General features: G+C 42.6%; 1 long non-coding RNA gene and 1 pseudogene across 1 annotated transcript; both read right to left on the bottom strand.

Annotated features, from left to right (window-relative positions):
• Positions 1–26,956: 26,956 nt before the first annotated feature.
• On the bottom strand, positions 26,957–53,441 carry LOC112230634 (annotated as a pseudogene).
• On the bottom strand, positions 27,823–28,442 carry LOC121843633. The gene is made up of 2 exons (XR_006081694.1): positions 28,382–28,442; positions 27,823–28,019 (listed from the first exon to the last, which is right to left on the bottom strand). It is a non-coding gene; the product is annotated as an uncharacterized LOC121843633 (long non-coding RNA).
• Positions 53,442–68,258: the final 14,817 nt, after the last annotated feature.

Raw genomic sequence — 68,258 nt, 5'->3', positions numbered from 1 at the left:
AGGGTGGTATGACCTATTGACCTTATCATGGCTATAAAAGGGTATAAATCATGGGGGTGGTATGACCTATTGACCTTATCATGGCTATCTTTTGGGGTCTGATCAGCCTCAGGGGAGAGTCATTTGTATAATGAATGTGGTCATTTGGGTTAATAGTTAAGGTAAATGAATTATAATGGAGTTCTGGTTTGGGGTTTAGAATTATTGTTTGAATCACTGAAGAGAAAGTGTTTCAGGATTCTGTTTTACAACATTAGCTGTGAAGTTTTTGAATGGGCTATTAATGATTTGGTATTGTAACAGAGAAACAAATCCTATATATATCATTGAGAATAAATAGGGGAAGATAAGATACATTGAGGTTTGGATAGGAGATATATTAAGCCAATAGGGCAGGGAATTACATAGAAAAATAAGTTTCAGTTCTTAGGGGTGATAAATTACTGTAGATAAGGTATTCCACACTTTGCAACATATATTAAATTCATGTTATTGTCAGATAGAATACTGAGGATCCCTGAAGGAAAGAGCTTGTTAGTATAGGGAGGATTTGGATATGGTTAGCATTTGTTTTGACTTTGTTTGACTATTAGGATTTTTTTTTAAATAGTATTACATTTAACAGGAATATAGGACATCTGTAATTTAGGATTATTGTGAGGATTCAGATAGATTGATTAAGGAAATGTAAGGACTTTAGAGAAAAGCCACTCATAGACATGTTTTTTTCTAAAATCAATGATTTTAGATAAAGTCAAACAGTTAGAAGCTTAGTGGTATTTGAGAGATATGAGAGAAAAGGGTTACTGTTTAAATTGGTAAATATATATATTTAAGAAAATATATAAATAGCACAGATACTTCTTAAAGTAGATAAGAAACTTGACAGAGTATTGGTACAGGATTGACATGAATGGACGCCCAAGGGAGAATTGGACATGTGGAAAATTAAAGGGGCTCCTACATGATGATGTCAGACATAAGGATAATTCACTAATCTTACCTAAGTCATTGTTTAAGAGTAGGCAAGGTTGTTACCTGGGCAGAGCCAGGTAACAAAGGGGGGATGGGTAAATTGTGTTCTAGGATAGGATGTGACCTACGGGATAATTAACTGATAAAAACAAAATAGCTAACAAGTAGGTATAGAAGTTAAAGATATAATCAGACAGAACAAATGAGAAACTGTTTGTTAACCAAACCTGTATGTCCAAGATTTTATGCACTACAGGTGAATTACAGGTGAAGTCACTCAATCCGGTCCCTGAGGCCTGTTGGGGGGACCATACCAAGGACTCCTGGTGACAGCTAGCAGAAAGAACTACCCGGATTCATATCACACTGCGGGAGGGTAAGACACACTGACACTGTCGAACAATAACAGAGTTCGAGAGGAGAACTGGAATTAACAGAATTCTGGGGGCCATCTCTCAAATGAAAAATACCTTACCTGTCCTTTCCTCACTGTTCTTGTTCATAGAAGTGAAAATGTGTCTGACTCTTGCTAATGATGTGTTTTCTGGAAGAGGGTGGGGCTTTATAGGTGAGCTGTCCATCTAAGCTGTATGGTTGGAGACCTTATTCCTACACCATGAACCCGAGAAGGCCAGAGGGTAATATTGACATAATTAAACAAGGAGAATACCAAGGACTTAGTATTAACCAAGCATAAGAGATCACTTGATCTGGATAAACAGGAAGTGAACAGTGGAGTTCTATGAGAGTGGTGTCTCTGAGAAGGACTGGAATTAACAGATGCAAGTCTCTGGGGGGAAAAATGTTATAGCCATCTCTCATAAATCTACATACCCAGCAATGAAGTAATCCTCCCTGTCCTATCACCCCTGTTTTCTCTCAAATTAAGTAATCCTCCCTGTCCTATCACCCCTGTTTTCTCTCAAATGAAGTAATCCTCCCTGTCCTATCACCCCTGTTTTCTCTCAAATGAAGTAATCCTCCCTGTCCTATCACCCCTGTTTTCTCTCTAATGAAGTAATCTTCCCTGTCCTATCACCCCTGTTTTCTCTCAAATGAAGTAATCCTCCCTGTCCTATCACCCCTGTTTTCTCTCTAATGAAGTAATCCTCCCTGTCCTATCACCCCTGTTTTCTCTCGAATGAAGTAATCCTCCCTGTCCTATCACCCCTGTTTAAGTAATCCTCCCTGTCCTATCACCCCTGTTTTCTCTCTAATGAAGTAATCCTCCCTGTCCTATCACCCCTGTTTTCTCTCGAATGAAGTAATCCTCCCTGTCCTATCAGCCCTGTTTTCTCTCTAATGAAGTAATCCTCCCTGTCCTATCACCCCTGTTTTCTCTCGAATGAAGTAATCCTCCCTGTTCTATCAGCCCTGTTTTCTCTAATGAAGTAATCCTCCCTGTCCTATCAGCCCTGTTTTCTCTAATGAAGTAATCCACCCTGTTCTATCAGCCCTGTTTTCTCTCGAATGAAGTAATCCTCCCTGTCCTATCAGCCCTGTTTTCTCTCGAATGAAGATTTCCTTTCCCGTCATTCCATCCCTGTTTTTGTTCATAGAAGTGAAAGTGTGTCTGGCTCTTGCTAATGATGTGTTCTCTGGAAGAGGGTGGGGCTTTATGGGTGGGCTGTCCATCCTGAGCTGTCTGGTTGTGGGAGCCTTATTCCTGATACACCATGAACACTGAGAAGGCCAGAGGGTAATATTGACATAGTTAAACAATGAGGATTTAGTATTAACCAAGCATAAGAGATCACTTGATCTGGATAAACAGGAAGTGAGAGTGGGATTGGGAAGGATGTCTCAGTGGAGTTCTAGGTAGACCAAATGGGGCCTCTGACTCCTTGGCAGTTCAGGACTAAGAGCAGCCATTATGGAAGTCATCTATGCAAGTCCCTGTGTAGTTCATGGAAACAGGTTATAGCTCACATCATGTGAGAGGGCTACATAAATCTACAGCATATAATTGACAACTTTGGAAAGAAAACACTCTGACGTTTCCAAAACTGCAAAGATATTGTCTGTGAGTGCCACAGAACTGATGTTACAGAAAAACCCAGATAAAAATACAATCAGGAAGTGCCGCATTTTTTGAAACCGCCTCATGGCAATGACTCCTTATATGGCTGTGGAGGAGCTATGAGTCAGCTTACCTTTTCCACGTTTTCCCCAAGGTGTCTGCAGCATTGTGACGTATTTGTAGGCATATCATTGGAAGATTGACCATAAGAGACTACATTTACCAGGTGGTCGCTTGGTGTCCTCCGTTGCAATTATTGCGTAATCTCCAGCTGCAGTATTTTTCCGTTTGCCTCGGATGAGAAACCAGCTGCCAGGAATGATTTTTCATCGAATAGAATTCTGAAAAACACCTTGAGGAATGATTCTAAACAACGTTTGCCATGTTTCTGTCGATATTATGGAGATAATTTGGAAAAAAGTTTGGCGTTGTGTTGACTGCATTTTCATTTTTTTTTCTTAGCCAAACGTGATGAACAAAACGGAGCTATTTCTCTTACACAAACAATCTTTTTGGAAAAAATGAACATTTGCTATCTAACTGAGAGTCTCGTCATTGAAAACATCCGAAGTTCTTCAAAGGTAAATGATTTTATTTGAATGCTTTTCTTGTTTTTGTGAAAATGTTGCCTGCTGAATGCTAGGCTTAATGCTAAGCTAGGCTATCAATACTCTTACACAAATGCTTGTGTAGCTTTGGTTAAAGCATATTTTGAAAATTTGAGATGACAGTGTTGTTAACAAAAGGCTAAGCTTGTGTTTCAATATATTTATTTCATTTCATTTGCGATTTTCATGAATAGGAAACGTTGCGTTATGGTAATGAGCTTGAGGCTATGATTACGCTCCCGGATACGGGATTGCTCGACGCTAGAGTCTGAAATCTAGGCTTCCTCCTTTCACAGAGGAGAGGGAGACTGTTTACTTATTGATTCAGTACAGTACTTCTGGGAAATATGTGGGGAAATCAGTACCTGCAATAGGACAGATAATGTTACTTCTGATGCGACGAATGAGTGATTTGGCAGACTGGTGGAGATCTGGGGATTTCAGTAAGATAAGGAGGCCCAGGGCTCACATCTGGTGGTGGTTGTGTGGGGGAATGACGTTATAGCCGAGTATTACCGACAGATTGTACAGGATTATGGGCCCTTGTACATTTGGGAATGCCTTTCACACTCATTCAACACCAAGACATGAAGTTAGCCAAACGGGAGAAAAGTGGTACTCCATCTGGGTCTTTTGATGACAGAGTATATATTGATAACATTGGGGTTCCACGGGGGTGGGGGGGTGCAGATAAATTCAAAGCAAGAAATCAGATCCTAGCAGGATTAGAGTCAAGCATTTCCTGGTGGTCTACTCTCAAGAATAACGTGGACTGGATTAATTATATTTATTATAATTAACAGCGCTTTATCAAATATACCAGAGATGCTATTAAAAGTTTGGCAGAACAGACTGAAGCAACCAGCCTCATGGCTTGGCAGATGAGAATTGCATTAGACATGTTATTGGCTGAAAGGGGAGGAGTATGCGTGATTTTCAGGACCATGTGTTGTACTTACATCCCAAATAACACAGCTCCGGACGAATCAGTGCCCGAAGCCTCAGCTGGTTTGACCACCCTGGCTCACGGTTTGGCAGAAAACTCTGGGGTGGATATCTCTTTGACTAATTGGTTTGATAGTATGTTTGGAAAATGGAAAAATGTTCTGATCACTGTATTATGGGTTACCTTCATCTGCGTAACTGTTTTAGTTTTATGTGGCTGTTGTCTAATTCCCTGTGTACGAGGCCTTATTTCCAGGACTCTGGAGAAATCAATGACACAACAGATGGTGAGGGAAGGGCCGATTCCAGGTTCTGACCCGTGGAGTGCTGAATGCATGTCTACAGAACAAGTGGACGAATCTGGATCCTTCATTTGCGGGGAACTTATATTTGATGAGACCATTTTTGATATTTAGGGAGGTTAGGTTGTACCTTGTTTCAATGAAGATTGTAACGAAAATTCTGATGAGAAGAGTTATGATTCTGATGTTGGCCTAAAAACAGTCCGTGTGAATGCAAGTAGTGGGATATGTTTAGGTGATGTTAATGACTGGTTAATGGCAATGCTTTCCCCTCTTTATCCTGATGTCAGTGTGAAGGCAAGTAGTGGGTTATGTTTAGGTGATGTTAATGCCTGGTTAATGGCAATGCTTTCCCCTCTTTATCCTGATGTCAGTGTGAAGGCAAGTAATGGGTTATGTTTAGGTGATGTTAATGCCTGGTTAATGGCAATGCTTTCCCCTCTTTATCCTGATGTCAGTGTGAAGGCAAGTAGTGGGTTATGTTTAGGTGATGTTAATGCCTGGTTAATGGCAATGCTTTCCCCTCTTTATCCTGATGTCAGTGTGAAGGCAAGTAGTGGGTTATGTTTAGGTGATGTTAATGCCTGGTTAATGGCAATGCTTTCCCCTCTTTATCCTGATGTCAGTGTGAAGGCAAGTAGTGGGTTATGTTTAGGTGATGTTAATGCCTGGTTAATGGCAATGCTTTCCCCTCTTTATCCTGATGTCAGTGTGAATGCAAGTAGTGGGTTATGTTTAGGTGATGTTTTGATAACAATAAATATCTCTAATAAAATAGAAGTATGCTTTTTAATATTTAATATAACTAGATGTGATTGGATGTGTGATGTGTGATTGTATAAATATTTAATCAAAAGGTGGATATGTTAAGGGATTTTTTATCAATAATGACTAATTATGTTTACATTTCAATCAGGACTGACTAATCAGAATACTATTATTTTACTGTATATGTACTAATCAGAATACTATTATGTTAATGTATATGTACTAATCAGAATACTATTATGTTACTGTATATGTACTAATCAGAATACTATTACGTTACTGTATATGTACTAATCAGAATACTATTATGTTAATGTATATGTACTAATCAGAATACTATTATGTTACTGTATATGTACTAATCAGAATACTATTACGTTACTGTATATGTACTAATCAGAATACTATTATGTTACTGTAGATGTACTAATCAGAATACTATTATGTTACTGTAGATGTACTAATCAGAATACTATTATGTTACTGTATATGTACTAATCAGAATACTATTATGTTACTGTAGATGTACTAATCAGAATACTATTATGTTACTGTAGATGTACTAATCAGAATACTATTATGTTACTGTATATGTACTAATCAGAATACTATTATGTTACTGTATATGTACTAATCTGAATACTATTATGTTACTGTAGATGTACTAATCTGAATACTATTATGTTACTGTAGATGTACTAATCTGAATACTATTATGTTACTGTATAGATGTATGAATTTTCTTTTTAACCTTAGTACTGAATATAATGTGTGTAAATGTAATCAAGAATTAGAACAATGACTGTCTGTTCCTTGGTAGAAATGAATTAACTTATAGGCAGACTGGCTAGAATGCTTATCTACACAGGCAGACCTTGGCTCGGATCATAAATTATCTTAGTCTTGAGAACCATACAGCCATTGTACTGGAGCGGAGATGAGACGGGGTAGTACGAAAACCAATGACGTCATTTTCAGTTTATAATCTGTGGTAAACTGTGTCATGTTCAGTACTCTCAAGAATAAACGCTGCTGATAGATTTTGAGACTGGTCTCTGTCCAATTCATGCAAATAAGAGTCTTAAATTCTTAGAAATTTACAGTGTTTAATTTTAATTGGGTATTAAAACATATAGGAATGTAATTCCTATAACAGGTGATAACTGTGTTTGTGGAGTAAAGCATGTGTATCTGTTGGTTTGAAATAAACTTTAGTGAATATTGTTTTTTGAGACTGATTTATGTGATTAAAGAAAACTGTAGTATCCAATACGTGTACTTCACATGGATCCATTATGTATTTAACCTTAATGGATGGGTGGTGACTGTTGAGAATGATAATGAATTCAGTGAATAGTTGGATATCACAAAGTCTGTAATTGAATGTAGGTTGATGTGGGCACTTGGCCAATGACTCTCTCTCCCATTCAGCCATGTAAATGTTTGCATATTCCGGGGCAAATTTCTTGCCCATAGCTGTTCCCTCCACCTGTATGTAGTGCTTATCATTGAACATAAAGTCATTGTGTGTGAGGCTCATTTCTAATAATTGTAGTATTTCATTGTCTGGTCTATTGCTATCTGGGTGTGCATGGAAAATATTTCTGACCGTCTGTACTCCTGTACTGTACTCTCAGGTCTGTTGTTGTGTGGAATTCATCATGGGGTATCTCCAAGAGAAATGGGCCATGTGTGGTGATGTAACCGTTAATGACTGAGGTTTCGTTTTCGATCTGGTGAAAGGAGGTGTGAGTGGTTAATAATGGGGATGTAAATAATTGCATTTGGGAAAGTGACTCTTGCTTCCTTGTGCATTGATGCAATCTGTTTGATTGATGTTTTGTATGGGTCATTATCCATATTGTTTATGCCCACCGAGAGAACCACTATGCTGGTGTCTAAACGAACCTCTGTTTTCTCCAGAACCTTTGTGAAATGGTCAAATGTTGCTCCAGGGTAACTGTCCACTTGTATGTTTGGGTTATGAAATGGAGGGATTCTATTAACATTTGAGTCTCCCAAGACTAGTATTGGTTTATTTCCCTTAAAATTCCAATCTGCCACCTTGCCTTTTGGTCTGTCTTTATGGTACGATGGTTTCTGAAGGGTTGCTGGGGTTGGGGGTTGATGCTGGGGCTGAGGCTGGGGTTGGGGGTTGATGCTGAGGCTGGGGTTGGGGGTTGATACTGGGGCTGAGGCTGGGGTTGATGCTGGGGCTGAGGCTGGGGTTGGGGGTTGATGCTGGGGCTGAGGCTGGGGTTGGGGGTTGATGCTGGGGCTGAGGCTGGGGTTGGGTGTTGATGCTGGGGCTGAGGCTGGGGTTGGGGTTGATGCTGGGGCTGGGGTTGGGGTTGATGCTGGGGCTGAGGCTGGGGTTGGGGGTTGATGCTGGGGCTGAGGCTGGGGTTGGGGGTTGATACTGGGGCTGAGGCTGGGGTTGGGGGTTGATGCTGGGGCTGAGGCTGAGGCTGGGGTTGGGGTTGGAATTCAAACTGGGGTGAGTATGTTGAGGCTCCAGTTATACAGGGGCCTCGGACTGGCAGTGACATTGTGTCTTTTTGGGAGGGCTCAGATTGGTTGTTTTTGGGTTGTTGCCCATTGTTTTGTCCCTAATCGTCATTTGCCCCTGGAACTGCCCAGTCCTAGTCTCACCCCTTGATGTGGCGCCTCCTGTTGGTGAGAGCGATAGAGGTGAAATCCTTTCCAAGATTTTAACTGAAACATTGCTGTGTTTAGGAGTTTTATCCAGGGGATTGGGGAGTGTTGCTATAACATTGAGGGTTTCTGGCTGCAGGCCCTATGGTGGAACTCAACTGGGGCCTGGATTAAATTAGAGGTGTTAGTGGTTATCAATTCAAGGTTGGAGCCTATGGTGGGCGATGGGGGACCAATGAAACTTTGAATACTGTTCTCCTGGGTGGTCCCTGGGTTGTTTAATCTCTGTGGGTCATGAGGGGAAGTGGAGGTAGGGGTTCTCATAATCTCCTTTCCTTTTACTTTGGAAGAAAGGGAGGGAGTGGGAGGCCATGTTGTTCTTAGAATGAGATGGGGAGGGAGTGGGGCCATGTTGTTATTAGAATGAGATGGGGAGGGAGTGGGGGCCATGTTGTTCTTAGAATGAGATGGGGAGGGAGTGGGGGCCATGTTGTTCTTAGAATGAGATGGGGAGGAGTGGGGGCCATGTTGTTCTTAGAATGAGATGGGGAGGAGTGGGGGCCATGTTGTTCTTAGAATGAGATGGGGAGGGAGTGGGGGCCATGTTGTTCTTAGAATGAGATGGGGAGGTAGTGGGGGCCATGTTGTTCTTAGAATGAGATGGGGAGGGAGTGGGGGCCATGTTGTTCTTAGAATGAGATGGGGAGGTAGTGGGGGCCATGTTGTTCTTAGAATGAGATGGGGAGGGGAGTGGGGGCCATGTTGTTCTTAGAATGAGATGGGGAGGGGGGAGGTGGGGGCATGTTGTTCTTAGAATGAGATGGGGAGGTAGTGGGGGCCATGTTGTTCTTAGAATGAGATGGGGAGGTAGTGGGGGCCATGTTGTTCTTAGAATGAGATGGGGAGGTGTTGCTCTTAGAATGAGATGGGGAGGGAGTGGGGGCCATGTTGTTCTTAGAATGAGATGGGGAGGGTGGGGGCCATGTTGTTCTTAGAATGAGATGGGGAGGGAGTGGGGGCCATGTTGTTCTTAGAATGAGATGGGGAGGTTGTTCTTAGAATGAGATGGGGCCATGTTGTTCTTAGAATGAGATGGGGAGGGAGTGGGGGCCATGTTGTTCTTAGAATGAGATGGGGAGGGAGTGGGGGCCATGTTGTTCTTAGAATGAGATGGGGAGGAGTGGGGGCCATGTTGTTCTTAGAATGAGATGGGGAGGAGTGGGGGCCATGTTGTTCTTAGAATGAGATGGGGAGGTGTTGTTCTTAGAATGTTGTTCTTAGAATGAGATGGGGAGGGAGTGGGGGCCATGTTGTTCTTAGAATGAGATGGGGAGGAGTGGGGGCCATGTTGTTCTTAGAATGAGATGGGGAGGGAGTGGGGGCCATGTTGTTCTTAGAATGAGATGGGGAGGGAGTTGTTGTTCTTAGAATGAGATGGGGAGGGAGTGGGGGCCATGTTGTTCTTAGAATGAATGAGAGGGAGTGGGGGCCATGTTGTTCTTAGAATGAGATGGGGAGGTAGTGGGGGCCATGTTGTTCTTAGAATGAGATGGGGAGGGAGGGTTCTTAGAATGAGATGGGGAGGGAGTGGGGGCCATGTTGTTCTTAGAATGAGATGGGGAGGGAGTGGGGGCCATGTTGTTCTTAGAATGAGATGGGGAGGGAGTGGGGGCCATGTTGTTCTTAGAATGAGATGGGGAGGGAGGGAGTGGGGCCATGTTGTTCTTAGAATGAGATGGGGAGGAGTGGGGCCATGTTGTTCTTAGAATGAGATGGGGAGGAGTGGGGGCCATGTTGTTCTTAGAATGAGATGGGGAGGAGATGAGATGGGGAGGGAGTGGGGGCCATGTTGTTCTTAGAATGAGATGGGGAGGGAGTGGGGGCCATGTTGTTCTTAGAATGAGATGGGGAGGAGTGGGGGCCATGTTGTTCTTAGAATGAGATGGGGAGGGAGTGGGGGCCATGTTGTTCTTAGAATGAGATGGGGAGGGAGTGGGGGCCATGTTGTTCTTAGAATGAGATGGGGAGGGAGTGGGGGCCATGTTGTTCTTAGAATGAGATGGGGAGGGAGTGGGGGCCATGTTGTTCTTAGAATGAGATGGGGAGGGAGTGGGGGCCATGTTGTTCTTAGAATGAGATGGGGAGGGAGTGGGGGCCATGTTGTTCTTAGAATGAGATGGGGAGGGAGTGGGGGCCATGTTGTTCTTAGAATGAGATGGGGAGGGAGTGGGGGCCATGTTGTTCTTAGAATGAGATGGGGAGGGAGTGGGGGCCATGTTGTTCTTAGAATGAGATGGGGAGGGAGTGGGGGCCATGTTGTTCTTAGAATGAGATGGGGAGGAGATGGGGGCCATGTTGTTCTTAGAATGAGATGGGGAGGGAGTGGGGGCCATGTTGTTCTTAGAATGAGATGGGGAGGGAGTGGGGGCCATGTTGTTCTTAGAATGAGATGGGGAGGGAGTGGGGGCCATGTTGTTCTTAGAATGAGATGGGGAGGGAGGAGTGGGGGCCATGTTGTTCTTAGAATGAGATGGGGAGGGAGTGGGGGCCATGTTGTTCTTAGAATGAGATGGGGAGGGGGGCCATGTTGTTCTTAGAATGAGATGGGGAGGAGTGAGGCCATGTTGTTCTTAGAATGAGATGGGGAGGAGTGGGGGCCATGTTGTTCTTAGAATGAGATGGGGAGGAGTGGGGGCCATGTTGTTCTTAGAATGAGATGGGGAGGGAGTGGGGGCCATGTTGTTCTTAGAATGAGATGGGGAGGAGTTGTTGTTCTTAGAATGAGATGGGGAGGGAGTGGGGGCCATGTTGTTCTTAGAATGAGATGGGGAGGAGAGTGGGGGCCATGTTGTTCTTAGAATGAGATGGGGAGGGAGTGGGGCCATGTTGTTCTTAGAATGAGATGGGGAGGGAGTGGGGGCCATGTTGTTCTTAGAATGAGATGGGGAGGGAGTGGGGGCCATGTTGTTCTTAGAATGAGATGGGGAGGGAGTGGGGGCCATGTTGTTCTTAGAATGAGATGGGGAGGGAGTGGGGGCCATGTTGTTCTTAGAATGAGATGGGGAGGGAGGGGAGGGAGTGGGGCCATGTTCTTAGAATGAGATGGGGAGGGAGTGGGGGCCATGTTGTTCTTAGAATGAGATGGGGAGGGAGTGGGGGCCATGTTGTTCTTAGAATGAGATGGGGAGGGAGTGAGATGTTGTTCTTAGAATGAGATGGGGAGGGGTGGGGGCCATGTTGTTCTTAGAATGAGATGGGGAGGGAGTGGGGGCCATGTTGTTCTTAGAATGAGATGGGGAGGGAGTGGGGGCCATGTTGTTCTTAGAATGAGATGGGGAGGGAGTGGGGGCCATGTTGTTCTTAGAATGAGATGGGGAGGAGTGGGGGCCATGTTGTTCTTAGAATGAGATGGGGAGGAGTGGGGGCCATGTTGTTCTTAGAATGAGATGGGGAGGGAGTGGGGGCCATGTTGTTCTTAGAATGAGATGGGGAGGGAGTGGGGGCCATGTTGTTCTTAGAATGAGATGGGGAGGGAGTGGGGGCCATGTTGTTCTTAGAATGAGATGGGGAGGAGTTGTTGTTCTTAGAATGAGATGGGGAGGGAGTGGGGGCCATGTTGTTCTTAGAATGAGATGGGGAGGGAGTGGGGGCCATGTTGTTCTTAGAATGAGATGGGGAGGTTGTTCTTAGAATGAGATGGGGAGGTGGGTTCCATGTTGTTCTTAGAATGAGATGGGGAGGGAGAGTGGGGGCCATGTTGTTCTTAGAATGAGATGGGGAGGGAGTGGGGGCCATGTTGTTCTTAGAATGAGATGGGGAGGGAGTGGTTGTTCTTAGAATGAGATGGGGAGGGAGTGGGGCCATGTTGTTCTTAGAATGAGATGGGGAGGGAGTGGGGGCCATGTTGTTCTTAGAATGAGATGGGGAGGGAGAGATGTTGTTCTTAGAATGAGATGGGGAGGGAGTGGGGGCCATGTTGTTCTTAGAATGAGATGGGGAGGGAGTGGGGGCCATGTTGTTCTTAGAATGAGATGGGGAGGAGTGGGGGCCATGTTGTTCTTAGAATGAGATGGGGAGGAGTGGGGCCATGTTGTTCTTAGAATGAGATGGGGAGGGAGTGGGGGCCATGTTGTTCTTAGAATGAGATGGGGAGGTGGGGGCCATGTTGTTCTTAGAATGAGATGGGGAGGGAGTGGGGGCCATGTTGTTCTTAGAATGAGATGGGGAGGAGTGGGGGCCATGTTGTTCTTAGAATGAGATGGGGAGGGAGTGGGGGCCATGTTGTTCTTAGAATGAGATGGGGAGGATGGGGATGTTGTTCTTAGAATGAGATGGGGGGAGTGGGGGCCATGTTGTTCTTAGAATGAGATGGGGAGGGAGTGGGGGCCATGTTGTTCTTAGAATGAGATGGGGAGGGAGTGGGGGCCATGTTGTTCTTAGAATGAGATGGGGAGGGAGTGGGGGCCATGTTGTTCTTAGAATGAGATGGGGAGGAGTGGGGGCCATGTTGTTCTTAGAATGAGATGGGGAGGGAGTGGGGGCCATGTTGTTCTTAGAATGAGATGGGGAGGGAGTGGGGGCCATGTTGTTCTTAGAATGAGATGGGGAGGTTCTTAGAATGAGATGGGGAGGTGGGGGCCATGTTGTTCTTAGAATGAGATGGGGAGGGAGTGTTGTTCTTAGAATGAGATGGGGAGGGAGTGGGGGCCATGTTGTTCTTAGAATGAGATGGGGAGGGAGTGGGTTGTTCTTAGAATGAGATGGGGAGGGAGTGGGGGCCATGTTGTTCTTAGAATGAGATGGGGAGGGAGTGGGGGCCATGTTGTTCTTAGAATGAGATGGGGAGGGGTTCTTAGAATGAGATGGGGAGGGGTGGGGGCCATGTTGTTCTTAGAATGAGATGGGGAGGGAGTGGGGGCCATGTTGTTCTTAGAATGAGATGGGGAGGGTTCTTAGAATGAGATGGGGGCCATGTTGTTCTTAGGGGAATGAGATGTTGTTCTTAGGAGGGGAGGGAGTGGGGGCCATGTTGTTCTTAGAATGAGATGGGGAGGGAGTGGGGGCCATGTTGTTCTTAGAATGAGATGGGGAGGGAGTGGGGGCCATGTTGTTCTTAGAATGAGATGGGGAGGGAGTGGGGGCCATGTTGTTCTTAGAATGAGATGGGGAGGGAGTGGGGGCCATGTTGTTCTTAGAATGAGATGGGGAGGGAGTGGGGCCATGTTGTTCTTAGAATGAGATGGGGAGGGAGTGGGGGCCATGTTGTTCTTAGAATGGGGAGGGATGGGGAGTTGTTCTTAGAATGAGATGGGGAGGGAGTGCCATGTTGTTCTTAGAATGAGATGGGGAGGGAGTGGGTGCCATGTTGTTCTTAGAATGAGATGGGGAGGGAGTGGGGGCCATGTTGTTCTTAGAATGAGATGGGGAGGGAGTGGGGGCCATGTTGTTCTTAGAATGAGATGGGGAGGGAGTGGGGGCCATGTTGTTCTTAGAATGAGATGGGGAGGGAGTGGGGGCCATGTTGTTCTTAGAATGAGATGGGGAGGGAGTGGGGCCATGTTGTTCTTAGAATGAGATGGGGAGGGAGTGGGGGCCATGTTGTTCTTAGAATGAGATGGGGAGGGAGTGGGGGCCATGTTGTTCTTAGAAGGAGATGGGGAGTTGTTTGGGGCAATATTGCTGACATCTATCTGTGTCTGCGAAGGTGCAACAGGGGAAGATGGTGTTGAGGTACGGATCCCTATCTCAGTAGAAGATTGTGTCTGAGGAAGAGGAGGATACTGATTATTTAGCTTCTGGTTTAAAGAGCACTGTGCTGGGGTAGGGCGTGGCCCCAATGGTGATGATCGTTTCTGAGAAGCCTGAGGCTTAACTAGAGGAGAGAACTTGGGTAAAGGACGGAAGTCCTCCAACGAGGATGAGAAAGGAACTGGTGCTGAAGTGGTGGGCAGAGAAATCAACTGTGGTGGGGCCTGGATTTGAGCTGAGACTGTATGCTAGGGGTTCTGTTGTTGTTCCAGTGGACCGGGAGCCAATGAGCTGAGGCTGTATGCCAGGGGTTCTGTTGTTGTTCCAGTGGACCGGGAGCCAATGAGCTGAGGCTGTATGCCAGGGGTTCTGTTGGTTCCAGTGGAAGGAGCCAATGAGCTGAGGCTGTATGCCAGGGGTTCTGTTGTTGTTCCAGTGGACCAGGAGCCAATGTTTATTGGCTGGGGGGCTTAGGGAAGGGGAGCACTGTAGTGGGGTAAGAAAGGGTAGCCCTAGGGAGTTGTCTGTTGCCAAAATTGTTTCCACTGTAGTGATGGTAGTGTGTGTCAGTTTGTGTGTGTATCTCTTATGCGCCCAGCCCACAGCTATGTGCAATGCAAGAGTGTTGAATGTATTGGGTGGTTGTGTGAGTGATTCGATAACTGTCTGGTAGTGTATTTGTAATATGTTCATGTTATTGTTCATCCATTGCTGTGTGTTCTGTAGTACTTGGGTTGCAGTGTAATCTGTGGGTGAGGATGGCTTGATCAAATTGGTGAGTCTGCTCACCTGTCTCATCATGCCACTAGGGAACCTTCGGCCTGAGATGGCTTTACCAATGATTTCTTTATGATGGATGGCCTGTATCAATTTGAAGTAGAGTTTTGATGTTTGCCTGGTCGCCTCATCAGGGGGTTGGTTTAGGCGTGGCTGTCTGCTGAGAGGGGGGTGTGGGACTCTATTAGTGGGTGGTTGTAAGACTCTGTTGTTAAGGGGTTGTTGGGCTCTACTACTGCGTTGCTGCGTTACTATACTCATAAGGGACTGCATGGTTTCCTATACCTGTTAGGGTGGGTGTCGTTCCCTAGTAGGGGCAGGACTGCATGGTTTCCTATACCTGTTAGGGTGGGTGTCGTTCCCTAGTAGGGGCAGGACAGCATGGTTTCCTATACCTGTTAGGGTGGGTGTCGTTCCCTAGTAGGGGCAGGACAGCATGGTTTCCTATACCTGTTAGGGTGGGTGTCGTTCCCTAGTAGGGGCAGGACAGCATGGTTTCCTATACCTGTTAGGGTGGGTGTCGTTCCCTAGTAGGGGCAGGACAGCATGGTTTCCTATACCTGTTAGGGTGGGTGTCGTTCCCTAGTAGGGGCAGGACAGCATGGTTTCCTATACCTGTTAGGGTGGGTGTCGTTCCCTAGTAGGGGCAGGACAGCATGGTTTCCTATACCTGTTAGGGTGGGTGTCGTTCCCTAGTAGGGGCAGGACAGCATGGTTTCCTATACCTGTTAGGGTGGGTGTCGTTCCCTAGTAGGGGCAGGACAGCATGGTTTCCTATACCTGTTAGGGTGGGTGTCGTTCCCTAGTAGGGGCAGGACAGCATGGTTTCCTATACCTGTTAGGGTGGGTGTCGTTCCCTAGTAGGGGCAGGACTGCATGGTTTCCTATACCTGTTAGGGTGGGTGTCGTTCCCTAGTAGGGGCAGGACTGCATGGTTTCCTATACCTGTTAGGGTGGGTGTCGTTCCCTAGTAGGGGCAGGACAGCGTGGTTTCCTATACCTGTTAGGGTGGGTGTCGTTCCCTAGTAGGGGCAGGACAGCGTGGTTTCCTATACCTGTTAGGGTGGGTGTCGTTCCCTAGTAGGGGCAGGACAGCGTGGTTTCCTATACCTGTTAGGGTGGGTGTCGTTCCCTAGTAGGGGCAGGACAGCATGGTTTCCTATACCTGTTAGGGTGGGTGTCGTTCCCTAGTAGGGGCAGGACAGCATGGTTTCCTATACCTGTTAGGGTGGGTGTCGTTCCCTAGTAGGGGCAGGACAGCATGGTTTCCTATACCTGTTAGGGTGGGTGTCGTTCCCTAGTAGGGGCAGGACAGCATGGTTTCCTATACCTGTTAGGGTGGGTGTCGTTCCCTAGTAGGGGCAGGACAGCATGGTTTCCTATACCTGTTAGGGTGGGTGTCGTTCCCTAGTAGGGGCAGGACAGCATGGTTTCCTATACCTGTTAGGGTGGGTGTCGTTCCCTAGTAGGGGCAGGACTGCATGGTTTCCTATACCTGTTAGGGTGGGTGTCGTTCCCTAGTAGGGGCAGGACAGCATGGTTTCCTATACCTGTTAGGGTGGGTGTCGTTCCCTAGTAGGGGCAGGACAGCATGGTTTCCTATACCTGTTAGGGTGGGTGTCGTTCCCTAGTAGGGGCAGGACAGCATGGTTTCCTATACCTGTTAGGGTGGGTGTCGTTCCCTAGTAGGGGCAGGACTGCATGGTTTCCTATACCTGTTAGGGTGGGTGTCGTTCCCTAGTAGGGGCAGGACTGCATGGTTTCCTATACCTGTTAGGGTGGGTGTCGTTCCCTAGTAGGGGCAGGACTGCATGGTTTCCTATACCTGTTAGGGTGGGTGTCGTTCCCTAGTAGGGGCAGGACAGCATGGTTTCCTATACCTGTTAGGGTGGGTGTCGTTCCCTAGTAGGGGCAGGACAGCATGGTTTCCTATACCTGTTAGGGTGGGTGTCGTTCCCTAGTAGGGGCAGGACAGCATGGTTTCCTATACCTGTTAGGGTGGGTGTCGTTCCCTAGTAGGGGCAGGACAGCATGGTTTCCTATACCTGTTAGGGTGGGTGTCGTTCCCTAGTAGGGGCAGGACAGCATGGTTTCCTATACCTGTTAGGGTGGGTGTCGTTCCCTAGTAGGGGCAGGACAGCATGGTTTCCTATACCTGTTAGGGTGGGTGTCGTTCCCAGTAGGGGCAGGACTGCATGGTTTCCTATACCTGTTAGGGTGGGTGTCGTTCCCTAGTAGGGGCAGGACAGCGTGCAGCAACCGGACAGGTGTGTGTTTTCAGCAGGAGACGATGTGCTGCTCAGTGGGGGTTCTTACCGCCTTGTTGTTGAGGCTGGAGTTAGAGAGGTGGAGTCTGGATGCTGAGTCTGGGTCTTTAGAGAGGTGGAGTCTGGATGCTGAGTCTGGGTCTTTAGAGAGGTGGAGTCTGGATGCTGAGTCTGGGTCTTTAGTGAGGTGGAGTCTGGATGCTGAGTCTGGGTCTTTAGTGAGGTGGAGTCTGGATGCTGAGTCTGGGTCTTTAGAGAGGTGGAGTCTGGATGCTGAGTCTGGGTCTTTAGAGAGGTGGAGTCTGGATGCTGAGAACTGGGTCTTTAGAGAGGTGGAGTCTGGATGCTGAGTCTGGGTCTTTAGAGAGGTGGAGTCTGGATGCTGAGTCTGGGTCTTTAGAGAGGTGGAGTCTGGATGCTGAGTCTGGGTCTTTAGAGAGGTGGAGTCTGGATGCTGAGTCTGGGTCTTTAGAGAGGTGGAGTCTGGATGCTGAGTCTGGGTCTTTAGAGAGGTGGAGTCTGGATGCTGAGTCTGGGTCTTTAGAGAGGTGGAGTCTGGATGCTGAGTCTGGGTCTTTAGTGAGGTGGAGTCTGGATGCTGAGTCTGGGTCTTTAGAGAGGTGGAGTCTGGATGCTGAGTCTGGGTCTTTAGAGAGGTGGAGTCTGGATGCTGAGTCTGGGGTTAGAGAGGTGGAGTCTGGATGCTGAGTCTGGGTCTTTAGAGAGGTGGAGTCTGGATGCTGAGTCTGGGTCTTTAGAGAGTGGAGTCTGGATGCTGAGTCTGGGTCTTTAGTGAGGTGGAGTCTGGATGCTGAGTCTGGGTCTTTAGTGAGGTGGAGTCTGGATGCTGAGTCTGGGTCTTTAGTGAGGTGGAGTCTGGATGCTGAGTCCGGGTCTTTAGAGAGGTGGAGTCTGGATGCTGAGTCTGGGTCTTTAGAGAGGTGGAGTCTGGATGCTGAGTCTGGGTCTTTAGAGAGGTGGAGTCTGGATGCTGAGTCTGGGTCTTTAGAGAGGTGGAGTCTGGATGCTGAGTCTGGGTCTTTAGAGAGGTGGAGTCTGGATGCTGAGTCTGGGTCTTTAGAGAGGTGGAGTCTGGATGCTGAGTCTGGGTCTTTAGAGAGGTGGAGTCTGGATGCTGAGTCTGGGTCTTTAGAGAGGTGGAGTCTGGATGCTGAGTCTGGGTCTTTAGAGAGGTGGAGTCTGGATGCTGAGTCTGGGTCTTTAGAGAGGTGGAGTCTGGATGCTGAGTCTGGGTCTTTAGAGAGGTGGAGTCTGGATGCTGAGTCTGGGTCTTTAGAGAGGTGGAGTCTGGATGCTGAGTCTGGGTCTTTAGAGAGGTGGAGTCTGGATGCTGAGTCTGGGTCTTTAGAGAGGTGGAGTCTGGATGCTGAGTCTGGGTCTTTAGTGAGGTGGAGTCTGGATGCTGAGTCTGGGTCTTTAGTGAGGTGGAGTCTGGATGCTGAGTCTGGGTCTTTAGAGAGGTTGAGTCTGGATGCTGAGTCTGGGTCTTTACAGAGGTGGAGTCTGGATGCTGAGAACTGGGTCTTTAGTGAGGTGGAGTCTGGATGCTGAGTCTGGGTCTTTTTGTAACTCCTTGAGTAGATGTTGTTCAGTTCGCCTTGTTGAGGCTGGAGTTAGAGAGGTGGAGTCTGGATGCTGAGTCTGGGTCTTTAGTGAGGTGGAGTCTGGATGCTGAGTCTGGGTCTTTTTGTAACTCCTTGAGTAGATGTTGTTCAGTTCGCCTTGTTGAGGCTGGAGTTAGAGAGGTGGAGTCTGGATGCTGAGTCTGGGTCTTTAGTGAGGTGGAGTCTGGATGCTGAGTCTGGGTCTTTAGTGAGGTGGAGTCTGGATGCTGAGTCTGGGTCTTTAGTGAGGTGGAGTCTGGATGCTGAGTCTGGGTCTTTAGAGAGGTTGAGTCTGGATGCTGAGTCTGGGTCTTTAGTGAGGTGGAGTCTGGATGCTGAGTCTGGGTCTTTAGAGAGGTGGAGTCTGGATGCTGAGTCTGGGTCTTTAGTGAGGTGGAATCTGGATGCTGAGTCTGGGTCTTTAGTGAGGTGGAGTCTGGATGCTGAGTCTGGGTCTTTAGAGAGGTGGAGTCTGGATGCTGAGTCTGGGTCTTTAGAGAGGTGGAGTCTGGATGCTGAGAACTGGGTCTTTAGTGAGGTGGAGTCTGGATGCTGAGTCTGGGTCTTTTTGTAACTCCTTGAGTAGATGTTGTTCAGTTCGCCTTGTTGAGGCTGGAGTTAGAGAGGTGGAGTCTGGATGCTGAGTCTGGGTCTTTAGTGAGGTGGAGTCTGGATGCTGAGTCTAGGGTCGATGTTGTTCAATTCTGTGGACTCAGATGTGCAGATTAAAAAGTTCTGGGTTGCAGTTCGGGTACAGATTCTCCAGCTGTTTTTCTCCCAGTTCCCTCTAGAACCCTCCACATCTTAAAACGTAACTTTATTATTATATAGTTTAAAAAACAGGGTTGTGTTGGGGTTGGGGTTGGGTTGGGGTTGGGTTGGGGTTGGGGTTAGGGTTGGGTTGGGTTGGGGTTGGGGTTGGGTTGGGGTTGGGGTTGGGTTGGGGTTGGGTTGGGGTTGGGTTAGGGTTGGGGTTGGGGTTAGGGTTGGGTTAGGGTTGGGTTAGGTTGGGGTTAGGGTTGGGTTGGGGTCGGGTTGGGGTTGGGTTGGGGTTGGGTTGGGTTAGGGTTGGGTTAGGGTTGGGTTGGGGTTGGGGTTGGGGTTGGGGTTGGGTTAGGGTTGGGGTTGGGGTTAGGGTTGGGTTAGGGTTGGGGTTGGGTTGGGGTTGGGTTGGGGTTGGGTTAGGGTTGGGTTAGGGTTGGGTTGGGGTTGGGTTGGGGTTGGGGTTGGGTTGGGTTGGGTTAGGGTTGGGTTAGGGTTGGGTTAGGGTTGGGTTGGGGTTGGGGTTGGGTTAGGGTTGGGTTAGGGTTGGGTTGGGTTAGGGTTGGGTTGGGTTAGGGTTAGGGTTGGGTTAGGGTTGGGGTTAGGGTTGGGTTAGGGTTGGGTTGGGGTTGGGGTGAAGCCAGCATGTTGATGGACATGAGTCTAAGGTTTGAAGACATATAATTCATTCTGTATTGATGTGTTTTAACCAGACTTCTAGTCCTGTAAACAGAGAGAACAACATACATGGAGTTGTGTTGAACACGGTTTCATGTATTTTAATCATGTTCATTTGTAGCTCTCTCTGTATGGCAGTGGCAGATTCTCAGTGGGTTTCCATGGTCCATTAACCTAACAGCCTGGCAGGCCTACACAGAGAGAGAGAGAGAGAGAGAGAGAGAGAGAGTGAGAGAGAGTGAGAGAGAGACAGAGGGGAGGGGGGTATTGTGGGAATCTTTAATCAGGATTGCTCATTCGGCAGGTCATAGTCTATGTTTGTGAGAGAGAGAGGAGTGTGGAGACTGTAGAGGGGGAGACGGAGAGAAGAGAGAGAGAGGAGTGTGGAGACTGTAGAGGGGGAGACGGAGAGAAGAGAGAGGAGACCGGAGACATTATAACCACCTACCACTAGAGGGCGACTAATACACAGTTTTGTTAGTTTGTAATATGTTCATGGTAAGAAAACAAACTGGGAAGATTTGTAAGGATTCTGTATGGAGGAATGGTCTAAGATCACTCCCAATGTGTTCTCCAACTCATAACACCTTTTAGAAAAAGGCTCAGTGCCGTTATCCACACAAGGTGAGGTATTGAAAAGGGTGTCAATTTTGACCCCGAACCTTTAGAGAGAAAAAGTATTACTTGTTAATGTCACAACAGCTTACAGATTTACATGCCTTGGGGTGCCATGTTTCAATTTTGTGTCTTTCGTAACAGTAGGTCAAACAACATGTGCGGTGGCAATCCTCACAGGGTGTCAAGTTTAAGGGTTGCATTGGGCACTGCATCCTGACATACTGAACAGTTATAACGGCACGAGTGCCCCCCCTTTCGGGTGTAGCCGGTATGGCAGGATGGACACACATATGGGCCGCCTAAAAAAGCAGTGATGTTTGTAACGGCGTAGTAATGTTCGTTTTGCACATAAAAGTACAGAATCTGAGGGTGCGGTTGGGGGGTGTTTTGGAACTTCAAGAGAGCTGCATTAGCTCTACTGTGGTACAAAACCACAATCTTGATATTCAGAAAGTTTTCAAATTTGACTATGTCCGAGAAAGCCACCTCCTCCTGTATACCGAGACCCACCGCCTCCTGTATACCGAGACCCACCCCATCCTGTATACCGAGACCCACCGCCTCCTGTATACCGAGACCCACCGCCTCCTGTATACCGAGACCCACCGCCTCCTGTATCCCGAGACTCACCGCCTCCTGTATACCGAGACCCACCCCATCCTGTATACCGAGACCCACCGCCTCCTGTATACCGAGACCCACCGCCTCCTGTATACCGAGACCCACCCCATCCTGTATACCGAGACCCACCGCCTCCTGTATACCGAGACCCACCGCCTCCTGTATACCGAGACCCACCGCCTCCTGTATACCGAGACCCACCGCCTCCTGTATACCGAGACCCACCCCATCCTGTATACTGAGACCCACCCCATCCTGTATACCGAGACCCACCGCCTCCTGTATACCGAGACCCACCGCCTCCTGTATACCGAGACCCACCGCCTCCTGTATACCGAGACCCACCGCCTCCTGTATACCGAGACCCACCGCCTCCTGTATCCCGAGACCCACCGCCTCCTGTATACCGAGACCCACCCCATCCTGGATACCGAGACCCACCGCCTCCTGTATACCGAGACCCACCGCCTCCTGTATACCGAGACCCACCGCCTCCTGTATACCGAGACCCACCGCCTCCTGTATACCGAGACCCACCGCCTCCTGTATACCGAGACCAACCGCCTCCTGTATACCGAGACCCACCCCATCCTGTATACCGAGACCCACCGCCTCCTGTATACCGAGACCCACCGCCTCCTGTATACCGAGACCCACCCCATCCTGTATCCCGAGACCCACCCCTTCCTGTATACCGAGACCCATCGCCTCCTGTTTCCCGAGACCCACCGCCTCCTGTATCCCGAGACCCACCCCTTCCTGTATACCGAGACCCACCGCCTCCTGTATCCCGAGACCCACCCCTTCCTGTATACCGAGACCCACCGCCTCCTGTATACCGAGACCCACCGCCTCCTGTATACCGAGACCCACCCCTTCCTGTATACCGAGACCCACAGCATCCTGTATACCGAGACCCACCACCTCCTGTATACCGAGACCCACCGCCTCCTGTATACCGAGACCCACCGCCTCCTGTATACCGAGACCCACCCCATCCTGTATACCGAGACCCACCGCCTCCTGTATACCGAGACCCACCCCATCCTGTATACCGAGACCCACCGCCTCCTGTATACCGAGACCCACCCCATCCTGTATACCGAGACCCACCGCCTCCTGTATACCGAGACCCACCGCCTCCTGTATACCGAAACCCACCGCCTCCTGTATACCGAGACCCACCGCCTCCTGTATACCGAGACCCACCCCATCCTGTATACCGAGACCCACCGCCTCCTGTATACCGAGACCCACCCCCGTTTGGATCTCTCTAGCCTTTTGCAATGCCATCAGATCAGTACATCCAGGGTTAAGTAAATGCGCTAGGCCTATTGCAAAACATAGCTTATTATCGGGATTGTGAACGTTTATGAGGTAGGCCCTTTTATTGCTTATGATTTCTGACTGCATTAGGCTATCAAGGTTCCTTCTCTGCCCCCCACCACCCCGGGGTTGGCGTATTATTTGAACCACAAGCTCGAGGGTCCGATCGGCTATGATGGCTAAATTTGACTAAACAAGGCATTCTAGCAGCGCCATAAATTGTTCAAGATCTGCTTCGCCATTGGGTAAAATAAGAGATACTGTGTTATGCAGGCTTTCTCCACAAATCTCCCATTGGGTAAAATAAGAGATACTGTATTATGCAGGCTATCTCCATAAATCTCCAACTGTAAAATGTGTTTCACCATAATCTCTTGCCGTCTCTAACAGATCGTTCAGAGTGTGCAATATCATTACATAAAACACAGCATAGTCAAGATTCTGATTCACCCATAGGAAATTGAAAAACTGTCGAATCTCTGTATTGTTGAATTTATTCCGGTTGTCCCGGACACGTCTATCAATACCATCTCCCTCCAGATTTATTAGACAATTTTCCAATTCCCCAAAAACATCTTGTGGCGTTTCAGACTCTACGGACATGGGCGTTACTGGTTGGTCTATCGCTGTTGGGGTGGCAGGGGCCGAAAATGTCTGACTCTCGTTCATCCGATTCATTAAGGTTATGAGGGCTTCGGGAATCTGTGATAACAGGTTTTCATCGGACGTCCCTGACTCGTTCATACGGTTAATAACTTGTAGGAGTTCTGGCGGTATCTGTGCTAAGAGGCTTTCAACTGTCTCCCCTTGTTCCTGTAGTTCTGCCATTTGGATAATTAAGGATGTGCGTTTTTGGGTCTTTCTGGAATGATTAGTGTTACATGTATGATTTTAGCGTCTGTATTTGCATTTTTTAATAGGTTTGCTGTTTAACATGCGTGGAATTGTTCTATGCCAGAAAAACATATCGTCTCTGTACTGTCTCTCAATTGAAACCCCCAGTCGTTTGTAGAGCAAAACATTCCTCGATTTCAAAGCCCTGGAAAATAATGTGAAAAACCTTTCTTGTTCTACTGCCTGTACTGATGCCGTAGAATTGACGGGGTCGATAAGGTTGGCCGCATCACAGAATAACTGGTCGTCAACATCTGAAATGTCATTTAAAACAGGTCTATCGGTTGTTTCATCGGGAATGTTCGGTGCACCGGAATCCCCCAGCTCTAGATGTATGTGTCCGACTGTGCTGTTTTTCGCCGGGGAGGAGTCTGAATGAAAATAATACATACAAAATAGGTTATTAAATATAAAAATATGTTAGATACATAAAATGTCAAATACATTTCAGGTATAATACTATATATTAACAATACATAGTTAAAATACCTCAGCTTTTTTGGCGCTGGCTGTTCTGACGAATTGCGGACACGGAGGGCTCTAGGCTTTTTTCATCTAGCGTTCCCGATTCTGCAGGGCCTGTCTCCTGGCAGTCTGAAAAAACATTATTTGTCCTTGTTTTAACATATTCTATCATAAGAGGTATAACTAATAAAAAGATGTATAACTAATAACATAAACGTATAATGGTCTCATACCGTGTCCCTGGAGCGCCGGCTCATGAAGCGTCAAGTTCCCTGCCCAGCAGTAGTTTTCGGGATGGTTGGATTCGGACCAATGTACTTGGGCTTGTTGTTGTGCGTTTGTTGTTTGTTGTTGGGGTCTGGAGTATGTCGTGAGGGGGTCGACGTTTGCGGTGAGTTTGAAAAATCGCTCGTACAGAACGGTAGAATTGCATCCAAGTCAGATGTCCATAACGAATCCTTTATCATTCCTGGCTGTATGTCGGCTGTAAATACATAAAATAGTTTTTAAAATAGTACACACTATTTTTTAAAATTTTTATATATAAATATTCTTGGGTATGTGTTTAATTATAAGGACTTACAATGAAAAAATGCTGATGGCGACTGACTGCCTGGTTTTTGAGACTGTGAATCCCCCTCATGTTGTTCCAGATCCGATAAACCGCGTAAAAGCTGCGTAAATGTTTGGGATCCTAACCAACGTTAGACAATATTAACAGTTATACGCTATATATACACTTTTTTAACTTATATTGGCCTTTGGCCTGAAATACCCAAATAACTAGGGTTTAATATTACAATAATATTCAAACAAATCTTAAAATATATTTTTCATTTACTCACCTCCAGAAATATCCATTAGGAGAGATTCACTTATTCAGAATATATTTTTTTAATCTGTCCGGGCAGCTAAATATTCGGGCCTGTGGGTTTGCGCTAAAGCGGTGCTAACCGTGTTAAAAATAGATGCTCCCCGTTCTGGCCCTAACTTGCTAAAGTACGTAAAGATTTTGCATGGCCGTGGCTGGGATTGTTTCGGGAGATATCCTGTATGCAACCCCCTGTATGTTTGGTTTAGAGACCAAAAGGCGGTGAATTCAGAGAGACATTCTGTCTACAACCGGTTTGGTGGGGTACCGGTGCGTTGATTAGATATCAGTGTTTAACCCCGGGCGGTCGGCCGATATCTGGACATGCCTTATGCATGATAGTGCAAACCTTGGTTTCAAACGATTCTCTACAGATAGAGCGCTGGGCCCCCTGTTGAACCCACACCCTTTGGTTTCTGTAACACACACACACTCCTGCTGCTCCGTCACACGCCCACTCACGCACGCCCCCTGATTCTCCAGGTCTTTTTCCTTCGCGACAGAGCTGGGTGATGATGTGAAATACCTTTTCCCATAGTTAAGGGTGAGATACAGTTTTTTTTAAATTCCTTTTATTGAATTCCAAAATATTTCGTACAACCTTTAAGACATGTTTGAATTAAGTAACACATTTGAATAATATTTAAACATGCATCACGCGTGTTTTATGTAAAAAAACATTGCAGTTGTACATTATTACAAACTTTAATAAACTGTAATGTTCATAACACACCATTGTAGGAAAAGACTATAAAATAATACATGTTTTTTCAGATATTATAGTTGTCTGCGCCAGACCCTAGCGTGAGAGAAAAGAGCGCTACCCCTTTAGTTAAATGGGTGAGATACATTTTCAAAACCAATGATTTAATTCTAAATATTTAACAGCTACATTTTAACACACGTTATAATTCAATTTTTTTTACTATTTCTTACAGATATAGGATCCTGTTAGCCAGGACCATTATCCGTTTCCAATTCCCCAACGCAAAGTCTTTTGCCCGCTCCATCGAAGCTCCGGACGTTTTCACTCCAGGGAAAGATCCTCCTTCGGCCTTGTGAGTCCTGGGTATGTCTCAACGATAACCTCGGCCATCGTCGTAATTGTTCACGATTTAAGAAAAGACTGTCCAGCTTATTCATCAGTGTTCGGAAAATATGGTAATCGCGCCATTTAAAACTGAACATTATTTGAAAAAAATGTACATCCTTGCATGCTTTGGAGGATACATATGAACTGACCGTTTTCGATGCATTTGCACTATCAAATTGATGCTAAAATTGTCACTCTGGAGTCCGGGGTATACGCCATTGAAGTGACTCTTATGGCCATTAGATCATTTCGTCCACAGACTTGTTCTTCCAACGCATATCCTGGCAGCCTTGAAGCACTCAGGGCGCGTTCCATTTGACACAGCGCAAGTCTTATTTTAAGCCATTCTCTCATCCTTAGCGCTGGAGAAAAACTCTCGGGTTCTGCCCGATAAAAGGGTTGGGACACGCTGTCTGTGAATATCTTAACCGTAGATTCCTCAGGTTGGAATATGTAAGACATATGTCCCTCACTCATACTTAAAACTCCTTTGAAACATTCTGGAGCCTCACGCAAAACAGCCTCCAGGCTTTTGTCATTGGGTTCACGTCATCATGACGCAGGGTCATAAATCAATAACTTTGACCCGTGCCGTCTACTTTATTCTCTCTTGTGTGTGTTCAATGTGTGTGTGTGTGTCCAATATGTGTTTGTTTGTGTGTGTCCAATGTGTGTGTCCAGTGTGTGTTTGTGTGTTCAGTGTGTGTGCATGTATGTCCACTGTGTGTGTTTGTCCAGTGTGTGTGTGTGTGTGTGTGTGTGTGTGTCCACTGTGTGTGTGTGTGTGTGTGTGTGTGTGTGTGTCCAGGGTGTGTGTGTGTGTGTGTTTGCGTGTGTGTCCAATGTGTGTGTTCAGTGTGTGTGTCCAGTGTGTGTGTGTGTGTGTCCAGTGTGTGTAATTCTATTGTGTGTGTGTCCAGTGTTTGTGTGTTTCAGTGTGTGTGTGTCAGAGTATGTGTGTGTCAGGTTATTATTTACAAGGACACTGAGGAGTTGTAATCAACCCAAAACCCTGGATAGAGGGGCTCAGTGAATGTGGAGGTGAATGTGAAGAGGTGGGTCAGTGTGTCAGAGGAGGCTCTATAGAAGGACAGAGTTCCGGCTGGCCAGTCCAGATACACTCCCACTCTGTGGGGGCTGGAGGGGCGGACGTCTATGGTAGTGGGATTATTATTGTGATAGGCAGTGTAACTGTTGTCAGAGCAGGACAGACTCCAGGACTTGTCATTGTATCCAAGACAACAGTCCTCACCCCTCCTCTCCTGCTGATTCCTTTATATGTCACTCCTATATCAGCCCCTTCTCCCACTCCACTCTACCTCCCAGTAACAGCGCCCAGTCAGACCCTCTCTACACAGCACCTGTCCACAGTCCTCAAATCTCTCTGGGTGATCAGGATACGGCTGCTTCTCTCTCCTACATGTCACCTTTCTGTTCTCCTCAGACAGAGAGAGACGTCTGTTTACTGTGTTTGGGTCCAGTGTGAGATCACAGACATCTGATGGATGAAACCAGACACAATATTAGAAATCATCATCATTCACATTAGAATGTTAACTCACTTTTCACTAATTCATTTAATGTAGATGTTTCTAGGTATCAAAAGGAGAAGTTAAGGTAACTTGAGACTTGTTGAATGATCATATGTTATACTGTATGGTAATATAAAACACACTTATTCCCATTAATTACACACACACACACACACACACACACACACACACACACACACACACACACACACACACACACACACACACACACACACACACACACACACACACACACACACACAACTCACACAGTAAACTTTGGTGTCCCTGATTTCTGCTTCTGTAGAACTACAGCTGATATTTAATATGACCAAGTAAGTAATGATGTTGGTCTTTGACTTTGACTTAACTTGAATTAAGACTTATTCTTAGTCATATTCTTCACAGCAGTCAACACTCACATTTTCTAAGCCCAGGTTTCATTCTGTTCTCTCCACCATGTTCCACACTGTAGCGGTAAGCAGAAGAACAGACAGTCATTGAGGGATACACCTGAACTCACACACACACACACACACACACACACACACACACACACACACACACACACACACACACACACACACACACACACACACACTTCAAGCAAATGTTTGTCTGTGTGTGTGTGTGTTTGTGTCCAATTTGTGAGTGTGGGTGAGTGTATGTGTCCAGTGTGTGTGTTCTGTGTGTGTGTATGTGTGTGTGTGTGTGTGTCACTGGACACACACAGATATCATTCTGTCCAAGTGTTGGTAAGAATGTTTGTCTTAACTAGTCTGATAAGTCAAACATGTCTGATATGAACATTGACATAAACCCTCTACATACTTGAGTTTCTCCAGTCTGCAGTGTGGATCCTCCAGTCCAGCAGAGAGCAGTCTGACTCCTGAGTCTCCTGGGTGATTGTAGCTCAGGTCCAGCTCTCTCAGGTGTGAGGGGTTTGACCTCAGAGCTGAGACCAGAGAAGCACAGCCTTCCTCTGTGACTAGACAGCCTGACAGCCTGCAAAGAGTCAAATCATATTAAAATCACACTGATATTCTTTGGTGGTGAAAATAGTGGCAGTATATTTTTTTATCAAATGACAAATCATCACTGTTTGTCACGTTCTGACCTTTATTTCCTTTGTTTTGTCATTATTTAGTATGGTCAGGGCGTGAGTTGGGTGGGCAGTCTATGTTTGTTTTTCTATGTTTTGGGGTATTTCTATGTTTCGGCCTAATATGGTTCTCAATCAGAGGCAGGTGTCATTAGTTGTCTCTGATTGAGAATCATACTTAGGTAGCCTGGGTGTCACTGTGTGTTTGTGGGTGATTGTTCCTGTCTCTGTGTTTTGCACCAGATAGGACTGTTTGTGGGTGATTGTTCCTGTCTCTGTGTTTTGCACCAGATAGGACTGTTTGTGGGTGATTGTTCCTGTCTCTGTGTTTTGCACCAGATAGGACTGTTTGTGGGTGATTGTTCCTGTCTCTGTGTTTTGCACCAGATAGGGTTTGTGGGTGATTGTTCTGTTTTTGGATAGTGATTGTTCCTGTCTCTGTGTTTTGCACCAGATAGGACTGTTTGTGGGTGATTGTTCCTGTCTCTGTGTTTTGCACCAGATAGGGCTGTTTGTGGGTGATTGTTCCTGTCTCTGTGTTTTGCACCAGATAGGGCTGTTTGTGGGTGATTGTTCCTGTCTCTGTGTTTTGCACCAGATAGGGCTGTTTTGGGTTTTCACGGTTCTTGTTTTTGTTAGTTTGTTCATGTGAAGTGATTTATTAAAACATGAATCAAAACAACCACGCTGCGCTTTGGTCCGCCTCTCCGTCAATGGAAGAAATCCCACTGTTGCTTATAGTGAAAAAAAAAATGCAAATATTATCATTGCATAGTATTATTAGTGTTAACAAGGGCTACAACAAAACATGCTAACCTCTCACCATTACCAATAACAGAGACTACAACAAAACATGCTAACCTCTCACCATTACCAATAACAGAGACTACAACAAAACATGCTAACCTCTCACCATTACCAATAACAGAGACTACAACAAAACATGCTAACCTCTCACCATTACCAATAACAGAGACTACAACAAAACATGCTAACCTCTCACCATTACCAATAACAGAGACTACAACAAAACATGCTAACCTCTCACCATTACCAATAACAGAGACTACAACAAAACATGCTAACCTCTCACCATTACCAATAACAGAGGCTACAACAAAACATGCTAACCTCTCACCATTACCAATAACAGAGGCTACAACAAAACATGCTAACCTCTCACCATTACCAATAACAGAGGCTACAACAAAACATGCTAACCTCTCACCATTACCAATAACAGAGGCTACAACAAAACATGCTAACCTCTCACCATTACCAATAACAGAGGCTACAACAAAACATGCTAACCTCTCACCATTACCAATAACAGAGGATACAACAAAACATGCTAACCTCTCACCATTACCAATAACAGAGGCTACAACAAAACATGCTAACCTCTCACCATTACCAATAACAGAGGCTACAACAAAACATGCTAACCTCTCACCATTACCAGTAACAGAGGCTACAACAAAACATGCTAACCTCTCACCATTACCAATAACAGAGGATACAACAAAACATGCTAACCTCTCACCATTACCAATAACAGAGGCTACAACAAAACATGCTAACCTCTCACCATTACCAAAAACAGAGACTACAACAAAACATGCTAACCTCTCACCATTACCAATAACAGAGACTACAACAAAACATGCTAACCTCTCACCATTACCAATAACAGAGGCTACAACAAAACATGCTAACCTCTCACCATTACCAATAACAGAGGATACAACAAAACATGCTAACCTCTCACCATTACCAATAACAGAGGCTACAACAAAACATGCTAACCTCTCACCATTACCAAAAACAGAGACTACAACAAAACATGCTAACCTCTCACCATTACCAATAACAGAGGCTACAACAAAACATGCTAACCTCTCACCATTACCAAAAACAGAGACTACAACAAAACATGCTAACCTCTCACCATTACCAAAAACAGAGACTACAACAAAACATGCTAACCTCTCACCATTACCAAAAACAGAGACTACAACAAAACATGCTAACCTCTCACCATTACCAAAAACAGAGACTACAACAAAACATACTAACCTCTCACAGTTACCATTAACAGAGGAGTTTAGCATTTATTCTGATCTTTGTGCCTCTATATCTTTGTTATTCGTCGTTATTCACTATTCATATTTAAACAGTAACACAGGTATGCAAATATGGTGTGGACTATGTGTGTCTGGTAAACACATGTGGATCTGGTGAACAGTTATCACTTGTTGACCAACTACAGGAATACTGACCTCAGAGTCTCCAGTTTACAGTGGGGATTCCCCAGTCCATCAGAGAGCAGCTTCACTCCTGAATCCTTCAGGTCATTGTTACTCAGATCCAGCTCTCTCAGGTGTGAGGGGTTTGACCTCAGAGCTGAGACCAGAGAAGCACAGCCTTCCTCTGTGACTAGACAGCCTGACAGCCTGCAAAGAGTCAAATCATATTAAAACCACACTGCTATTCTTTGGTGGTGAAAATAGTGAAAATAGTGGCAGTATATTTTTTAACATGTTCAGATATATCAGTGTCCTGAAACCTGCCGTACATATTCATAAATTAATGTATCATTATTAGAAATGACAAATTATCCAAGTATTGCTTGTAGATACAGAAACAATGCTACCTTATATAATGTTACTTACCCTACATTGTTCATCTCATATGCATACGTTGATACTGTACTCTATATCATCTACTGCATCCTTATGTAATACATGTATCACTAGCCACTTTAACTATGCCACTTGGTTTACATACTCATCTCATATGTATATACTGTACTCGATACCATCTACTGTATCTTGCCTATGCTGCTCTGTACCATCACTCATTCATATATCCTTATGTACATATTCTTTATCCCCTTACACTGTGTATAAGACAGTAGTTTAGGAATTGTTAGTTAGATTACTTGTTGGTTATTACTGCATTGTCGGAACTAGAAGCACAAGGACTAAAATACATTCGGCGCCGACAGAGATGGCCGCCTCGCTTCGCGTTCCTAGGAAACTATGCAGTTTTTTGTTTTTTTACGTGTTATTTCTTACACTAGTACCCCAGGTCATCTTAGGTTTCTTTACATACAGCCGACAAGAACTACTGAATATAAGATCAGCGTCAACTCACCATCAGTACGACCAAGAATATGTTTTTCGCGATGCGGATCCTGAGTTCTGCCTTACAACCAGTGTAACCGAGTGGATCACATGCAGCGACCAAAAAAAAAAACGACTCAGAAAAAGAGGGAAACGAAGCGGTCTTCTGGTCAGACTCCGGAGACGGGCACATCGTGCACCACTCCCCAGCATTCTTCTTGCCAATGTCCAGTCTCTTGACAACAAGGTTGATGAAATCCGAGCAAGGGTAGCATTCCAGAGGGACATCAGAGACTGTAACGTTCTCTGCTTCACGGAAACATGGCTAACTGGAGAGACGCAATCCGAAGCGGTGCAGCCAGCGGGTTTCTCCACGCATCGCGCCGACAGAAACAAACATCTCTCTGGTAAGAAGACGGGCGGGGGCGTATGCCTTATGGCCAACGTGACATGGTGTGATGAAGGAAACATACAGGAACTCAAATCCTTCTGTTCACCTGATTTAGAATTCCTCACAATCAAATGTAGACCGCATTATCTACCAAGAGAATTCTCTTCGATTATAATCACAGCCGTATATATCCCCCCAAGCAGACACATCGATGGCTCTGAACGAACTTTATTTAACTCTCTGCAAACTGGAAACGATTTATCCGGAGGCTGCATTCATTGTAGCTGGGGATTTTAACAAGGCTAATCTGAAAACAAGACTCCCTAAATTTTATCAGCATATTGATTGCGCAACCAGGGGTGGAAAGACCCTGGATCATTGTTACTCTAACTTCCGCGACGCATATAAGGCCCTGCCCCGCCCCCTTTCGGAAAAGCTGACCACGACTCCATTTTGTTGATCCCTGCCTACAGACAGAAACTAAAACAAGAAGCTCCCACGCTGAGGTCTGTCCAACGCTGGTCCGACCAAGCTGACTCCACACTCCAAGACTGCTTCCATCACGTGGACTGGGAGATGTTTCGTATTGCGTCAGACAACAACATTGACGAATACGCTGATACGGTGTGCGAGTTCATTAGAACGTGCGTTGAAGATGTCGTTCCCATAGCAACGATTAAAACATTCCCTAACCAGAAACCGTGGATTGATGGCAGCATTCGTGTGAAACTGAAGGCACGAACCACTGCTTTTAATCAGGGCAAGGTGTCTGGTAACATGACTGAATACAAACAGTGCAGCTATTCCCTCCGCAAGGCTATCAAACAAGCTAAGCGCCAGTACAGAGACAAAGTAGAATCTCAATTCAACGGCTCAGACACAAGAGGTATGTGGCAGGGTCTACAGTCAATCACGGACTACAGGAAGAAACCCAGCCCAGTCACGGACCAGGATGTCTTGCTCCCAGGCAGACTAAATAACTTTTTGCCCGCTTTGAGGACAATACAGTGCCACTGACACGGCCTGCAACGGAATCATGCGGTCTCTCCTTCACTGCAGCCGAAGTGAGTAAGACATTTAAACGTGTTAACCCTCGCAAGGCTGCAGGCCCAGACGGCATCCCCAGCCGCGCCCTCAGAGCATGCGCAGACCAGCTGGCCGGTGTGTTTACGGACATATTCAACCAATCCCTATACCAGTCTGCTGTTCCCACATGCTTCAAGAGGGCCACCATTGTTCCTGTTCCCAAGAAAGCTAAGGTAACTGAGCTAAACGACTACCGCCCGTAGCACTCACATCCGTCATCATGAAGTGCTTTGAGAGACTAGTCAAGGACCATATCACCTCCACCCTACCTGACACCCTTGACCCACTCCAATTTGCTTACCGCCCAAATAGGTCCACAGACGATGCAATCTCAACCACACTGCACACTGCCCTAACCCATCTGGACAAGAGGAATACCTATGTGAGAATGCTGTTCATCGACTACAGCTCGGCATTCAACACCATAGTACCCTCCAAGCTCGTCATCAAGCTCGAGACCCTGGGTCTCGACCCCGCCCTGTGCAACTGGGTACTGGACTTCCTGACGGGCCGCCCCCAGGTGGTGAGGGTAGGCAACAACATCTCCTCCCCGCTGATCCTCAACACTGGGGCCCCACAAGGGTGCGTTCTGAGCCCCCTCCTGTACTCCCTGTTCACCCACGACTGCGTGGCCATGCACGCCTCAACTCAATCATCAAGTTTGCGGACGACACAACAGTGGTAGGCTTGATTACCAACAACGACGAGACGGCCTACAGGGAGGAGGTGAGGGCCCTCGGAGTGTGGTGTCAGGAAAATAACCTCACACTCAACGTCAAAAACTAAGGAGATGATTGTGGACTTCAGGAAACAGCAGAGGGAACACCCCCCATCCACATCGACGGAACAGTAGTGGAGAGGGTAGCAAGTTTCAAGTTCCTCGGCATACACATCACAGACAAACTGAATTGGTCCACTCACACAGACAGCATCGTGAGGAAGGCGCAGCAGCGCCTCTTCAACCTCAGGAGGCTGAAGAAATTCGGCTTGTCACCAAAAGCACTCACAAACTTCTACAGATGCACAATCGAGAGCATCCTGGCGGGCTGTATCACCGCCTGGTATGGCAACTGCACCGCCCTCAACCGTAAGGCTCTCCAGAGGGTAGTGAGGTCTGCACAACGCATCACCGGGGGCAAACTACCTGCCCTCCAGGACACCTACACCACCCGATGCTACAGGAAGGCCATAAAGATCATCAAGGACATCAACCACCCGAGCCACTGCCTGTTCACCCCGCTGTCATCCAGAAGGCGAGGTCAGTACAGGTGCATCAAAGCTGGGACCGAGAGACTGAAAAACAGCTTCTATCTCAAGGCCATCAGACTGTTAAACAGCCACCACTAACATTGAGTGGCTACTGCCAACACACTGTCAATGACACTGACTCTACTCCAGCCACTTTAATCATGGGAATTGATGGGAAATTATGTAAATATATCACTAGCCACTTTAAACAATGCTACCTTATATAATGTTACTTACCCTACATTGTTCATCTCATATGCATACGTTGATACTGTACTCTATATCATCGACTGCATCCTTATGTAATACATGTATCACTAGCCACTTTAACTATGCCACTTGGTTTACATACTTATCTCATATGTATATACTGTACTCGATATCATCTACTGTATCTTGCCTATGCTGCTCTGTACCATCACTCATTCATATATCCTTATGTACATATTCTTTATCCCCTTACACTGTGTATAAGACAGTAGTTTTTTTTTGGAATTGTTAGTTAGATTACTTGCTCGTTATTACTGCATACAAATAAAATTCAATTTGATTTGATTTGTTTTGTTTAGATTGTATTTTATTTTATTTGAGATAGAAAAATGTATAGTACAAATATTATAGTAGACTGACCAGACCAGTTTAAAAAGCAGTATCAGTCAGAAGACAGACAGTGAGGTATCAGATTTAGATTGTATTGAGTATACAGTCCACACCATATCTATTTAGACAGTGAGGTATCAGATTTAGATTGTATTGAGTATACAGTCCACACCATATCTATTTAGACAGTGAGGTATCAGATTTAGATTGTATTGAGTATACAGTCCACACCATATCTATTTAGACAGTGAGGTATCAGATTTAGATTGTATTGAGTATACAGTCCACACCATATCTATTTAGACAGTGAGGTATCAGATTTAGATTGTATTGAGTATACAGTCCACACCATATCTATTTAGACAGTGAGGTATCAGATTTAGATTGTATTGAGTATACAGTCCACACCATATCTATTTTGACAGTGAGGTATCAGATTTAGATTGTATTGAGTATACAGTCCACACCATATCTATTTAGACAGTGAGGTATCAGATTTAGATTGTATTGAGTATACAGTCCACACCATATCTATTTAGACAGTGAAGCTAACATTTTAAATGTGTCTCTATACTCCAACATTTTGAATTCAGATCAAATGTTTCATATGAGGTGACAGTATATAATGAGGGTATTTTAATACATATCTGTTTCACGGTATATACAATAAAGCACTTCATGTATCTAGTCCCCCTATTTCAAATCAAATCAAATCAAATCAAATAAAATTTTATTTGTCACATACACATGGTTAGCAGATGTTAATGCGAGTGTAGCGAAATGCTTGTGCTTCTAGTTCCGACAATGCAGTAATAACGAGCAAGTAATCTAACTAACAATTCCAAAAAAAACTACTGTCATACACAGTGTAAGGGGATAAAGAATATGTACATAAGGATATATGAATGAGTGATGGTACAGAGTCAGCATAGGCAAGATACAGTAGATGATATCAGTTTAGTATTACATATGAGATAAGTATGTAAACCAATGGCATAGTTAAAGTGGCTAGTGGTACATGTATTACATAAGGATGCAGTCGATGATATAGAGTACAGTATCAACGTATGCATATGAGATGAACAATGTAGGGTAAGTAACATTATATAAGGTAGCATTGTTTAAAGTGGCTAGTGATATATTTACATCATTTCCCATCAATTCCCATGATTAAAGTGGCTGGAGTAGAGTCAGTGTCATTGACAGTGTGTTGGCAGTAGCCACTCAATGTTAGTGGTGGCTGTTTAACAGTCTGATGGCCTTGAGATAGAAGCTGTTTCAGTCTCTCGGTCCCAGCTTTGATGCACCTGTACTGACCTCACCTTCTGGATGACAGTGAGGTGAACAGGCAGTGGCTCGGGTGGTTGGTGTCCTTGATGATCTTTATGGCCTTCCTGTAGCATCGGGTGGTGTAGGTGTCCTGGAGGGCAGGTAGTTTGCCCCAGTGATGCGTATGTGCAGACCTCACTACCCTCTGGAGAGCCTTACGGTTGAGGGCGGTGCAGTTGCCATACCAGGCGGTGATACAGCCCCCAGGATGCTCTCTATTGTGCATCTGTAGAAGTTTGTGAGTGCTTTTGGTGACAAGCCGATTTCTTCTGCCTCCTGAGGTTGAAGAGGCTGCTGCTACAGTCCACACCTCACTATTTAGCTGTCTGTGTGAGTTGACCAATTCAGTTTGTCTGTGATGTGTATGCCGAGGAACTTAAAACTTGCTACCCTCTCCACTACTGTTCCATCGATGTGGATGGGGGGGTGTTCCCTCTGCTGTTTCCTATTTGAAGAAGTCATAAGTATTCTGACCAATTAACTTTCAGGGTTTAAAATAGTCAAAAGTTGAGTATTTGGTCCGATATTCCTTGAACGCAATGACTTCATCAAGCTTGTGACTGAAACTCTGTAATGGTCTGGGTGAGGCTGGTGCAGAGGAGTCAGGCGCAGGACAGCAGAGATGAGTAACACAAGTAACTTTACTCAAATATTCTAATAAAATGTCGTAATACCGAGCCCACAATAACAGACCGAACAGACAGAAAACAATCACAGAAACAAAGGGGGAAAAGAGGGTTAAATAATGAACATGTAATTGGGGAAATGAAACCAGCCGTGTAAAACAAAGACAAAACAAATGGAAAATGAAAGTGGATCTGCGATGGCTAGAAGGACGGTGACGTCGCCCGAACAAGGAGAGGGACCGACCTCGGCGGAAGTCGTGACAAACTCGTTTGTTGCATTTACAGTTTGTTTTGGTTGTTTTGGGTTATTTTTGTTCATTAAAACAATTGTGATGGTGGATGATGACTAGAGTATTTTTCTGTCTAAGTGAGTAGATAACATGTTTCTCAGCACTAATAAACTAATCCTGATGATGCCATGATAATACAAATCATGACTGAATTATGAATAATAATGAGTGTGAAAGTTACAAAGGCTACAACAACACATGCTAACCTCTCACCATTACCAATAACAGAGGCTACAACAAAACATGCTAACCTCTCACCATTACCAATAACAGAGGCTACAACAAAACATGCTAACCTCTCACCATTACCAATAACAGAGGCTACAACAAAACATGCTAACCTCTCACCATTACCAATAACAGAGGCTACAACAAAACATGCTAACCTCTCACCATTACCAATAACAGAGGCTAACCTCTCACCATTACCAATAACAGAAAACAAAACATGCTAACCTCTCACCATTACCAATAACAGAGGCTACAACAAAACATGCTAACCTCTCACCATTACCAATAACAGAGGCTACAACAAAACATGCTAACCTCTCACCATTACCAATAACAGAGGCTACAACAAAACATGCTAACCTCTCACCATTACCAATAACAGAGACTACAACAAAACATGCTAACCTCTCACCATTACCAATAACAGAGACTACAACAAAACATGCTAACCTCTCACCATTACCAATAACAGAGGCTACAACAAAACATGCTAACCTCTCACCATTACCAATAACAGAGGCTACAACAAAACATGCTAACCTCTCACCATTACCAATAACAGAGGCTACAACAAAACATGCTAACCTCTCACCATTACCAATAACAGAGGCTACAACAAAACATGCTAACCTCTCACCATTACCAATAACAGAGGCTACAACAAAACATGCTAACCTCTCACCATTACCATTAACAGAGGAGTTTAGCATTTATTCTGATCTTTGTGCCTCTATATCTTTGTTATTCGTCGTTATTCACTATTCATATTTAAACAGTAACACAGGTATGCAAATATGGTGTGGACTATGTGTGTCTGGTAAACACATGTGGATCTGGTGAACAGTTATCACTTGTTGACCAACTACAGGAATACTGACCTCAGAGTCTCCAGTTTACAGTGGGGATTCCCCAGTCCAGCAGAGAGCAGCTCCACTCCTGAATCCTTCAGGTCATTGTTACTCAGATCCAGCTCTCTCAGGTGTGAGGGGTTTGAACTGAGAACTGAGGCCAACACTTTACAGGATGTGTTTCTGAGTTTACAGCCAGTGAGTCTGAAACACAGAAGAAATACAATGACAGACAGGTTGTATTAAAATGTTACTCTTAGCTTTCACTGCTTACACTGTTAACCTGTCCACAAATAATGTGTTGGGTTTGACCTCAGAGCTGAGACCAGAGAAGCACATCCTAGAAATGACACATTATCCAAGTATTGCTTGAAGATAGAAAGATGCATATTAACAAATATTTCAGGAGAAATATTATAGTAGACTGACCAGTACAGTTTAAAAATCAGTATCAGTCAAAAGACAGACAGTGAGGTATCAGATTTAGATTGTATTGAGTATACAGTCCACACCATATCTATTTATCAGATTTAGATTGTAGTGAGGTATCAGATTTAGATTCAGATTGAGTATACAGTCCACACCATATCTATTTAGACAGTGAGGTATCAGATTTATTGTATTGAGTATACAGTCCAGTCACCATATCTATTTAGACAGTGAGGTATCAGATTTAGATTGTATTGAGTATACAGTCCACACCATATCTATTTAGACAGTGAGGTATCAGATTTAGATTGTATTGAGTATACAGTCCACACCATATCTATTTAGACAGTGAGGTATCAGATTTAGATTGTATTGAGTATACAGTCCACACCATATCTATTTAGACAGTGAGGTATCAGTTTAAGTATTGAGTATACAGTCCACACCATAACATGTTGTTAAATGTGAGGTGACAGTATCTAATATCACCTTTTATTTGAGGGTATTTTAAGACATATCTGTTTCACGTTTAGAAATAAAAGCACATTATGTATCTATGTATAGTCCCCCCATTTGAAGAAGACATAAGTATTCTGACCAATTCACTTATCGTTTATTAAAGTAGTCAAAAGTTTAGTATTGGGTCTGATATTCCTTGAATGCAATACCTACATCAAGCATGTGACTCAAACTTGTTGGTTGCATTCGCAGTTTGTTTTGGTTGTGTTTTGAGTTATGTTTTGCTCAGAATTAAAATGGTGGATGATGACGAGTAATTTTCTTTATAAGTGAGTAGATAACATGTTTCTAAACAATAATAAATGAATCCTGATGATGCCTTGACTAAGAAAAATCATGAATGAATCATTAATAATAATGAATGTGAAAGTTAGAGGCTATAACAAAACAGGCTAACCTCTCACCATTACCAATAACAAAAAAACATGGCTACCAACAAAACATGCTAACCTCTCACCATTACCAATAACAGAGGCTACAACAAAACATGCTAACCTCTCACCATTACCAATAACAGAGGCTACAACAAAACATTACCAATAACAGAGGCTAACCATCTCACCATTACCAATAACAGAGGCTACAACAAAACATGCTAACCTCTCACCATTACCAATAACAGAGGCTACAAACAAAACATGCTAAAACATAACCTCACCATTACCAATAACAGAGGCTACAACAAAACATGCTAACCTCTCACCATTACCAATAACAGAGGCTACAACAAAACATGCTAACCTCTCACCATTACCAATAACAGAGGCTACAACAAAACAAAACTAACCTCTCACCATTACCAATAACAGAGGCTACAACAAAACATGCTAACCTCTCACCATTACAACACTGGGGAGGTCACATTTATTCTGAGGCTACAACAAAACATGTAACCTCTCACCATTACATCATAACATTCTGTTATTCATCATCATTCTTTATGATTCATGATTATTCATAATCATGGTAGCATCCACATGAATGTAGAAGTGTTCAGAAACATCTTCTATTCTTACTGACAATACAAGTGAAGTGACTCCAAAATGACAGGACATTATTCACCATTCAGTTTCTATTAGGAAAACATCTAAAACACAACCAAGACAAACCGCTAATTAATTCAACAAGTTAGTAGAATCACAAGCAATGTAATCACTGCAGGCATGGAACATGGGACCAAATACTAAACTTATGACAAAAATAATTTATCCAAAATATTATGACTTTTTCAAATGGGAGAACTAGATACATAAAGTGTTTTCATTTATAAACAGTAAAATATATATCTATGAAAATACCTTTAAATAAAAAAAGGTGACATTCTGTACTGTCACCTAATATGAAACATTGTATCTCAAATCCAAAATGCTGGAGCAAAGCACCACATTTAAAACTGTAAGCTTCACTGTCCAAACACATATGGTGTGGACTATGTGTGTCTGGTAAACACATGTGGATCTGGTGAACAGTTATCACTTGTTGACCAACTACAGGAATACTGACCTCAGAGTCTCCAGTTTACAGTGGGGATTCCCCAGTCCAGCAGAGAGCAGCTTCACTCCTGAATCCTTCAGGTCATTGTTACTCAGATCCAGCTCTCTCAGGTGTGAGGGGTTTGAACTGAGAACTGAGACCAGAGAAGCACAGCCTTCCTCTGTGACTTTGACAGCCGCAAAGAGTCAAATCATTTTAAAATCACACAGATATTCTTTGGAGGTGAAAATAGTGGCAGTATATTTTTTTAACATATGTTAACCTGTCCATATCTATTGGTAAATGTAAAATAATGTATCATCATTAAAAATGACAAATGATCAAATCATTACCTGGGGATAGAAACATGTATAGCACAAATATTATAGTAGACTGACCAGACCAGTTTAAAAAGCAGTATCAGTCAGAAGACAGACAGTGAGGTATCAGATTTAGATTGTATTGAGTATACAGTCCACACCATATCTATTTAGACAGTGAGGTATCAGATTTAGATTGTATTGAGTATACAGTCCACACCATATCTATTTAGACAGTGAGGTATCAGATTTAGATTGTATTGAGTATACAGTCCAACCATATCTATTTAGACAGTGAGGTATCAGATTTAGATTGTATTGAGTATACAGTCCACACCATATCTATTTAGACAGTGAGGTATCAGATTTAGATTAGATGTATTGAGTATACAGTCCACACCATATCTATTTAGACAGTGAGGTATCAGATTTAGATTGTATTGAGTATACAGTCCACACCATATCTATTTAGACAGTGAGGTATCAGATTTAGATTGTATTGAGTATACAGTCCACACCATATCTATTTAGACAGTGAGGTATCAGATTTAGATTGTATTGAGTATACAGTCCACACCATATCTATTTAGACAGTGAGGTATCAGATTTAGATTGTATTACAGTCCAGTATACAGTCCACACCATATCTATTTAGACAGTGAGGTATCAGATTTTTAGACATTGTATTGATATACAGTCCACACCATATCTATTTTGACAGTTAAGCTAACATGTTAAATGTGAGGTGACAGTATCTAATATCACCTTTTATTTGAGGGTATTTTAAGACATATCTGTTTCACGTTTAGAAATAAAAGCACATTATGTATCTATGTATAGTCCCCCATTTGAAGAAGACATAAGTATTCTGACCAATTCAACTCACTATATCGTTTATTAAAGTAGTCAAAAGTTTAGTATTGGGTCTGATATTCCTTGAATGCAATACCTACATCAAGCATGTGACTCAAACTTGTTGGTTGCATTCGCAGTTTGTTTTGGTTGTGTTTTGAGTTATGTTTTGCTCAGAATTAAAATGGTGGATGATGACGAGTAATTTTCTTTATAAGTGAGTAGATAACATGTTTCTAAACAATAATAAATGAATCCTGATGATGCCTTGACTAAGAAAAATCATGAATGAATCATTAATAATAATGAATGTGAAAGTTAGAGGCTATAACAAAACAGGCTAACCTCTCACCATTACCAATAACAGAGGCTACAACAAAACATGCTAACCTCTCACCATTACCAATAACAGAGGCTACAACAAAACATGCTAACCTCTCACCATTACCAATAACAGAGGCTACAACAAAACATAACTAACCATCTACCATTACAATAACAGAGGCTAATAACAGAGGCTACAAAAAACATGCTAACCTCTCACCATTACCAATAACAGAGGCTACAACAAAACATGCTAACCTCTCACCATTACCAATAACAGAGGCTACAACAAAACATGCTAACCTCTCACCATTACCAATAACAGAGGCTACAACAAAACATGCTAACCTCTCACCATTACCAATAACAGAGGCTAAACAAAACATGCTAACTACAACTACAACAAAACATGCTAACCTCTCACCATTACCAATAACAGAGGCTACAACAAAACATGCTAACCTCTCACCATTACCAATAACAGAGGCTACAACAAAACATGCTAACCTCTCACCATTACCAATAACAGAGGCTACAACAAAACATGCTAACCTCTCACCATTACCAATAACAGAGGCTACAACAAAACATGCTAACCTCTCACCATTACCAATAACAGAGGCTACAACAACATGCTAACATGCCATTACCAACCTCTCACCATTACCAATAACAGGGAGGTCAGCATTTATTCTGATCTTTGTACCTCTGTAACTTTCTCATTCATCATCATTCTTTATTCATTCATGATTATTCATAATCATGGTAGCATAGCAAATGTAGAAGTGTTCAGAAACATCTTCTATTCTTACTGACAATACAAGTGAAGTGACTCCAAAATGACAGGACATTATTCACCATTCAGTTTCTATTAGGAAAACATCTAAAACACAACCAAGACAAACCGCTAATTAATTCAACAAGTTAGTAGAATCACAAGCTTGATGTAATCACTGCAGGCATGGAATATGGGACCAAATACTAAACTTATGACAAAAATAATTTATCCAAAATATTATGACTTTTTCAAATGGGAGAACTAGATACATAAAGTGTTTTCATTTATAAACAGTAAAATATATATCTATGAAAATACCTTTAAATAAAAGGTGACATTCTGTACTGTCACCTAATATGAAACATTGTATCTCAAATCCAAAATGCTGGAGCAAAGCACCACATTTAAAACTGTAAGCTTCACTGTCCAAACACATATGGTGTGGACTATGTGTGTCTGGTAAACACATGTGGATCTGGTGACACAGTTATCACTTGTTGACCAACTACAGGAATACTGACCTCAGAGTCTCCAGTTTACAGTGGGGATTCCCCAGTCCAGCAGAGAGCAGCTCCACTCCTGAATCCTTCAGGTCATTGTTACTCAGATCCAGCTCTCTCAGGTGTGAGGGGTTTGAAGAGCTGAGAACAGAGAAGCCAGCACCTCTTGACTAGGAGCCTGACAGCCTGCAAAGAGTCAAATCATTTTAAAATCACACTGAGTTCTTTGGAAAAATAGAAGAATATTTTTTCAACATATGGAACCTTCCATATCTATTCGTAAATGTAAAATAATGTATCATCATTAAAAATGACAAATGATCAAATCATTACCTGGGGATAGAAACATGTATAGCACAAATATTTGAGTAGACTGACCAGACCAGTTTAAAAAGCAGTATCAGTCAAAAGACAGACAGTGAGGTATCAGATTTAGATTGTATTGAGTATACAGTCCACACCATATCTATTTAGACAGTGAGGTATCAGATTTAGATTGTATTGAGTATACAGTCCACACCATATCTATTTAGACAGTGAGGTATCAGATTTAGATTGTATTGAGTATACAGTCCACACCATATCTATTTAGACAGTGAGGTATCAGATTTAGATTGTATTGAGTATACAGTCCACACCATATCTATTTAGACAGTGAGGTATCAGATTTAGATTGTATTGAGTATACAGTCCACACCATATCTATTTAGACAGTGAGGTATCAGATTTAGATTGTATTGAGTATACAGTCCACACCATATCTATTTAGACAGTGAGGTATCAGATTTAGATTGTATTGAGTATACAGTCCACACCATATCTATTTAGACAGTGAGGTATCAGATTTAGATTGTATTGAGTATACAGTCCACACCATATCTATTTAGACAGTGAGGTATCAGATTTAGATTGTATTGAGTATACAGTCCACACCATATCTATTTAGACAGTGAGGTATCAGATTTAGATTGTATTGAGTATACAGTCCACACCATATCTATTTAGACAGTGAGGTATCAGATTTAGATTGTATTGAGTATACAGTCCACACCATATCTATTTAGACAGTGAGGTATCAGATTTAGATTGTATTTAGTATACAGTCCACACCATATCTATTTTGACAGTGAAGCTGACATTTTAAATGTGACTCGATACTCCAACATTTTGGATTTGAGATCAAATGTTTCATTTGAGGTGACAGTTTATGTCACGCCCTGGTCGAAGTAATGTATGTTTGTCTTCATTTATTTGGTCAGGCCAGGGTGTGACATGGGTTATTGTGGTGCGTTTTTGTCATGGGGTTTTTGTGGGGTGTCTAGCATAGTTTATGGCTGCCTGAGGCGGTTCTCAATCAGAGTCAGGTGATTATCGTTGTCTCTGATTGGGAACCATATTTAGGCAGCCATATTCTTTGAGTATTTCGTGGGTGATTGTTCCTGTCTCTGTGTTTGTAGTCACCAGATAGGCTGTATAGGTTTTCACGTTCCGTTTGTTGTTTTTGTTTTGTTTTGTTTTTTGTCTAATAAACATGTATGGAAATTACCACGCTGCATTTTGGTCCGACTCTCCTTCGACGGAAAGAAAACCGTAACAGTATATAATGTCACCTTTTATTTGAGGGTATTTTAATACATATCTGTTTCACGATTAAAACTGAAAACACTTTATGTTTCAAGTCTCCCCATTAGAAGAAGACATAAGTAATCTGACCAATTTACTTATAGTGTATTAAAGTAGTCAAAAGTTTAGTATTTGGTCGTAAACTCGTTGGTTGCATTTGCAGTTTGTTTTGGTTGTGTTTTGGTTGTGTTTTGCCCAATAATAAAATGGTGGATGATGAGTGGAGTACTTTTCTGTCTAAGAGAGTAGATAACATGTTTCTAAACAATAATAAATTAATCCTGATGATGCCTTGATTAAGAAAAATCATGACTGAATCATGAATAATAATGAGTGAGAAAGTTACAGAGGCTACAACAAAACATGCTAACCTCTCACCATTACCAATAACAGAGGCTACAACAAAACATGCTAACCTCTCACCATTACCAATAACAGAGGCTACAACAAAACATGCTAACCTCTCACCATTACCAATAACAGAGGCTACAACAAAACATGCTAACCTCTCACCATTACCAATAACAGAGGCTACAACAAAACATGCTAACCTCTCACCATTACCAATAACAGAGGCTACAACAAAACATGCTAACCTCTCACCATTACCAATAACAGAGGCTACAACAAAACATGCTAACCTCTCACCATTACCAATAACAGAGGCTACAACAAAACATGCTAACCTCTCACCATTACCAATAACAGAGGCTACAACAAAACAAAACATGCTAACCTCTCACCATTACCAATAACAGAGGCTACAACAAAACATGCTAACCTCTCACCATTACCAATAACAGAGGCTACAACAAAACATGCTAACCTCTCACCATTACCAATAACAGAGGCTACAACAAAACATGCTAACCTCTCACCATTACCAATAACAGAGGCTACAACAAAACATGCTAACCTCTCACCATTACCAATAACAGAGGCTACAACAAAACATGCTAACCTCTCACCATTAGCACTGGGGAGGTCAGCATTTATTCTGATCTTTGTACCTCTGTAACTTTCTCATTCATCATCATTCTTTATTCATTCATGATTATTCATAATCATGGTAGCATCCACATGAATGTAGAAGTGTTCAGAAACATCTTCTATTCTTTCTGACAATACAAGTGAAGTGACTCCAAAATGACAGGACATTATTCACCATTCAGTTTCTATTAGGAAAACATCTAAAACACAACCAAGACAAACCGCTAATTAATTCAACAAGTTAGTAGAATCACAAGCTTGATGTAATCACTGCAGGCATGGAACATGGGACCAAATACTAAACTTATGACAAAAATAATTTATCCAAAATATTATGACTTTTTCAAATGGGAGAACTAGATACATAAAGTGTTTTCATTTATAAACAGTAAAATATATATCTATGAAAATACCTTTAAATAAAAGGTGACATTCTGTACTGTCACCTAATATGAAACATTCTATCTCAAATCCAAAATGCTGGAGCAAAGCACCAGATTTAAAACTGTAAGCTTCACTGTCCAAACACATATGGTGTGGACTATGTGTGTCTGGTAAACACATGTGGATCTGGTGAACAGTTATCACTTGTTGACCAACTACAGGAATACTGACCTCAGAGTCTCCAGTTTACAGTGGGGATTCCCCAGTCCAGCAGAGAGCAGCTTCACTCCTGAATCCTTCAGGTCATTGTTACTCAGATCCAGCTCTCTCAGGTGTGAGGGGTTTGACTCAGAGCTGAGACCAGAGAAGCACAGCCTTCCTCTGTGACTAGACAGCCTGACAGCCTGCAAAGAGTCAAATCATTTTAAAATCACACTGATATTCTTTGGAGGTGAAAATAGTGGCAGTATATTTTTTCAACATATGGAACCTTCCATATCTATTCGTAAATGTAAAATAACATCATTAAAAATGACAAATGATCAAATCATTACCTGGGGATAGAAACATGTATAGCACAAATATTTGAGTAGACTGACCAGACCAGTTTAAAAAGCAGTATCAGTCAAAAGACAGACAGTGAGGTATCAGATTTAGATTGTATTGAGTATACAGTCCACACCATATCTATTTAGACAGTGAGGTATCAGATTTAGATTGTATTGAGTATACAGTCCACACCATATCTATTTAGACAGTGAGGTATCAGATTTAGATTGAGATACAGTCCACACCATATCTATTTAGACAGTGAGGTATCAGATTTAGATTGTATTGAGTATACAGTCCACACCATATCTATTTAGACAGTGAGGTATCAGATTTAGATTGTATTGAGTATACAGTCCACACCATATCTATTTAGACAGTGAGGTATCAGATTTAGATTGTATTGAGTATACAGTCCACACCATATTTAGACAGTGATATTTTAGATTGTATTGAGTATACAGTCCACACCATATCTATTTAGACAGTATATCAGATTTAGATTGTATTGAGTATACAGTCCACACCATATCTATTTAGACAGTGAGGTATCAGATTTAGATTGTATTGAGTATACAGTCCACACCATATCTATTTAGACAGTGAGGTATCAGATTTAGATTGTATTGAGTATACAGTCCACACCATTTAGATTGTATTGAGTATACATCCACATTTTTAGACAGTGAGGTATCAGATTTAGATTGTATTGAGTATACAGTCCACACCATATCTATTTAGACAGTGAGGTATCAGATTTAGATTGTATTGAGTATACAGTCCACACCATATCTATTTAGACAGTGAGGTATCTAGACAGTTAGATTTAGATATTTAGTATACAGTCCACACCATATCTATTTTGACAGTGAAGCTGACATTTTAAATGTGACTCGATACTCCAACATTTTGGATTTGAGATCAAATGTTTCATTTGAGGTGACAGTTTATGTCACGCCCTGGTCGAAGTAATGTATGTTTGTCTTCATTTATTTGGTCAGGCCAGGGTGTGACATGGGTTATTGTGGTGCGTTTTTGTCATGGGGTTTTTGTGGGGTGTCTAGCATAGTTTATGGCTGCCTGAGGCGGTTCTCAATCAGAGTCAGGTGATTATCGTTGTCTCTGATTGGGAACCATATTTAGGCAGCCATATTCTTTGAGTATTTCGTGGGTGATTGTTCCTGTCTCTGTGTTTGTAGTCACCAGATAGGCTGTATAGGTTTTCACGTTCCGTTTGTTGTTTTTGTTTTGTTCGTGTTTTCGTCTAATAAACATGTATGGAAATTACCACGCTGCATTTTGGTCCGACTCTCCTTCGACGGAAGAAAACCGTAACAGTATATAATGTCACCTTTTATTTGAGGGTATTTTAATACATATCTGTTTCACGATTAAAACTGAAAACACTTTATGTTTCAAGTCTCCCCATTAGAAGAAGACATAAGTAATCTGACCAATTTACTTATAGTGTATTAAAGTAGTCAAAAGTTTAGTATTTGGTCGTAAACTCGTTGGTTGCATTTGCAGTTTGTTTTGGTTGTGTTTTGGTTGTGTTTTGCCCAATAATAAAATGGTGGATGATGAGTGGAGTACTTTTCTGTCTAACAGAGTAGATAACATGTTTCTAAACAATAATAAATTAATCCTGATGATGCCTTGATTAAGAAAAATCATGACTGAATCATGAATAATAATGAGAGGCTACAACAAAACATGTTCACATTACCAGGAGGCTACAACAAAACATGCTAACCTCTCACCATTACCAATACACAAAACAGACTAACAAAAAACATGCTAACCTCTCACCATTACCAATAACAGAGGCTACAACAAAACATGCTAACCTCTCACCATTACCAATAACAGAGGCTACAACAAAAACACCATTACCAATAACAGCTACAACAAAACACCCTCTCACCATTACCAATAACAGAGGCTAGACATGCTAACCTCTCACCATTACCAAAACAACAAAACATAAACCTCTCACCATTACCAATAACAGAGGCTACAACAAAACATGAACTACAATTCCAATAACATACAACAAAACATGCTAACCTCTCACCATTACCAATAACAGAGGCTACAACAAAACATGCTTAACCTCTCAAAACATTAACCTCTCACCAATTACCACAAGACTACAACAAAACATGCTAACCTCTCACCATTACCAATAACAGAGGGACAACAAAACATGCTAACCTCTCACCATTACCAATAACAGAGGACAACAAAAGAACTACATTACCAAAACATGAGCTACAAAACAATGCAACAAAACATGCTACTGCACCATTACCAATAACAGAGGCTACTCACCATTACCAATAACAGAGGCTACAACAAAACATGCTAACCTCTCACCATTACCAATAACAGAGACTTCAAATTCATTCATGATTATTCATAATCATGGTAGCATCCACATGAATGTAGAAGTGTCCAGAAACATCTTCTATTCTTACTGACAATACAAGTGAAGTGACTCCAAAATGACAGGACATTATTCACCATTCAGTTTCTATTAGGAAAACATCTAAAACACAACCAAATGTAAAACTGTAAGCATCACTGTCCAAACACATGTGGTGTGGACTATGTGTGTCTGGTAAACACATGTGGATCTGATGAACAGTTATCACTTGTTGACCAAACAGTTATCACTTGTTGACCAACTAGGAATACTGACCTCAGAGTCTCCAGTTTACAGTGGGGATTCCCCAGTCCAGCAGAGAGCAGCTTCACTCCTGAATCCTTCAGGTCATTGTTACTCAGATCCAGCTCTCTCAGGTGTGAGGGGTTTGACTCCAGAGCTGAGACCAGAGAAGCACAGCCTTCCTCTGTGACTCCACAGCCTGACAGCCTGACAAAGAGATCATCATGACTTCACAAACACACTGTTAATTTAACACCAGTAGTGTAGAAGGACAATGGCAGATGCATTTGGTTTATTCTCCCAAACAACATATAGATTCATTTTCCATCTCCTAGAATTGTATGGTCATATTGGTATACTAATGTGAAAATCAATGCATTTATTCAATATGTTATTCAATATAATATTATACACATGTTAGAATACATACTTTTCTCTAAACTGAATATTTCTTCCTGATGATTAGTTCTTATATGTCATTTTATTTACTCACAGAACAGCTCTGGAGGCTTTGACCACTGGCAGCAGCCTCAGAAGACCTTCCTCTGATCTGGAGTATTTCTTCAGGTCAAACACATCCAGCTCCTTTTCTGAAGTCAGCAACACAAAGACCAGAGCTGACCACTGTGCAGGTGACAGGTTGTCTCTTGAGAGACTTCCTGATCTCAGGTAGTTGGATCTCCTCCACTAGAGAATGGTCATTCAGTTCATTCAGACAGTGGAACAGATTGATGCTCCTCTCTGGAGAGGGATTCTCCCTGATCTTCTCCTTGATGTACTTGACTGTTTCTTCATGGCTCTGTGAGCTGCTTCTTGTCTTTGTCAGTAGACCTCGTAAGTGCTTCTGATTGGACTCCAGTGAGAGGCCCAGAAGGAAGCGGAGGAAAAGGTCCAGGTTTCCTGTCTCACTTTGTAAGGCTTTATCCACAGCACTCTTATAGAGAGTAACTTCAGGCTTGTAGACAGTAACTTTACGCCTTTGTTTGATCCTCAAGAAAAAGTTCCTGGATTGCAGTTTGTCCATTACATTCTCATTGTTGTTGATGAATGAGAGGAACACATATACAGCAGCCAGAAACTCCTGAATGCTCAGATGAACAAAGCAGTACACCTTGTCCTGGTACAGCCCACATTCCTCTTTAAAGAGCTGTGTGCACAATCCTGAGTACACTGAGGCTTCATTGACATCAATGCCAGCCTCTTTCAGGTCTTCTTCATAGAAAATCAGATTGCCATTCACAAGCTGTTGAAAAGCCAGTTTTCCCAGTGACAGAATGCTCTCTTTATTCCAGTGTGGACCTGTCTCTTCTTTCCCAAGATACTTTTCATTCTTCTGTTTGGTATGAAACACCACAAGGTGTGTGTACATCTCAGTCAGAGTCTTGGGCATCTCTTCTCTCTTATGTTTCAGCATGTGTTCAAGGACTGTTGCAGAAATCCAACAGAAGACTGGAATGTGGCACATGATGTGGAGGCTCCTTGATGTCTTTATGTGTGAGATGATTCTGCTGGCCAGGTCCTCATCACTGAATCTCTTCCTGAAGTACTCCTCCTTCTGTGGGTCATTGAACCCTCGTACCTCTGTCACCTGGTCAACACACCCTGAAGGGATCTTATTGGCTGCTGCAGGTCGGGTAGTTATCCAGAGGAGAGCAGAGGGAAGCAGATTTCCCTTGATGAGATTTGTCAGCAGAACATCCACTGAGGTTGACTCTGTGACGTCCCAACAGATCTTGTTCTTCTGGAAGTCTAGGGGCAGTCGGCACTCATCCAGACCATCAAAGATGAACAGAACTTTGTACTTGTTGTAGTTGGAGATTCCTGATTGTTTGGTTTCCATTGAGAAGTGATTAAGAAGTTCAATGAAAGTGTGTTTGTCCTCTTTCATCAAATTCAGCTCCCGAAAAGGGAATGAAAATACAAATTGGACATCCTGATTTGCTTTTCCTTCAGCCCAGTCCAGAATGAACTTCTGCACAGAGACTGTTTTTCCAATGCCAGCGACTCCCTTTGTCAGCACAGTTCTGATAGGTTTGTCTTGTCCAGTTAAGGGTTTGAAGATGTCGTTACATTTGATTGCAGTCTCTGGTCTTGCTTGTTTCCTGGTTGTTGTCTCAATCTGTCTCAGCTCATGTTCATTATTGACCTCTCCTGTTCCGCCCTCTGTGATGTAGAGCTCTGTGTAGATCTTATTGAGAAGTGTTGGATTTCCTTGTTTAGCGATACCCTCAAATACACATTGAAACTTCTTCTTTAGATTAGATTTGAGTTCACGTTGGCAAATCACAGCAAGCTCATCTGAATGAAGAAATAACACAGAGGATATTAATATTACTGTTTTAGTGCCTACAGTATATAGGACTGTTATAAAGTTTTAAATTACAATAATGTATTATCTTAACTGACTGTATAAATGTTTTCATTATGCATTACAGACTGGTGTGACTGATTATATTATTATTGGTATTATTGATGGTATTATTAATGTTGTCTCTCTCTCTCTAAATTAATCAACACATCCCTGCTGCTACTTGATGAGGTCACTAGGTGTTGTGTTAAGGCTGCTACAATATCATTGAGTTACACAGCTACTTTAGCTGTACTTTAGCTACAGCTTTTAAATGTTATAAAACATCATTCAACATGAGGCAGACAGATCTTACATTTCTCCAGTGTGTCAGCAAGCTCCTTCTGGTTCATTTTCCTCAGGATGTGCAGTGTGATCTTCAGAGCCCCCTCTCTGGCACTGCTCTCCTGCTGCTCATCTTCAGCATCCACCACTTCCTTATCCTGCTTCTGACTCTCAAAGCCTTCTGGGAGTTCTGGACTAAGAATCCTCTTGAACATCTTCAGCTCGTTCTTCACAAATGTCATAATTTTCTCTTCAAGCATCTGAAATAAATAAAGTAAATTAGTTAAGCAAGAGAATAAATGCTTTCTCATTAACACATTAATGAATGATTGACAGATCAACTTTACTTGAGGTAAACAAAAACAAATGTACATAACAGGACCACATACACTGAATATGGAGGCCAGGTCTGTTTGATGACTCTGGGAAGACTGACCACTGAGAATCTCTGACTCTGATCTCTCCTGTTGGTTTCTGTGGACAAAACATGAGATTACATCTCCTCATCCAGGGAGTACACACACACACACACACACACACACACACACACACACACACACACACACACACACACACGGAGGGAGGGAATGTTGTGTTTGTTTAATATTGTTTTAAGACTATGAAAATTGACAAAAGAATTAGCCTATGAATTATGAAAACAACAAAGAGGAATTGGAAAACGGAGAGGAGAAATGACTAGAGACAGTGTTGTTTAACTCACTGACCAGGACCCATGAGTTCTTCTTACCTTTGTTCAGTAGAAAAGTCTCCCTCTCTAAAGTCTATAGGAGGATCCATAGACCAGTCACTCTTCATGGACACACAGCTGGGAACAGGGGAGGCTGGTCTCTCCTGCTGGATTGGTCTTCAACACAACAGAGACAAACATTACATCTCTCATCTCCTCTGAGCTCAGATGGGGAAACAGAAGAAGAGTTTCACAAATAGAACGGACTTCCAGACGTTAGTTAATGGCGCGAGCAGTGTGTCATTTTTAAATTAGCGTCGCGAGCGTCTGTCAGCCCCGCTAAAAGGCTGGTGTCGTTACTCTGCTTCTCCGGGGGATGTTGAGGTAAATTTACTAACCTGAGGGTTGAATGATGTAATTTATTGGAGGGCTGGAAGACGCACTCTCGAGGTTGTTTACTCACAATATCAGATATTAAGATGATTTTTATAATGAATGTAACTGAGGTTGAGGTTCTGACTAGATGATTATTTACCCGGTGTTCAATAAACACTGAAACAAGGTCCATCTGGTGAAGAAGGAGGAGAACCGGACAGAGGTAGCCAGCATCCGTAAAGAAAAAGAAATTGAACAAGCCTCAAACCGGGATTTAACAGGTGGAAGAAACAAGATGCTGCTGGTAGAGTTCCTCATCCACACCTAGTCCATGCTGCAGACAGGTGATGATGTAGTGGTAGCTATGGTAACTAGGATGCTGCTGGTAGAGTAGCTATGGTAACTAGGATGCTGCTGGTAGAGTAGCTATGGTAACTAGGACTGCTGGTAGAGTAACTAGCTAGCTTACCGACTGGCTGTACCGACAGCTCTGCAGGTCGTTCGTCTGTCTCTCGTCTCGATGATGAATCCGGTGAACACAAATCTGAAACAAGGATAGAGAGTGAAAAGTCTGGCTACACTCACACTGTCCCTGACCGTAAAGGCAAATCTGGCTTCGGGTCTCAACACTGTACAAACTCACATCACCTCCAGTTCCTGACCAGTTCTGTACGGGACGGGACAGTTCTTAGGGGACGCGGTTCTGTACACAAAAGCAAATTGAACAATAAACCCAGTCTTCTGTACGGGGACGCTCAACACTATGTAACAAACAATCAACTAAACCCCAGTTTTATTTTGAGATCAAACATTCAGTTTTATTACAAACATTCTATGTTGAGATCACAATATGTTGAGATCAATATGGGACCATGATCACAAAGTGTCTCAGAGTAGAAAATTGGTCGTATAAGTGCTGAGAATAAAGACATTTTACACTTATGGGTATAAATTACCTGTTACTACCCATTACCTAAATTACCTACCCACCTAGTCAGCAGATATTTTTGGACACCTCGTGAGCTGTCCTAAGTAGTTAAGTAGTTAAGAGTAAGAGTTAACAGCAAAGTAGTCCTAAGAGTTAACAGCAGGTGTCTTGATAATACTTGATAATACTATAGAATAATGCATAGAATAATGCAGTGAGTCAGTGGTTCCTGTGCCACATGTAATTGCATTGAGTAGTTAAAAATAATGTTTTTATATTTCTATGTGATCAATACATAAATAATATATACCTACATGCAACAGTATGTCTTGTGCTTTTGGCAATGATTTATGTATAATAATTATGTATAATTGCATGATACCATGTTTGTCTTATAGCATTTTGTCTTCATTTTGGCAGATTAACTCAGGCTTATTTCTGAAGATTAACTCAGGTTTTCACAGTGGCTATTTGGACCTTTTAAAGATAGGTTTTAATTTGGAAAAAACTAAACTTTTTAACTTATTCATGTGAAATTATCATCTTACCTCTTAGCTTTCCAAGGTTGTTTATAAGCATATCAGATATTTGATTATTTTTTTATAAGGGCCACCCTATATTTTGAGAGACTCATTTTAGAGCACTGATTGTAAACAGACATCCAACATGTTGGTTGTGGTTAACTCTGAAAAGTTAAACAGAGATATACAGCAACTAAAGTAATGAGACCATTTTTAGAAAATGACATAAACAGAGATCAACTGCATGTTGGTTGTGGTTTTTAACATAAACAGAGATCAGTTGTGGTTAACACATAACTAAAGAGGTCCATATGTTGATCCATTGGCCTATAACATTTGATTGAGTCCAACATGTTGTTGTGGTTAACACAGTGACAACTAAACAGAGATCCAACATGTTGGTTGTTTTATAACATGTGATCAATTGCTGCTTGTAGATCCTAACATGTTGCTTGTGGTTCATAGTGACAAGACTAAACAGAGATCATCATTTGGTTGTGGTTGACACAGTGACAACTAAACAGAGATCCATCATGTTGGCTTGTGGTTAACTGACAGAAACATAAACAGAATATAACATGATGGTTGTGGTCCATAAACAGTGACCTAGAACTAAACAGAGATCCAACATGTTGGTTTGGTTAACATGACAACTAAACAGAGATCCAACATGTTGGTTGTGGTTAAACACAGTGAATTACTAAACAAGATCAAATGTTGGTTGTGGTTAACACAGTGACAACTAAACAGAGATCCATGCATGTTGTGTTTGGTTAACACAGTGACAACTAAACAGAGATCCAACATGTTTTGGTTGTGGTTAACACAGTGACAATAAACAGAGATCCAACATGTTGGTTGTGGTGTCATAACACAGTGACAACTAAACAGAGATCCAATATGTTGGTTGTGAGTTAACACAGTGTTTAAACAGAGTGAACATGTTGGTTGTGCAATTCAAACTAAACAGAGATCCAACATGTTGGTTTGGTTAACACAGTGACAATAAACAAGATCCAACATGTTGGTTGTGGTTTAACACAGTGACAACTAAAAATCAGAGATCCAACATGTTGGTTGTGGTTAACACAGTGACAACTAAACAGAGATCTAACATGTTGGTTGTGGTTAAAACAGTGACAACTAAACAGAGATCCAACATGTTGGTTGTAGTGACAACTAAACAGAGATCCAACATGTTGGTTGTGGTTTGACAACTAAACAGAGATCCAACATGTTGGTGTGTTAACACAGTGAAACTAAATCAGAGATCCAACATGTTGGTTGTATGATTAACACAGTGACAACTAAACAGAGATCCAACATGTTGGTTGTGGTTAACACAGTGACAACTAAACAGAGATCCATGTTGGTTCATGTTGGTTTGGTGGGTTAAATTCTAAACAGTATTAAACAGTGACAACTAAACAGAGATCCAACATGTTGGTTGTGGTTCACAGTGACAACTAAACAGAGATCCAACATGTTGGTTGTGGTTAAACATCAGTGACAACTAAACAGAGATCCAACATGTTGGTTTGGTTGTGGTTAACACAGTGATAAACTATTTATTGTTTAACACAGTGACAATAAACAGAGATCCAAATTTGGTTTTGGTTAAAAGTGACAACTAAACAGAGATCCAACATGTTGGTTGTGGTTAACACAGTGACTTAAACAGAGATCCAACATTTGTTGGTTGTCACAGTGACAACTAAACAGAGATTCACATTTTTGTGTCATTTTAAGAGTGACAACTAAACAGAGATCCAACATGTTGGTTGTGGTTAAACAGTGAGTAAACAGAGATCCAACATGTTGGTTGTGGTTAACACAGTGACTAAACAGAGATCCAACATGTTGGTTGTGGTTAAACACAGTGACAACTAAACAGAGATCAGTGACAACTAAACAGAGATCCAACATGTGTGAGAACAGTAACACAGTGACAACTAAACAGAGATCCAACACAGGTTGTGACAACTAAACAGAGATCCAACATGTTGGTTGTGGTTAACACAGTGACAACTAAACAGAGATCCAACATGTTGGTTGTGGTTAACACAGTGACAACTAAACAGAGATCCAACATGTTGGTTGTGGTTAACACAGTGACAACTAAACAGAGATCCAACATGTTGGTTGTGGTTAAACACAGTGACAACTAAACAGAGATCCAACATGTTGGTTGTGGTTAACACAGTGACAACTAAACAGAGATCCAACATGTTGGTTGTGGTTAACACAGTGACAACTAAACAGAGATCCAACATGTTGGTTGTGGTTAACACAGTGACAACTAAACAGAGATCCAACATGTTGGTTGTGGTTAACACAGTGACAACTAAACAGAGATCCAACATGTTGGTTGTGGTTAACACAGTGACAACTAAACAGAGATCCAACATGTTGGTTGTGGTTAACACAGTGACAACTAAACAGAGATCCAACATGTTGGTTGTGGTTAACACAGTGACAACTAATTATTGTTCTCATTTATTCATTATCTCTTTGAGAAATAAAACATTTACTAACAGACATAGAAACATTCAGGTGATTTAATGCATCACATGAACATGTAGCTGTGACATTTCATCTCCATGGTAACTGTCAATAATAATAATAAGTCACTGTTTGTTAAGGTCGTTATAGACAGTACAGCAACAATAATAATAATAATAATAATAATAAGTCACTGTTTGTTAAGGTAGTTATAGACAGTACAGCAACAATAATAATAATAATAATAATAATAAGTCACTGTTTGTTAAGGTAGTTATAGACAGTACAGCAACAATAATAATAATAATAATAATAAGTCACTGTTTGTTAAGGTAGTTATAGACAGTACAGCAACAATAATAATAATAATAATAATAAAGTCACTGTTTGTTAAGGTAGTTATAGACAGTACAGCAACAATAATAATAATAATAATAATAATAATAAGTCACTGTTTGTTAAGGTAGTTATAGACAGTACAGCAACAATAATAATAATAATAATAATAATAATAAGTCACTGTTTGTTAAGGTAGTTATAGACAGTACAGCAACAATAATAATAATAATAATAATAATAATAATAATAATAAGTCACTGTTTGTTAAGGTAGTTATAGACAGTACAGCAACAATAATAATAATAATAATAATAATAATAAGTCACTGTTTGTTAAGGTAGTTATAGACAGTACAGCAACAATAATAATAATAATAATAATAATAATAAGTCACTGTTTGTTAAGGTAGTTATAGACAGTACAGCAACAATAATAATAATAATAATAATAATAAGTCACTGTTTGTTAAGGTAGTTATAGACAGTACAGCAACAATAATAATAATAATAATAATAATAATAACAGTACAGCTAATAATAATAATAATAATAATAATAAGTCACTGTTTGTTAAGGTAGTTATAGACAGTACAGCAACACAAGGCCATGTCTCACACTTATTTTAATTATTTTTATAAATAAAATAATTAATTAATTATTTTTATTCTTTAAAAGTGGCTATTTATTGTCTTTCAATCTGTTGTTTTCTAAATGTATCTGAGAATGTAGACAGAAGGGCTAAAATAGATATGATTGATCTGAGGGGGAAATCATTGATCCATTCAGAAAGTTTATTTGCAACAAGTAAGACATTTTATATTATGTAAAGTAGGCTAGGTTATAATGTATAATAGCAGTTGTTAGTGATATGTAGATGTTATATTATGAAAGTAGACTATTATAATGTATAGTAGTAGTGATATGTAGATGTTATAATATTGATATGTAGATGTTATATTATGTAAAGGTCTATTTGTTAGTGATATGCAGATGAAAGTCTAGCTATAGCCTACATATCATAGATGACCAGTCTAAACCTGTTCAGATCAGTTCACATAATGTTATAGTCCTACCAGTAGCAGGACAGAGAATGTACTGTATATAACCTACATATCATATGCTAACCATGTGTATGTGACAAATAAAATTTGATTTGTTTTATTCTATACTATTCTACTATTCTACTGTATCTTAGTCTATGTATTACTCATCTCATATGTATATACTGTATTCTATACTATTCTACTGTATCTTAGTCTATGCATCTCATATGTATATGCTGTATTCTATACTATTCTACTATATCTTAGTCTATGCATCACTCATCTCATATGTATATACTGTATTCTATACTATTCTACTGTATCTTAGTCTATGTATTACTCATCTAATATGTATATACTGTATTCTATACTATTCTACTATATCTTAGTCTATGCCGCTCAGACATTGTGACCAATAACATTTGATTTAGATTAGGCGATATACACTACATGACCAAAAGTATGTGGACACCTGCTAGTCGAACATCTCATTCCAAAATCATAGGCATTCCTATGGAGTTGGTCAGCCCTTTGCTGCAAGAACAGCCTCCACTCTTCTGGGAAGGCTTTCCACTAGATGTTGGAACATTGCTGCGGGGACTTGCTTCCGTTCAGCCACAAGAGCATTAGGGAGGTCGAGCACTGATGTTGGGTGATTAGGCCTGGCTCGAAGTCAGCGTTCCAATTCATCCCAAAGGTATTCGATGGGGTTGAGGTCAGGGCTCTGTGCAGGCCAGTCAAGTTCTTCCACACCGATCTCGACAAGCCATTTCTGTATGGACCTCGCTTTGTGCACGGGGACATTGTCTTGTTGAAACAGGAAAGGGCCTTCCCCAAACTGTTTCCACAAAGTTGGATGCACAGTCATTTTTATGCTGTAGCGTTAAGATTTCTCTTTACTGGAACTAGGGGGCCCGAACCATGAAAAACAGCCCCAGACCATCATTCCTCCTCCACCAAACTTTACAGTTGGCACTATGCATTCGGGCAGGTAGCGTTTTCGAGGCATCCGCCAAACCCAGAATCTTCTGTCGGACTGCCAGATGTTGAAGTGTGATTCATAACTCCAAAGAACACGTTTCCACTGCTCCAGAGTTGAATGGCGGCGATCTTTACACCAATCAAGCCGATGCTTGGCATTGCACATGGTGATCTTGTGTGCGGCTGTTCGGCCATGGAAACCAGTTTCAGGAAATCAATTTTCATGAAGCTGACGAACAGTTATTTTGCTGACATTGCAGTTTGGAACTCGGTATTGAGTGTTTCAACCGAGGAATTTGAAGGGGTGTCCACATATGTTTGTATATATCGTGTAGATCCTCTGTCCGGCTACTGGTAGGACTATAACATTATGTGAACTGATCTGAACAGTGGTGGCTGTTTAACAGTCTGATGGCCTTGAGATAGAAGCTGTTTTTCAGTCTCTCGGTCCCAGCTTTGATGCACCTGTACTGACCTCGCCTTCTGGATGATAGCGGGGTGAACAGGCAGTGGCTCGGGTGGTTGTTGTCCTTGATGATCTTTGTGGCCTTCCTGTGACATGGGGTGGTGTAGGTGTCCTGGAGGGCAGGTAGTTTGCCCCGGTGATGCGTTGTGCAGACCTCACTACCCTCTGGAGAGCCTTACGGTTGTGGGCGGAACAGTTGCCGTACCAGGCGGTGATACAGCCCGACAGGATGCTCTCGATTGTGCATCTGTAGAAGTTTGAGTGCTTTTGGTGACAAGCCGAATTTCTTCAGCCTCCTGAGGTTGAAGAGGCGCTGCTGCGCCTTCTTCACGATGCTGTCTGTGTGGGTGGACCAATTCAGTTTGTCTGTGATGTGTATGCCGAGGAACTTAAAACTTACTACCCTCTCCACTACTAGTCCATCGATGTGGATAGGGGGTGTTCCCTCTGCTGTTTCCTGAAGTTCACAATCATCTCCTTAGTTTTGTTGACGTTGAGTGTGAGGTTATTTTCCTGACACCACACTCCGAGGGCCCTCACCTCCTCCCTGTAGGCCGCCTCGTCGTTGTTGGTAATCAAGCCTACCACTGTTGTGTCGTCCGCAAACTTGATGATTGAGTTTGAGGCGTGCGTGGCCACGCAGTAGTGGGTGAACAGGGAGTACAGGAGAGGGCTCAGAACGCACACCCTTGTGGGGCCCCAATGTTGAGGATCAGCGGGGTGGAGATGTTGTTGCCTACCCTCGCCACCTGGGGGCGGCCCGTCAAGAAGTCCAGTACCCAGTTGCATAGGGCGGGGTCGAGACCCAGGGTCTCGAGCTTGATGACGAGCTTGGAGGGCACTATGGTGTTAAATGCCGAGCTGTAGTCAATGAACAGCATTCTCACACAGGTATTCCTCTTGTCCAGATGGGTTAGGGCAGTGTGCAGTGTGGTTGAGATTGCATCGTCTGTGGACCTATTTGGGCGGTAAGCAAATTGGAGTGGGTCTAGGGTGTCAGGTAGATATGGTCCTAGACTAGTCTCTCAAAGCACTTCATGATGACGGTAGTCGTTTAGCTCAGTTACCTTAGCTTTCTTGGGAACAGGAACAATGGTGGCCCTCTTGAAGCATGTGGGAACAACAGACTGGGATAGGGATTGATTGAATATGTCCGTAAACACACCAGCCAGCTGGTCTGGGCATGCTCTGAGGGCGCGGCTGGAGTTTCCGTCTGGGCCTGCAGCCTTGCGAGGGTTGACACGTTTAAATGTTTTCCTCACGTCAGCTGCAGTGAAGGAGAGTCCACATATTTTGGTTGCGGGCCGTGTCAGTGGCACTGTATTGTCCTCAAAGCGGGCAAAAAAGTTATTTAGTGTGCCTGGGAGCAAGACATCCTGGTCCGTGATGGGGCTGGTTTTCTTTTTTGTAATCCGTGATTGACTGTAGACCCTGCCACATACCTCTTGTGTCTGAGCCGTTGAATTGAAATTCTACTTTGTCTCTATACTGACGTTTAGCTTGTTTGATTGCCTTGCGGAGGGAATAGCTACACTGTTTGTATTCGGTCATGTTTCCGGTCACCTTGCCCTGATTAAAAGCAGTGGTTCGCGCTTTCAGTTTCACGCGAATGCTGCCATCAATCCACGGTTTCTGGTTTGGGAATGTTTTAATCGTTGCTATGGGAACGACATCTTCAACGCACGTTCTAATGAACTCGCTCACCGAATCAGCGTATTCGTCAATGTTGTTGTTTGATGCAATACGAAACATATCCCAGTCCACGTGATGGAAGCAGTCTTGGAGTGTGGAATCAGATTGGTCGGACCAGCGTTGGACAGACCTCAGCGTGGGAGCTTCTTGTTTTAGTTTCTGTCTGTAGGCAGGGATCAACAAAATGGAGTCGTGGTCAGCTTTTCCGAAAGGAGGGCGGGGCAGGGCCTTATATGCGTCGCGGAAGTTAGAATAGCAGTGATCCAAGGTTTTTCCAGCCCTGGTTGCGCAATCGATATGATGATACAATTTAGGGAGTCTTGTTTTCAGATTAGCCTTGTTAAAATCCCCAGCTACAATGAATGCAGCCTCAGGATATATGGATTCCAGTTTGCAAAGAGTCAAATAAAGTTTGTTCAGAGCCATCGATGTGTCTGCTTGGGGGGGAATGTATACGGCTGTTACGTTCCCCAGATTATGTGTTGTAGTTTGTGTATTTGCATGTGTTTATTTCAGGAAATGGCTTCCTGAAATCCCTCAAGCAGCTGATTGGTCGACTCCAGGGCTAATTGGAGAGCTGACCCCGCCCCCTCGTCAAGACACAGCTGTCTCCAATTCCCCATTCCTTCAGAAGCTATATAAAAGCCATTGTTCTGTTCAGGAGATCTTTTTTTTTTTGTAGAGGATTTTGCTGGATGTAGATTTGTTAGAATTTGTTAGAGATTTGTTAGAGATTTGTTAGAGATTTGTTAGGAGGTAGAGATTTTGCTGGAGGTAGGGATTGCTGAGATTGATTGTGATAGAGGTTGATTTTGCTGGAAAGTGGTATGTTCTGTGAGTTTGTTGCTCAGAGCTTATTTGACATCCTTTTGTTTCTTAGTTTGTTTGAAATAGTTTAATATTCTGTTTCATTTGTTCCCAGGGGGAAGGGGAAGGCACCTAGGGAGTGCTTAGGCAAGAGGCCCGCGGGCATACATATACCCGTAGCATATTCGCTGTCTAGACACACTAGGTAAGACCTGGGCGGACCACCCCTTGTATTTTGGTTAGGGCACCAGGTGGTGCTAAATTAGGTAAGTAGTGGGTAGGCAGGTAAAATAGGAGAGGGGGGCTTTGAGATTTACTTTCTTTGCTTTGGTTCCGTCCAGCCCCTTTTCCCCATATTACCGTGTAAAGGAATAAAGTCCTTGTAAACGGTACCACATTCTGCCTGTTGTCATTCTTACTTGCACCTACAGTCCATACCTTTTTCGCTTCACAGAGAGTTTAGTTGTAGCAGGGTGTTGCGTTCCCTCTTCATAGAGGCGTGCGTAACAACGGCTGTGATTATAATCGAAGAGAATTCCCTTGGTAGATAATGCGTTCTACATTTGATTGTGAGGAATTCTAAATCAGGTGAACAGAAGGATTTGAGTTCCTGTATGTTTCTTTCATCACACCATGTCTCGTTAGCCATAAGGCATACGCCCCCGCCCCTCTTCTTACCCGAAAGATGTTTGTTTCTGTCAGCGCGATGCGTGGAGAAACAAGCTGGCTGCACCGACTCCGATAGCGTCTCTCCAGTGAGCCATGTTTCAGTGAAGTAAAGAACGTTACAGTCTCTGATGTCCCTCTGGAATGCTACCCTTGCTCGGATTTCATCAACCTTGTTGTCAAGAGGCTGGACATTGGCGAGGAGAATGCTAGGGAGTGGTGCACGATGTGCCCGTCTCCGGAGTCTGACCAGAAGACCGCTTCGTTTCCCCCTTTTACGAAGTCGTTTTTTTGGGTCGCCGGCTGGGATCCATTCCGTTGTCCTGGGTGAAAGGCAGAACACAGGATCCGCTTCGTGAAAGTCATATTCTTGGTCGTACTGATGGTGAGTTGACGATGCTCTTATATTCAGTAGTTCTTCTCGACTGTATGTAATGAAACCTAAGATGACCTGGGGTACCAATGTAAGAAATAACACGTAAAAAAACAAAAAACTGCATAGTTTCCTAGGAACGCGAAGCGAGGCGGCCATCTCTGTCGGCGCCGGAAGTACATGTAGTGTATATCGCCTAATCTAAAACAAATCAAATGTTATTGGTCAATGTCTGAGCGACATAGACTAAGATACAGTAGAATAGTATAGAATACAGTATATACATATGAGATGAGTAATACATAGACTAAGATACAGTAGAATAGTATAGAATGCAGTATATACATATGAGATGAGTAATGCCAGATATTTATAGCCAAGGCCAGATTCTTTTCACAACATTTCCAACAGAGACCATCAGGTTGGTCGGCATGATTAGTGATCATACTGTATCTCAAACCTACTGTGACTGTTGAATGTCTGACGACGACCTAACTTTATAGTAGTTTATAAGAGTTTGTAGCGAAGCTGCCTGTCTTTGCCTGAGTTTCATTCCAAAACACAATATATACATTTTCAGAAATGTTTGTAAATGAGCTTTTATTGTTCAAAGCATTTCTGAAAGAGATTGGTGTGTTTTTCCACTATCTAATCATGACATGGGGTTGTTCACTATCTAATCATGACATGGGGTTGTTCACTATCTAATCATGGGGTTGTTCACTATCTAATCATGGGGTTGTTCACTATCTAATCATGGCATGGGGTTGTTCACTATCTAGTCATGGGGTTGTTCACTATCTAATCATGGGGTTGTTCACTATCTAATCATGACATGGGGTTGTTCACTATCTAATCATGACATGGGGTTGTTCACTATCTAATCATGACATGGGGTTGTTCACTATCTAATCATGGGGTTGTTCACTATCTAATCATGGCATGGGGTTGTTCACTATCTAGTCATGGGGTTGTTCACTATCTGGTCATGGCATGGGGTTGTTCACTATCTAATCATGGCATGGGGTTGTTCACTATCTAGTCATGGGGTTGTTCATGGGGTTGTTCACTATCTAATCATGGCATGGGGTTGTTCACTATCTAATCATGGCATGGGGTTGTTCACTATCTAATCATGGGGTTGTTCACTATCTAATCATGACATGGGGTTGTTCACTATCTAATCATGACATGGGGTTGTTCACTATCTAATCATGACATGGGGTTGTTCACTATCTAATCATGACATGGGGTTGTTCACTATCTAATCATGACATGGGGTTGTTCACTATCTAATCATGGCATGGGGTTGTTCACTATCTAATCATGGCATGGGGTTGTTCACTATCTAATCATGACATGGGGTTGTTCACTATCTAATCATGGCATGGGGTTGTTCACTATCTAATCATGGCATGGGGTTGTTCACTATCTAATCATGACATGGGGTTGTTCACTATCTAATCATGGCATGGGGTTGTTCACTATCTAATCATGGGGGTTGTTCACTATCTAATCTAATCATGGGGTTGTTCACTATCTAATCATGGGGTTGTTCACTATCTAATCATGGCATGGGGTTGTTCACTATCTAATCATGACATGGGGTTGTTCACTATCTAATCATGACATGGGGTTGTTCACTATCTAATCATGACATGGGGTTGTTCACTATCTAATCATGGGGTTGTTCACTAATCATGGTCATGACATGGGGTTGTTCACTATCTAATCATGACATGGGGTTGTTCACTATCTAATCATGACATGGGGTTGTTCACTATCTAATCTAATCATGACATGGGGTTGTTCACTATCATGAGTCATGACATGGGGTTGTTCACTATCTAATCATGACATGGGGTTGTTCACTATCTAATCATGACATGGGGTTGTTCACTATCTAATCACTGACATGGGGTTGTTCACTATCTAATCATGGGGTTGTTCATGGGGGGTTGTTCACTATCTAATCATGACATGGGGTTGTTCACTATCTAATCATGGGGGTTGTTCACTATCTAATCATGGCATGGGGTTGTTCACTATCTAATCATGACATGGGGTTGTTCACTATCTAGTCATGACATGGGGTTGTTCACTATCTAATCATGGCATGGGGTTGTTCACTATCTAATCATGGCATGGGGTTGTTCACTATCTAATCATGACATGGGGTTGTTCACTATCTAGTCATGACATGGGGTTGTTCACTATCTAATCATGACATGGGGTTGTTCACTATCTAATCATGACATGGGGTTGTTCACTCTAATGACATGGGGTTGTTCACTATCTAATCATGACATGGGGTTGTTCACTATCTAATCATGACATGGGGTTGTTCACTATCTAATCATGGGGGTTGTTCACTATCTAGTCATGACATGGGGTTGTTCACTCTAGTCATGGCATGGGGTTGTTCACTATCTAATCATGGCATGGGGTTGTTCACTATCTAGTCATGGCATGGGGTTGTTCACTATCTAATCATGGCATGGGGTTGTTCACTATCTAATCATGGGGTTGTTCACTATATAATCATGGGGTTGTTCACTCTAGTCATGCATGGGGTTGTTCACTATCTAATCATGACATGGGGTTGTTCACTATATAGTCATGGGGGTTGTTCACTATCTAGTCATGGCATGGGGTTGTTCACTATCTAGTCATGGGGGGTTGTTCACTATCTAATCATGGCATGGGGTTGTTCACTATCTAATCATGACATGGGGTTGTTCACTATCTAATCATGACATGGGTTGTTCACTATCTAGTCATGACATGGGGTTGTTCACTATATAATCATGGGGTTGTTCACTATCTAATCATGGCATGGGGTTGTTCACTATCTAATCATGGGGTTGTTCACTATCTAGTCATGGCATGGGGTTGTTCACTATCTAATCATGACATGGGGTTGTTCACTATCTAATCATGACATGGGGTTGTTCACTATCTAATGACATGGGGTTGTTCACTATCTAATCATGGGGTTGTTCACTATCTAATCTAATCATGGCATGGGGTTGTTCACTATCTAATCATGGGGTTGTTCACTATCTAATCATGACATGGGGTTGTTCACTATCTAATCATGACATGGGGTTGTTCACTAAATCATCTATCTAATCATGGGGTTGTTCACTATCTAATCATGGGGTTGTTCACTATCTAATCATGACATGGGGTTGTTCACTATCTAATCATGACATGGGGTTGTTCAATGACAGACAAGTATTTGTTTAAAATCTATCACTTGATGGTTTCATTTCAGAGAGAAAAAGAATCATGTTTTTTTTCTTCCAAATGCTATATATCTGCCTCATTCTCAGATAAATCGTTAGTACTGCTAGGTTTTACACAGTAATAATATATATCTGCCTCACTCTCAGAGAAATCAGTAGTACTGCTAGGTTTTACACAGTAATAATATATATCTGCTAGGTTTTACACAGTAATAATATATATCTGCTAGGTTTTACACAGTAATAATATATATCTGCTGTTTTTATTCAGTCAAATGTAACAAATAAATACATTTTTAATAAAGAACTACTACTATACATATATATACTATATACTATACGATACACTTGAAAAAAAATAAAGAACTGTACAAATGATACACGTGTGACATCAATATTTAAATATTTAAAAACAATAATTCAATACAGTAATATGACATCTGTCGTGGAAATTTCCTCTATTTACCAAATCATGGGAGCAAACCACACACACACGTCAGAGTTAGTTATAAAAGTCCATCTTTAATTATATGAGCTCTTATCACAATCCTATGACTCTCAGATAAATTCAGTGTCTCCCCAGTGAATTCTCTGAGAGTCCCCTTACAATGCAACTGAGTTCCTTTTTAATAGCAAAGACACACATAGTCAGACAGCATAGACATAACTCATCATTCAGCTTTGTCTCCTTTCCCAAACCCCAGAACCATAAACCAATTCCTCCCATATCAACAGGCATATATCAAATTGTCATTTATATACAACCCACTCAAAATACAAACTATTGGACAAACTCACGGAGAGGAGGGTGAGGCTAAAGGTTAAGATAGAAACAACATAAGAGGGAAACACAGATAGGAGACTGACCCTACAGGTCAACAAAGAGGGAGCATAGAATGATTCCAGACACTGCAAACCCTCCTTTCCCCACTGGGAAAGGTAGGGAAGTAAAATACATGTTTACACATGATGACACTTTGACCTCTCCCCTCTCTGCGGCCCATGCAACTTAGTCCTGACATAGAACAGATAACTGCCAATGGCCACCACTATAGTACAACAAAATACATTCTTATGAGAAATAACCTACACACATTTGATATAAAACATCTTACAAATGTTACCAACCAATTCTGATAATTCCCACGACACATCACAATGTA

The sequence above is a fragment of the Oncorhynchus tshawytscha genome, unplaced genomic scaffold (assembly GCF_018296145.1).
Source record: "Oncorhynchus tshawytscha isolate Ot180627B unplaced genomic scaffold, Otsh_v2.0 Un_contig_2885_pilon_pilon, whole genome shotgun sequence".
NCBI lineage: Eukaryota > Metazoa > Chordata > Actinopteri > Salmoniformes > Salmonidae > Oncorhynchus > Oncorhynchus tshawytscha.
Note: the sequence above shows the minus strand (reverse complement) of the source record. Positions and strands in the feature narration are given on the sequence as shown.